Below are 72,089 nucleotides of genomic sequence, written 5' to 3'. Positions count from 1 at the left end.
CAAATACCACGTGCCGGCCTACATACCATATTAAAGAAATTACAACCAGTGCTTCTTAATGTGATAGCACAGGTAGGTATGGCCTAAGGTAACTTTTGGTTGAAGCAGCATATGGTGACAACATTGTCTTTTTAATTTCCTCCTTTGGTGATGATTTCCAGTGCCAAGCAGGATGAGAGGCAGGGCCCCTCCACGAACATAGAAAGTGGACTATCGTGTTGAAAGAAAGTGGGACGCAGTGCCACAATGAACTAGTGAACAATGGGTTCTAGTGAACATATGGCCATGGTGGTGCATGGGAATGTCTTCAGTTTTTGTTACTTCCTTTTTCTTCCCCCACCATTGGTCACCAGTAATCTGTATCTGCCATCCTACTTAGTGGGCACATACCAGAACTTCCAGTGGTAAGAAGTCCCTAAGTAAAGGGCAAACGCAGTGAAAGTCCATCAAGATGAGGAAGTGAAGAATTATGTAGCCATCCCTCAGTATCCATCAAGGATTGGTTCCAAGACCTCCCAAGGATACCAAAATTCAAAATGCTCAAGTCCCTGATGTTAAATGGTGCAGTATTTGCATAGAGCCTACACACATACACCATATACTTTAAATCATTTCTAGATTACTTAAAATTCTGAATACGAAGTAAATGCTATAGAAGTAGTTGTTATGAGTTGTATTGTTTAGGAAATAATGACACAAAAAAGTCTGTACATGTTCAGTAAAGATGCAATTCTTTGATCTGTTGTTTGAATGAATGGATGTGGGACTCATGGATGTTGAGGTCTGACCATAGGAAGAGAAGGAAGAAGAAGACATTTACTAATTAACCAACAAATGAGTACTGCATTGTTTTCCATTCCAGAGCCCATGGCCCTGAGTAGCCAGAGAGGATATGATTCAGTGCATGCGTGGCAGGAGTGGTCTTAGATCCCGTGTCAGGAGGAGACGGGTGTATACCACAGTGGTAGGACAGTAATGGAGGTGTGGTAGAGGGGATGAAGGGGTTTTCCTACCAACAGGGCTGTCCAGCGCCTTTATTTGTCAGTCAAAACCTTTCTCCAGCTAATGTCAATTTGCACTTCTATGTATCTTACCTTGTCCAAACTTTATCCTACATGACCCGGCCAGGTCTTCAGCAGCAGATGTTACACATAAAGTTCCCTTTGCCCAAAGAGTCTCCTGTGTTCTCTAAATAACGAATCTTCCCCACAGCCTGCACAATGGCTGTGACCTATCTTGCTTCCTCTGACGTGCCTGGGCAGTCAATCCTTCTGCCCTGTGGGCTTCTTTGTTACTTGGTTTACTCGCCTATTGAAGCTACCTGTGCACGAAGGTGGAGCCTTGCTCATTGTTGAATCAGCAGCTCCCGGCCTAGAGTTCAGGGTTGGCCAGTCATTCCACAGACCACTGGGAATGAATGATTGTTAGAAGGAATTAATGAGTGAGCATCTCATCGTGTCAGTGATCTAGTTCTCGATGGACGCATCAGTGAAAGGGCTGCACGGAGACTGGTGGATGAGATTAGTGGCTCTCACTGGGGATGTCCACCAATGGAACCAGAGGGAATTTGGGGAAGTCTGGGCCCACGTAGAATGAAAAGAATCAGCCTCTCTGAGTATTTTTAGGGGACAGTGGGATGCCACCCTCTCCGTTAGGAATCAACCTCTGGGCAGGTCTCTTGAGGCCCTTTCATTTTGTACATTTAACGAATTCTATTTTGTTCTGTGGGTTTCAGCCTGAAAAAGTGGTGCTCTGATACCAGGATGCATTGAGCCTTCCCTGAGTGGCTGCCCCAGTTAGCCTGAGCAGTGACATGCAAATCCCTGAGATGTTTTGCATTTTTTCTAGCATGGTCCTCACCACAGCCTGCTCTGTGTTGTCTTTGTTTGTGTTAAGAGCTGAATCCCAGCTGTTTAGGAGACTCGACAGCAGGGGCTGATGTACTCATTTCTGTTTCTCCCGCAGACCTAGTTAGTAACTGACTCACAATGTGTTCTCTGTCCACTTTTTGTTTGCTTTTTTTTCTCACTGAAATGAAATTGAATTCATCTGGGTAATGCCCTCCTACCCTTAGTTACAATTTTGACCTTTAGAAGTATAATCAGATGTGTACAGATTTTCAAATTAACAAATTAACTGTTTATCTGGAAAGGTTTTTTTTTTGAGACAGAGTCTGACTCTGTCATCCAGGCTGGAGTGCAGTGGTGTGATCTCGGCTCACTGCAAGCTCCACCTGCCAGGTTCACGCCATTCTCCTGCTTCAGCCTCCCCAGTGGCTGGGACTACAGGCACCCACCATCACGCCCAGCGAATTTTTTGTATTTTTAGTGGAGACGGAGTTTCATCATGTTAGCAAGGATGGTCTCGATCTCCTGAACTCGTGATCGGCTCACCTCGCCCTCCCAAAGTGCTGGGATTACAGGCGTGAGCCACCGCGCCTGGCCTATCTGGAAAGGTTTTACAGCCCAGAAGCTCCAGGTAAATGCCACACTCTTACTGGTGCCCAGGCTGGAGTGCAGTGGCACAATCATAGCTCACTGCAGCCTTGAACTCCTGGGCTCAAGGGATCCTCCTGCCTCAGCATCCTATAGCTAGGATGCTCTCACCATCCCAGGACCCTTAGCAATCCAAGGACAGCCTTCTCTCAATAGGACCAGGCAGCTACTTGGAAGGCAATGGCCTTGAGGATGAGGTCATGGGGGAGGGATTCTCTACAAAGGGATCCTCCTGCCTCACCATCCTGTAGCTGGGACTACAGGCATGTGTCACTACTCCTGGTTAAGTTTCTAATTTTTTGGTAGAGGTATATTTTCACTATTTTCATCCCACGTTGGTCTCAAACTCTTGGCCTCAAGCCATTCTCCTGCCTTGGCCTCCTAAAGTGCTGAGATTACAGGCATGAGCCAGTGTGCCTGGTCACACAACCTTAATTTTTATGGAAGTGGGCACAGCACTCCCAGTAGCTTGCAGTCACAGCTGGGCAGTGGGAGACAAGCCAGGGGAAGTAATCCCATTCTCTGAGCACCATGCTGGGTGCTTCCTCACCATCCACCTGAAAGGAGGGTGCTGATGGCTCTCCTCTCACAGATGAAGAACTTGAGGCTCCGGGATGAAGGTCATCCCTGCTGAACATGTGTTCTGGTGATGAGAAAGCCACTTCTTTGTAGAGAATCCCTCCCCATAGCCTCATTCTCAAGGCCATTGCCTTCCAAGTAGCTGCCTGGTCCTATTGAGAGAAGGCTGTCCTTGGATTGCTAAGGGTCCTGGGATGGTGAGAGAAGTACACGCTTAGAAAAGGATCTTCAGACACCTCCTGAAAATGAGCCAGAAAGAGCCCTCCATGCAATAGGAGGAGGATGAATCCATCATGGAAGAAGCTATCTCAGTCTACCTTCAGTTTCAGCTCTCGACAGTCCCTGCATTCAGTGCTGCAGTCTAGATTTACCCAAAGGCCCGTGGTTCTCCCTCACACCCAACTCTTTCTCCATCTCAGACTTTGCTCATCCTGTTTCCTCTTCCTGGAAAGGCCTCCTGGTATCCTTGACTCCTTCTGGCTGGTGCCTCTTCATACTGTAGCAGATGCTGCTGGTGCCTGCTCCCAGCTCGCCCTGGCCACTTCCAGGTTCCCCTGCAGCAGCCACCTAGTGTCCAACATCCACATGCTCATCTCTCTGCTCCTCTGCCCAAGGTCTTCATTTGGCAGAAGCCAGCAGATATGGTGTGGCTGGGTTCCCACTCAAATCTCATCTCGAACTGTGGCTCCCATAATTCCCACATGTTGTGGCAGGGGCCTGATGGGAGGTAACTGAATCATGGGGACAGGTCTTTCCCTTGCTGTTCTGGTGATGGTGAATAAGTCTCATGAGAGCTGAAGGTTTTGTAAAAGAGAGTTCCCCTGCACAAGCTCTCTTGCCTGTTGCCATGTAAGACATGACTTTGCTTCTCCTTCACCTTCTGCCATGATTGTGGGGCCTCCCCAGCCATGAGGAACTGTGAGTTCGTTAAACATCTTTTCTTTACAAATTACCCAATCTCGGGTATGTCTTTATTAGCAGTGTGAGAACTGACTAATCCACCAGCTCAGCACTGTATAGGGCAGGTAGAAAATGCCAGAGATTTGGCACCCTCAGGACAGTCCTCAGCCAGTGAAGGAAGAGAATGTGTGTAGAAACGCTCTGGCTTCCTGGTCCCTGGAGGGGACGATGCTGAGATGCCTTCTACACAATTGCCACCTGTTGCCTACAGGGTCACCTACCCTCTGAGGTCCCTTTCTAAGCTTTTATTCTTTTTGATTTACGTTGCCTTTCATCCACTTTTGCTTCCAGGGATCACCTCCCATGTAAGCTACCTGCACCAAGTCCTGGTCTCAGGGTCAGCTTGGGGCAGGGGTCAGGGAGAGAGTACTAAGACTATAATAAATAATAGCACATTGTATATTTCAAAATTGCTAAAAGATTGGATTGTAAATGTGTTCACCACAAAAACAAAAGTATGTGAGATGATCGATTTGTTAATTAGCATGATCTGATCATTCCACAGTGTGAGTATATATCAAAACATACAATCATTGTTTGTCAATTAAAAATAAAATTAAAAGAAGACACTCATTAAGGTCCGCTCATGCCTTATTGGTGACCCTATCCTAGGTGAGAGGTGGTAGGGTCTCCTCCTCAGAGGGCCCAGGAATCTGGTTTCCCCTGTCCCAGCACAGAGCAGGATGGAGTGCAATGGTCTCTTCACTTCTATGTCTCCCCCAGCAGGCCATGGGTTCCTGGAGGGCAGGAGCTCTGTCTTGTGAGCTTTAGACTCCAGTGCCTAGCAGATAGGAGATTCTCAGTGCTTACTTTTCATCTCAATAATTCACCATGTGGCTCAGTTTCTGCATTTATGAGCTTGCCTATAGGGCCCCAGACCTTGTGAGTCTTCATGAGGACAGGATGTGGGGCAGGCCGGATGTTACCTGGGGCTCCTGCCACCAGGCAAGGTCCTGATATAACTACGGTTATAGTTGTGGTGTGGGGCAAGGGCTCCCCAGCTCCAGATGAGCAGATTTGTGTCAATTTCTTAACATTTTTAAGGTCTGTGATGTATCTTGGCTGTAAATGGTATTTTCTGCACCTGGGGCTTTTTCTTTTATAAATGCTGCCTTGGAGGTCAGATTAAGATGTGTTTAAATGGGACATTTAATGATTGTTTTAAAACAATCCAGGTCATAGCATACAAACACATGCACACTGATTCTGTGCTCTGTATCCTACAGCCTAGAACCAAGCCTTGCTGAGTGAGTCCTCACCCTCCAGCTTAGAGGAAAGAGGCGAGGACATAGCCACCACAAAGCAAGATGACAGGGCAGGGCAGAACAGAACAGAGGGTGCCCTGTCCCACTGCACTGTGTTCTGGGGCTCCAGCAACCCATTCAAACATGAACAGCAAGTCACTCAACAAGGCTGGATCAGCCACTGTTCCCAGCTCCCACCCAAACATTCCTCTACAAGTATTTCCTCTCAGAGAAAAAATCAAAAACACCTGTAACTGGATGAGGGGAAATGAGTGTAGATTTTAGACTAAGCCAATTCAGACCCTACCATCGCCCCAGCTCTTCAATCTGGCAAAGCCCTTTGAGAATATTTCTGTGAAATCCACTTTTCTTAATATTTCTTGTCCCCAGATCCCCCCTTTGGAATACCATGAGACCTGCAGTTTCTTTCCTTGGGGAAAGGCAGGACGCATGCACCCAACAATCAGATACAACCTCAGGGACGCCTGGATCCCCTGAAACCCAGTGGATCCTGAATGGAGCTACCTTCAGATGACAAGCGCAGGCCAAAGCTCTGGGAAGGAAGGAGCCTGCCCACTCACACATCTAAGTCAGAGGGAGGCTTAGACACAAAGCCAGGAAGCCTGGTGCCTATCTCATCAGAGAGAGAACGATCAGGTAATTCACCAACAACACAGCCATTGATATTTAATGTTGTGTCCAGGTTCAGGGCCAAGAGTATTTTGCTTTTGTTTTTGTTTTTGTTTTTGAGACAGGGTCTTGCTCTGTTGCCCAGGCTGGAGTGCGGTGGTGCAATCACAGCTCACTGCAGCCTTGATGTCCCAGACTCAAGTGATCCTCCCACCTCAACCCTTCCAAGCAGCTAGAACTACAGGCATGCACGAGCATGCCTGGCTAATTTTTATATTTTTTTGTATTGTTATTATTATTATTTTTTTTGGTAGAGACAGGGTTTAACTATGTTACCCAGGCTGGTCTCAAACTTCTGAGCTCAAGCAATCAGCCAGCCTCGGCCCTGCAGAGTGCTGGGATTACAGACGTGAGCCATCAGGCCCAGCTGTGGTTTTAATATAGTCTTTTCTTTTTCTGAGGTGTAATTTACTTACTGTAAAATTTAGCTGTTTAACATGTACAATTCAATGGTTTGTGTAGTGTAGAATTGTGTTCACTAAAACAGTGATAGTGACGGTGACTGTCACTAAAAATTTAGTATAGATTTTTTGTAGAATTGTAGAAAAACTTCATGCCCACTAACCATCACTTCCCATTCTTACCTCTACCGTAGGTGTACACTAATTTACTTTCTCTCTGTAAATTTGCCTTTTCTGAACATTTCATAGGAAAGAAATCACACAATATGTGTTATTTTGTGCTTGGCTTCTTCCACGTAGCATCATGTTTTTGAGGTTCTTCCATGTTGTAGGGCACAGTAGTACTTTGTTCCTTTTTTGTTGCTGAATTATAGGCCCAGGGCCAATTGTTTAAAGTGGTAGCGTGTGTGTGTGTGTGCGCATGTGTGTGCATGTGTGTGCATACATGCATGCATGTGCATATGTGTGTGTGCATGTGTGTGCGTGTGTGCATGTGTGTGCATACATGCATGCGTGTGCATATGTGTGTGTGCGTGTGTGTGCATGTGTGTGCGTGTGTGTGTGCATGTGTGTGCATATGTGCATGTGCATGCATGTGTGTGTGTGCGGGTAGAAGAGACACGAGGAGCTGAGGTCCCGTGGGGAAGACTGGCTGGATTTCTATATCACAAGCTGTTTTAGCGACTATCCATTTTTAATGGTGAGATGACCCGTAGGCAGGGGCTCCAAGTTAGCTGGAGAGGGCAGAGCGAGTATCTGGTGGTTCTTCCTACTTCAGAGGCAAGGGTTGGCTAAGACAGTCTGCTTTTTTCCTCCTTACCAAGTCTTTGGCACATTTCTTCTGAAAACAATAAGGATTTTTGATTGTTTAATGTATTAGTCCATTCTCGCATTGCTGTAAAGAACTACCTGAGACTGGGTAATTTTTAAAGAAAAGAGGTTTAATTGGCTCACAGTTCTGCAGGCTGTACAGGAAGCATGGCTGGGGAGGCTCAATAAACTTACAAATGTGTTGGAAGGTGAAGGGGATACAGGCACATCTTACATGGCGGGTGCAGGAGGAAGACGGCAAAGGGGGAGGTGCTATACATTTGTAAACAACCAGATCTCGTGAGAACTCACTATCACAAGAACAGCAAGGGGGAAGTCCACCCCCATGATCCAATCACCTACCACCAGGCCCCTCCTCCAACACTGAGGATTACAATTCAACATGAGATTTGGGCAGGGACACAAATCCAAACCGTATTATTCAAGTTGTAGGATTATGGGATCTTCTCCCCCACAGAGCTATACTTATTTTGTGCTTGACTCATCTGAATTCAGAAGATTGAATATCTTTATTCTCATCCCAGACTCAAGGAAAGACATCCTCATGATATCCTTCCCTTTGATGTAGGGTCTGGGGTGGAGTTGATGGGGCAATTGGCTGGGCTATTGGTGGTGGGTGATTGACGGGGCAATTGGCAAGGCCAGACACCCCATGGGCAGGCTTGCAGGGATGTGTGTGTGGTATGTGTTGTCCTTCCTGACACAGGTTCAGCCTGAACCTTGGCTGAGAGCAAGGCAGAGTTGGAGCACAAGGCAGTGCCCAGGAGGATGCTGGAAGGCTGGAGCCCATCCCAAAGACAGGCTTTGGAGAGCCCAGAGAGCACCATGTTCCAGGGTCCTCCCAAACCATCTTCAGATTACCAAGGGCTGTTACGTGGGAGAAAGTATCTGCACTCCATGATGCTCCAGCACGCTGGACAAAAACCAGTGTTCCTGAGTCATATCTTGTGACATGGACAACAGGAGGGGGCTGGGGCATGATGGACCACTGGAAAAGGGACGCGGGTCTGGCTACTGTGCCAGTCCCAACAGGTGATTCAGATCCCAGTTAGGAATTTAATTATAATACTGGCCATGTCAACTGGGAAACCTTGACTTGGGCTGGGAAGGAGGGGGCTGCTCTTCATGCCTTAAGCTCGCTTCTGCTGTGTAGACACCCGACTGAGGGCATGGAGACACTAGGGTTCTGCCTGTCCTTGGTAGCAACAGACTCATGAAATAGGCATGGCTGACCTTTCTTGGGCAGGGCTCCTGGGTCTACCATTGAGTGAGCTGAAGGAAGTAAGGGTTAATTTCTTTTTCCTTACTCTAAGTATCTTCCCATTTCCCTAAGTTCTGGGCTTTGGGGTTAAATTACTGGGGTTAAGTAATAAGAAAGGAGTAAATTCATGAGTCATCCTCATGTCTTTCTGATGTCCTCAGCTCTATTAGTCCCCAGTAAGTCCTCCTTAATATTCCCAGCATTATTGAGGCAGTTTAATGGCTCCTATATTTAAGAGGGACAGTGAACTTGCCTTGCAATCATTCTTAGATCCTTTATGAATAGCAACAATGTCCACATTACGATTTTACATTCCACTTTAATAAGGATGGAATTGCCATGGGCGATTCTGAATGAGCTGGTCTTGGCTTCTAATTGCTGTAGGTCTTCTGGCAGCATCCTGCTCTATTTCCTGGCTCTTCACTAGATTAAATTAACTTTCCTCACAGTTCAGTCCTTAACCCCTCTTTGAGCTAGCAATCTGGAGAGACAGATCAAAAGATTATAGAATTTTTGGCACTCAAGGATTCCCCCTGATCCCATCAAAGTGCAGAAATCTTCAAAATGGCAGAACAGATCTATGGATGGTCCAATTTCAACTTGAATGCTACCAAGGATAGGTCTCCCTGTTTTAGCCACAGATGGTTCTTTTGCTTAGTAGCTCCAGAGAACTCCCCTTAACATTGAGCAGAGTGGACCAGAGAAAAGTGGTTTCGGAGACAAACAGATCTGGGGTGAGTCTGACTCTATCTATAACATTAAGTGGATTATTTCATTTCTCTGTGTTTCAGCTTTACCATTGGTAAAATGCACATAATGATGTTGACCGCAAGTTGTATGCAGACTTAGCTGTGATAAGACATGGCAATGCTGAGCATGGAACAGGTGCTCAACAAGCTATAATTATATTTGTGAGTAATCATAATGCCCTGGCAGGTACTAAAGACAGACTTCTTCAAGATCTATTCCAAACCACTTCAAACTCACCTTTACAGGAAAGGCTGGAAAGCTCAAATTAAAACAAAAGTAAAGAAAGCTGAGATTCCCTGTTCTCTCCTGCATCCAGATTTCTGTGTGTGTCTCAGCTTCTGCCAGAGATTGGAGCAGCAGTGAGAAAGTGGAGGTAATGGCCTGGATGGGATAACTGGATCTTTCTGATGGGGGTGGTGTCTGGGTTTCCTGGAGTAGTCCCTGTAGAGTTCCTAGCATCTGGTTCCCAAGCACCACAGAAGCTAAGTGGAGTCCCAGTCTGGGATGCTTTACTGGAGTCTGAGCTATGGTTAAGCATCTCTCCTGCCGACATTGTTCCTGGGCATGTAGAATCTAAGTCTGATTTCCTGACTCTTCCAGAGATGCTGTGAGCTAAGTCTTTAATAAATTATTCATTGTCTGAATTAGCTTGAATCAATTCTTCTTTTTAAAATCTGTAGCCTAAAACCATGATCAATGTAATTGCTTGTAACAATTCCTCCACTTCTAAGAGCTGTCTAAAATGCTTTTCTTAATTTATTTTTTTATTTTTTAAAACAGAATCTTGCTCTGTTGACCAGGCTGGAATGCAGTGTCTCAATCTCGGCTCACTGCAATCTTTGCCTCCTGGGTTCAAGCAATTCTCCTGCCTCAGCCTCCCGAGTAGCTGGGATCACAGGTGCCTGTCACCACGCCCAGCTAATTTTTGTATTTTTAGTAGAGATAGGGTTTCCCCATGTTGGTCAGGCTAGTCTCAAACTCTTGACCTCAGGTGATCCACCCCCATTGCCCTCCCAAAGTGCTGCTGGGATTACAGGAGTGAGACACCACGCCCGGCCTAAAATACTATTTGGAGTAACACAGAACACACCTGTGTGCAGAGAGCCAGCAATGAGAAGATCTCAACAGCTCATTAATCTGGGCACTTTATTTTACAGAGAGGAAAACTGAGGGCCAGTAGTGACCAGTAACTCTCCCAGAGCTCAGTGTCTACAGTACTGAGCGTTTGCTCCTGCTGTGCAAGGCTGTGTACTCAGTCCTATATTTGTCATCTCATGTAATTCTTTCTAGAGTCCTGAGGTGTAGACTTTATCATCTCTTTACAGGAGGGAAGTAAGGCTCAGAAAGCGTATGAAACTTTCCCAAGAAGTCAGACAGATATTATCAAGCAGAGCTGGAACTTTTGCATGGAAATAATGCCAAAGCCCATACTTTTAACCTGAACATGTGTCTGCCTTTGATGACATGGATTTTCATATAATCCCTTCATAATCCTAACTAACTGGGAGTGATTTTAAGGTGATTACAAAGGGAATGTAAAATGGCATTGGTGCCACTTCTGCACCCAGTGGTGCTGGCTGGGTGCTGAAACAAAGGCAATGTTGTGCAAACATTAATTCCCTGAGACTAGATGAAGGCATCACTGTCAATGACAAACGTAGGTTCACTATGAGCACAGAGAGTGGCTACCTCCATGGAACAAATAGTATCTTCTATGCATGTAAAGAAAGGACTCCTGCCATTCCTTCCCACCCTTTCACCTTCTTCCCACTATCCAACCAACTCCCTTATATAGGAGAACGGTTACTAATATAATGGATATGGTCTTGTGACTTGGATTGGACCACCTTTTACCAGTGCCTGGACAGGAACTTTCTGCTCAGGGGCCTTGGTGAGGTATTTCTCTCTCTATCTCTCTCTTTCCTTCATGTCTCTGATTGCAATAGTACGGGTCATGAATTCATGAGAAATGACAGGGGTGGCGAACACCATTCATGTTTGGAGAACTACAAGTAGATCCAGATGACTAAGAGTGTGGTGTATTGTAGAAGGAGATGGCCAGAAGGTGGAGCAGATCATACAGGACTCTGAGCAGCTTTAAGGCACCCAGGCGTTCAATCCCTGCTACCCAGCCAAACCCCATATGTAACTAAAACTACATGGAAGTTCTACTTCAACTTCTCCTTACATTGCCCTAGCTTATCTCTACCTTCCTTCCTCCCCAGTCTCTGATTCCCTTTTGGTGCCTTTTCCCTTCAAACACACTTAGCATGGTGATTTTAATGGGCTTTCACTCAGACCCAACTGTCAAAGGTAGATGAACCCTGTAGACCTATGTCCTATTCCCATTCCAGAATGTCACACAAACAAAACACCTACTCTAACTGTAGTCCATGCCTGCGGCTATCTTATGATGATAACTTTTGATGGTCTGAGCACCCAGTGAGTTAGGAGTCATCAGCCTCTTTAATAGATTCAGAAGGCCCAGACAGACTTGGTAAAATGGCCAGGGTTGCTCAGAGTCTTAGTAGCAGAGCCCAAAATCTTGACAGTTGTCACCCTAATGCTGGTGCTCCTATTGGGCTGGGGGTTTATATTATCTTCCTCATCCTTGGCCTTGGCCAAATGCTCCTGAAATCTGTGGCAATGTCCTGCTGAACTTGGCCCCACAGAATAAGCCAGGTCTGGTCTTGGGCTTGGTTTTCTTTCCTCTTGTGGCCCTGAGCCCCATACTGGAGAGCTCTAAAGAATAGCATGAAAAACCGAGGTTGCTGTTAGCAGGTGGGAATTTAATGGGTTTGGTTGGTTAGTAGATGATAGTAGAAGCCTTGCTGGAGGAACTTGCTTCTGCTTTCCTTAGTTTCCTTACCTGTACAATGAGGAAGCTGGGCACACAGGCTGGCTTAGCTCTCATTGCTCATGGGTCTTTAGTCCAAGAAATGGAAGCCCCCACCCCGGCCCCCATCAAAAAAAAGAAAGAAATTAAAAAGGAAAAGAAGTCCTGCAGGAAGGCCAGTTCCTGCTTTCCTGGGTCCACCCTGAGCTTCAGCCATGTGGTTTCTGAGCTGATGAGGGCCAGAGGCCAACATGAATCTATGTGTCAACTCATGGGAAACTAAGATGGGTTGGCAGAGGTAGCACAGAGGGTATGTTGAAAGAATTCTGAGGCTACCCTTGAGCTTAGCAGGGAAAGAATTCTTGACATGATTCATATTGCCTACCATGAGAGCGGGATTTGGAGGTGGTGGCATGCATGCCACAAGCAGCCAGCTGTAGCCAGTGGTAGAATCGGCTCATCAGCTGTGGAGGAAAGAATGACTTTATTCCCACTGGCCTTGAATCAGTTTTTCCAGAAGTGAGCTCTAGGTCTTCTTTCATCCTCAAACCATATTTCATGGACAGATACCATGACTCTTATTTTATATACAAGTAAATCCATGCCCAAAGAGGTTGGGCAACTTGCCCAAGGCCACTCAGCTAGGACATGATGTATCTAGGATTCAAATCCAGATCTGTCTAATTCCAGTCTATTTTCTTTGCATGCATTGGTACATTCTGCTCCTTATGTTTCCTTCTGGCAAGGGCTGAATTAAAGTTTTACAAATATGCATATATTTTTTTAAAAGACCATCAATAAATGAAAAGTTGAAATAATCCTTAAAAAAGATTTCTCAGCTCAAGACTAAAAATCCTGATTTGAAAAATTGAAGTCATAGAATAGTTGCAGAGGCAGTCATTAGGTCTTTTAAAATCTCCTGAACTTGAGAGTGAACAGCTAGTGAGAGCTACTAGAGATGCTTGCAAAGGTGACCTCAGGCCTTTCCAGAGATTAGCCCAAAGCAGATAAGGTTAAAATACCTTCATTAAGGCAATTAGAGATAGCAGGAGAAGAATGTTCCCAGGAGACATCACTTCTGGGACACTTTAACTGTAAGCCCCAGGCGTTTGACAGCCATAGTACCTTAAGGCAGAGAAATAGTTAGGTCTATTTCTAACTGCAAAAGCAGGAAAATCCTCCACTGGGTTCAGCAAATAGTTCATCCTTGGGTGGTCTATTCTGATATTGGATGTAAATTTTTTTGTATTCCTTCTCAATGTCTGATTTATCCAGTGGCATATCACATGACTAAACATAAAGCAAGTAGAGATGAAAGAGTTATCAAGAGACGCCCAAGGGTTTATAGACTTGAGGCCATTCTCTGAAATCATAGAACTCTTTAGGATCTATTATGTTGATATCTGTTTTTAGATACAGTCTGGGCATGGTAGGTGATAGACATGAGAGGTGGGGGCTAGATCACAGGGGCCTTTGAGTGGTGTGCTAAGATAATTGGACTTTATCTTATGGGCACCCTCTTCAAACAGTTTGAAGGGGGTAAATTGACATAATCAGACTGGCATTGCAAATGGCCAAACTGGTGAAGTGTGGAATGTGGACAGAGGGAAATCAGGCTGAAGGCAGGGAGATAGTCAAAAAGTAGGTGGAAAAGTATCTGGTTTCCCATTTTACTGTTTCCATGAGGGCAGAAATTACACATGATTTATCTATTTGTATATCCTTAGAGCTAAGGATAGTGTCTGCCACTTAGCAGGCTGTATTTGTCAGCTTGCACACTGCTATAAAGAACTATGTGAGGCTGGGTAATTTATAAAGAAAAGAGGTTTAATTGACTCATAGTTCCACATGGCTAGGGAGTCCTCAGGAAACTTATAATCATGACAGAAGGCACAGGGGAAGCAAGGCATGTCTTACATGGTGGTAGGAGAGAGAAGTAGACTTCTAAACCATCAGAGCTCATGAGAATTCACCCACTATCACAAGAACAGCATGGGGGAAGTCACTCCTATAATCTAATCACCTCCACCAGGTCCCTCCCTACACACATGGGGATTATAATTTGAGATGAGATTTGGGTGGGGATACAGAGCCAAACCATGACACAGGCCCAAAATAAGTATTTGTTAAATGATTGAATGATGTGATTTCAGTAATCCTATTGGGAAAAGAGAGTAAAGTCTTAACCAAATTCTTAGTAGAGGGAACTGAGAGGAGAGGATGAATTTGAGAAACAGGGGATAAAGTTAGAAGACTTTGGTAATGGATAGAAGTGGGATGTGGGGGCACAAAAGAATGTTACATGCTTGCAGTTTTCTGGCTTGGGAACTTGGGCGCTCTCACTGAGTATGATGGAAACAGATTTGGGGAGATGGTGGGGCAGGGTGCGGTTGGGATGCCCTTGAAACATGCATGAGAGCATGTGCTCATATCACTGAGCAGCCAACTTTCTCCTCTGCACTGGCCCTTTAGAAAGCACTGTTCTCTTCAAACCAGAATCTCTTCCTTCCCTTTCATACAGTTAACTCTCCTGAGCTTTGGACCCAGCTCTACCTCACTTCTCCAGGGAAAACTTTCCTGGATCCAGCTAGGCCAGTCAGATTCCCAGGATCTAGTAGACTGCCTCCTTCTCTTCTGGATGTAGATCTCAATTGGCAATTGGTCCCTTGTGTGTGATTTGTGGATTAATGTCTATCTCCCCTTTTAGAGAGGGTCAGCTCCATAAGTACCAGGAGCATGTCTCTTTGGTAATAAACACCATGCCTGGCACATAGTAAGGGCTGAAAAAAATATTCATTGAATAAATGATCAAGTGAATGAGTGTCTGTATAAATAAATGAATGCATGTACAGCTCTCCTAGCTCTATCTCTTAACATTGAGTCCCAATTAGCTTTCCCGATGGAATCAAAGAGGCAGTTTTGCAGAGCTGGAATAACATGAGTTTCTGGATTTGAACTGATGTGCCTGCAACACAGTAGGTGCTTGGTAAATACTCACTGAATTATTCCAGGCTTTTCTGATCATCTCATCTGAACATCATTAGGCAAGAAATACAATGTTTTGAAACTTCAACTTTATTTATCCATATGAGGATAAAGACACCTATCTCAGTTTTTGAAAGATGAGAATTTGTTGAGATTACCTATGTCAATACCAGGCACGTAGTAGACATTCAATAAATGTTTATGATCAACAACTGAGTGAATCATGTAATAAAAATCCCCAAGAGTTTACAGGGACCAATCAATAAAAAATGAGGGCAGCATCAAGAAAATCCAGGTTCTTCTACACACAAAAGGACACACACACACACACACACACACACACACGCACACACACACACACAGCCCTGACGCCATATCTTCCCTTTGTATTTTCTATCAGCTTTCTGCAGCTGGTCAAACTCCTAGAAAGGGGTTAGTTTTCATGGTGTGAAAAGTTTCCAAATATTTTAAGACTTGACTCAAACACAGTGATGTGAGTTTCTGAATGTGTGTATGCGCTCGATGGCAATGTCCATTGCACGGTGGACACTCAGTACCTGCCTACTTCTTTTCTCTTCCATTTTCATCTGTCTTCTCAGCTCTTTGCACAGAGCTTACCACATAGTAGGTGCTCTGTGAACGTTTGGGCAAAGATAAAGGGAAAGAAGAAAAGAAGGGAGGGAAGGGGGTGGTATAAACATGTGTTCATATTTTCCTTTCTTTCCAGGCACATTATTACCAACAGGCATGAATTGAAGGATAGAGTGGAACAGGTGGGGGCTGTCAGAGAGGGCGGGCTCATTGTCTGGAGCCGCCTAGCACCTTTATGTATGATTAACGCCATGTGGAGCCCCCAGTGTGGCTTGAGTTCGCGGGGTCCATGTTGCCCACTGTGCCTAATGTTCACCCTGCTGCTGTTGTTAAATCACCAGGAGATCCTGGCCACCCTCCTGTGGCTTCCCTGTTTCTGGATGCCTGGATTTGGTGATTCTCTAACAAGTGGTAAGAAGAGTAGTAACAGCTCTTTCAACTGTACAGCACTCTAGAGTTACAGATCTCCCTGTAGATCCCTCTGTCTCTTGAGCCGCCTTCTGGACATCTCAGCAGGTGCAACACGGATCTCATGATCATGCAGGCTTCTACTTAGTCTCTTCTCCTGCATCATTCAACTTGTCAACCGGTATAATGCGAGTCATCCTAGAAGCCCCAAATCAGTTGGTGTTGAATCTACCAGCATTCAGATCCATCTCAACCCCTTACCAAATATGTGACCTTGAGTAAATTACATAACTTCTCTTAGCCCCAAGCTTTCTCAACTGCAAAAATGGAAAAGAATGAACCTTATTAATAGTTGTTCACAGGGATGGTAAAAGGTCATGCTTGCAAAAATGTCAGCCTAGTGTAGACAAGATAATTAATATATGAGTGTTTTCACACCTTTGCTCATCCGTGTCACTTCTCAGAAATTAATAAATTATCACAGAATGGCCACTCTTCCTTGGATTATTTTAAGTCTTAAACCTCAGTCAGCATCTGAGTCATGAGAGGCACAATTTAAAATGCAGGTTCTCAGCTCTGCTTTTTAAGATGCGACTGCCTTCATGCTGCAGGGCCCAGGAGTCTGCATTTATAAAGAGGGGCCTGTGATGTTGAAAGGCTGCCCTTTACCTTGTTTTCAGTAAAGATCTGTGGTTTAATTGGAGCTCACTCATTCCCTAGCTGACTGGCTTGAGGGTTTGCGGAGTAGAGGAAAAAGAAAGAAGGGGAACTTAATAAAAGGTTGAAGAGATTAGAGAGGGAGGGTCCCTGCACAGTTGTCTCTCACTGGATTGGAAAGCTTGACAAAGCCTCTGTCTCTTGTTGCCCATAAAACCACTATTGTGCTTAAATTGGCAGTGCTTAAGGAAAGAAGCATGCCGTCTTGGCTTCGTGTAGCTGTAATCATGGCTCTCCTAATTAAAGGTTGCTGGCGGAAGGCCGTCCTGGCATCTAAAAACTCCCTCTGGGGCAGCCACATTTCTAAATGCCAGTGGTTGGTTCCTGGAGCTCCGGGAGAGGGGAGCTCCCAGAGGGTTCCTGGGGAACTTTGTTCTGGAAGATTATTTGTATCTCCTAATCAGCATAAGAGAGTTGTAGGGGAGGGGGTTCTCAACATCCTTGCCTCCTTCTCATCTCCCAGAGGTCTTTAAAGACTTAAGGGCTGCTGAGAGGATAAATTGCTACCTTTCATTCATCCTCTCTCTTCACCTCCTCTCTCCTGCTTGGAATCAAAGGACAGCTCCCAGGATGAGAATCAAGTGACCCAGTAAGGGAACAGGAAGAGAGGATGTTCACACATCAATCCCAAAGTTCAGATTCAAGGTCTGGTTTTCCCCCTCGTTTTGGCTATTTTGTTGATTTTTGGACATTGAAAAAGTAACTGCAAAGTCACTTCTTAAAATCTAGTGTTGCTCTTTTCAAACTAGGAGATGTCTTGGCTCCATTTCAATAGCGCATGGAAATCATATCCTGTAGAGCTGAGGAGGAATCAGAAACAAAGCATGCAAGGTGGCTGGCGTAGCAAGGTGGGATGATTTCATGTGCTGCACATTTAAATGTTGTTTTGCAACAGCTTTCAGAGACAGATATATAAAGGGAGAAGGTTTGGAAGTGAGAAAGTTCAAATCCATGGGTTCAAATCCAAAGCTCCATGTATCACGTAAGTCAGCTGCCAGCAGGAGCCCAGCCTCTCTGATTCCGACTCCCTGAGACTATGCACCAGTGCTGCTAACATCCAGCTCAGAGTTTTAGGTAGAAGTGAGTCATTCCTTCTTCTTGTAGAGCAAAACGTCTCGGCAGTCCCCTAGAATATAAAACTAACACGTGAGAATATGTTTGTGTAGTTCATGCTGCTTGACTTTCAGTTGCTGGGTAAAGTGAGGTCTCAGGAACACTTTGCTCTTCTTCTATTGACTTGATGGGTTGCTCCCATCATAGCAAGACCTGAGACTTTTTTTTTTTTTTGAGATGGAGTCTTGCTCCGCCTCCCACGCTGGACCTCAGTAGCACCTCCACCTCCGAGGTTCAACCGATTCTCCTGTCTCAGCCTCCCGAGTAGCTGGAACTACAGGTGTGGGCCCCTATGCCCGGCTGATTTTTTTGAATTTTTAGTAGAAACGGGGTTTTGCCATGTTGGCCATGCTGGTCTCGAACTCCTGACCTCCGGTGATCCACTAGCCTCAGCCTCTCAAAGTGCTGGGATTACAGGCATGAACCACTGCACCTGGTCCCACTTTCAAGATTTCTGTCTCCTTGGATATCTTACTAGTGCTAAGATAGTCCAGGGCTGTTTTATTTCGTTTATTGTATATTTGTATTCCAAGGCTCAAGGATTATAAGATATATATTATATATATAAAAACATGTATGATATATATTATATATAAACATATATTATATATACATATAATCATGTACATATATGTGCACTCACAGAACATACAACATACATATATGCATGTGCATGTATGTTTCTATGCATAAATACATATAGAACACATGTAAGCATGTACATATTGACATGCTTCATATATAAATGTGTGTATAAATATGTAGTTATAAACACTCACAGCTACATTATCTACATACATGTGCATGTACACACATATGAACAATGTGTGCTTGGAAGTCCTAGATGTATGTCAGAGGTCATACTCTCAGTGGTCAGCAAGGGCTCCCAGGCCCTCTCACTGTATCTAGGCCATCACCCATGGAGCCTCTGAGGCCGATGCCCCTGTTAGAGGTCACCCCTGGCCTTCTGGCCTCCTGGCCTCTGCCCAGCACCCTATCAGCCCACTGCTTTGTCTGCTGCAGCCCACCTTGGGCCACGGTATTGGTGGGGGCAGTGCCAACTCAGTTGCTCCTGACTTGGGAGGAGGCCCAGCACAAAGCGGTTTCAGTGCTGAGCAATTAACAGGCAGGCTCTTCTGGTTCTTCACAGCCCTTTCCTCCTGAGCGGGGCAGGGGCGGGGTAAGGCTAGTTGGCATGCGCTTTCCTGTTCCACCCTCAGGCCTGAGGTTGAGTTCCCTTGTCAGATAACCTCGCTCAGAGTCATTCTGAAAACCCTCGCTGCAGGGTACCCTTAATTGTGCTGCATCTGCTGCAACTCCCTCCACACCCACACCAAGCCACAGGCCTCCACATAGGCCCTCAGGTGTCTGAACCCTAAATGAAAATCTGGTGTTGCCCTTTTCCTAAAAGATACCTTGGCTCCACGTCAATAGCACATGGAAGTCGTATCTTGCAGAGATAAGAGGGGAGATTAGAAACAAAGAAGGCAAGGTGGCTAGCACAGCATGTGGCGTGATGAATGAGGGCTGGCATTGCTGCCCTCGTGTCACAGCTGAAGAAACAGAGAGGTGAGTGAACTTGCCTGGTGTCACCCAGCTAAGAACTGGGATACTGGAGTCAACCTCAAGTTTGCCCCTCTGACTTGGAAGCCCGTGGTCTTTCCTCTGCGGGGCCTGTTGGGGCAGCGGCAGAGCTGGGAGAGGCACCGGCTCTTTTGGCTCTGGGCCCAGTGTTCTTTCTGCAGTACCAGGGCCTCTCCAAGTGAAAATCTGAAGACGCAAGCTCAAAGCCTGCAAGGCCCAGGGAACTGCCGATGTTGGTGAACTGGCACTGGGGCCAACTCTGGGGAGTGGAGGCAGCCTGGCCAGCTGGAGGAGAATACCCCCCCACCTAAAGGGGCATCTGCTCTCCTCTGCCCAGCATGTGGGCCCCCTGGGAGTGAAGGCCCAGTGTTGCAAGATCTTAATGGAAGTCACACATTGGAGATTTTAGGTAAAATTAACCAAGGGCTAATTCCCAGCAGCTAATTCAAATTATATATATATATATGTGTGTGTGTGTGTGTGTGTGTGTGTGTGTGTATGCCTATTATACTAGCTAAACAAAACACATATATTAGTAGAATTTTGCTGGCAAGTTGCCAATTTGCCTCCTCTGCTATAAACTGTTTTACAATTTAAGGGAACTATTTTGGTTAATTTTTGTTTGTTTTGCAGATGAATCTGACAAACCTACCTCAGCTACCCCAGAACGCCTATGACTGGCTTTAAGCTCTGGTCAGGGAAACAGAGGCAAAAGAAGCCTGATAATTACTGAGGAAGACTGGATGGAAACCTGGGTCAGGTGGGGCTCATAGCTTTTTGAAACCCTGAGGCTCCAACTCACCTGTAAAGTGAGCTCCTTGAGGAAGATGCAAGCTTTGTATCCTCATCCATAGCCCAGGAAAGCATCAACTTATAAGGTCAAAGAGAAGTCTGCGGGTTTGTGTCTGGAAAGAACCTAGGGTAGTACCTGGGACAAAGCAGACTCTAAATGGCAGCCATAGGCCTGGAGCACACAGAGACTCCCTGAGCCAGGCCCAGAGATCAGGCCAGGAATCTTACTCCCAAAGCCAGAGAGGCTCAGGTACAGGACTCAGTTCTCCCTGGAGATGCTGGCTGTGCGGTGCTTACATTGGGAGGTCAGCACCCAAAGAGCAAGGAGAAGAGAGTTCAAATGAGGACACTCCTGCTATTTATTAAACCAAAGAGAGGCCTCTGCAGGACTGAAAGCACAAGACTTTATTCTTTATTCTCTGATCCAAGGTCTGGATCAGAGCTAATCAACTGCAAAGCGATTACTCACATTACACAGCTTCAGACTGACTCAGCACCTTTGGAACCCAGGTTGGATAACAGATCCTCTCTTCCCACTGTCCTGTAGAATCTCCAGGCAGCAGGGGCCACCTCATTCGATATGAGACTGCAGCAAATTCTCTTGAGATCAGACAGGTGACTATCCCTGACTAGTGAGTATTCTTCCTCTGTGTTTTCCCTTTCTGGCACAAAAAAGTAAACTGCTTGTATAGTCCCACCTTTTTCTTTTTCTTTTTCTTTTTCTTTTTCTTTTTCTTTTTCTTTTTCTCTTTCTCTTTCTCTTTTTCTTTCTCTGTCTCTTTCTCTTTTCTTTTCTTTTTTTTGGAGACAGAGTCTCATTCTACTGCCCAGGTTGGAGTGCAGTGGCACAATCTCGGCTCACTGCAACGTCTGCCTCCCAGGTTCAAGTGATTCTACTGCCTCAGCCTCCTGAGTAGCTGGGATTACAGGTGCAGGCTGCCATGCCCGGCTAATTTTTTGTACTTTAGTAGAGACGGAGTTTCACTCTGTTGCCCAAGTTGGTCTCAAACTCCTGGGCTCAGGCAATCCACCCACCTCGGCCTCCCAAAGTGCTGGGATTACAGGTGTGAGCCACTGCTCCCAGCCCCCATCTTTTTCAAATAATCTTGTGAATTCACGATTTTAAGTTAAAAGCGGGAGGATAATGTATCAGCAATATTTTTGAAAATGTTGAAAACAAAGAAAAAATGTACCCCAATTTCAACGATTCTCAGAGCAACAATTTAATTTCTCACCTATGAAATAGGAATGATGGTAATAATGATGATGATGATGATGATCGTAACAGCTAACATCTATTGAGCCCTCACAACATCCCAGGCACTTTGCTAAATGCTTGACTCAAATTATCTCCCGCATGCATTCCTACTTGACATAGGTGTGATTCTGCTGTCCAAACCACTTACAATCTTTTTTCAAGATGCACTAAATTATAGCTCAGGCAATTTACATGCAATTAATCTCCTTAATGGAATGTTTATGGTTAGATATTAGAACCATGGTATAGATGAGTGGCGATTCATTGAGCTCCTCTGCTCAAGTTGGAAATTGCCTGTTCTAAGAGGAGTGTGGTGGGGGATGTGGAAAGGAAGGTGAAGGGGAGGCAAGGCTGGGAAGCTGACTGCTGCCAGTGACCCTGCTTATTCTCCTCTGTATCTCCCTCCCTAAGCTTGCTCCCTCACTAAGCTCTAGCTACACTGTCCTCCTTTTGTCTTCCTTTCTCCCTTAAATTCTCTGTGCTCTATCCATCTCCAGGGCCTTTGCAAGTGCTGTTCAACCCCTTTCTCTTCTGCGTGCCTGGGTAGCATCCACACATCCTTCTGGCCTTCAGCTTGGTGTCATGTTCTTGGGAAACCCTCTCGGACCCTGGGTCCTGGTTGTGCTGTGCAGCCTTCTTCCTATTGCTTGCCAAAGCTGCACTTGAACGTTCGTTTTGGATCTTATTTGTTAGTGCCTCCCATGCATTAGACTCTTTACACTGCGAGGACAGAGACCATGCCTATCTTACTTATTCCTATTTATTATCATTGCATCCCTACTAACTAACACATAGTATGGATTCAATAAGTGCTTGTTGAAGGAGTGCATAAGTAGAAAGATGTGTTCAGGTAGCACGTATGCATCGGCTCCATGAATGTGGGTGATGAATTCATGCTGAGCTGGACCCTAATCCATACCTGGGGAAAGGGGATAGGGTGTCATGGCCTCAGCCAGGGGTCGGGTAGGCATACAGACACTGGATACTCTGTATGTTGATGGCAGCATCATTCAGTGTGATCTTCCAGGTACAGGGCTGGCCTTTATGTGGACTGGATTTGAAGCTGGAAAAAAGAGGAACTGAGAGAGCCAGGCAGGTGTGAGGCAAATGCCCCTCCACTGGCCCAGAATTTTCTCCTCTGCCCGAAGCAGAAGCACTGGGCCCTCAAGGTCTAGACCAAGAGGTGGTAAACAGTCTCTGTAAAGGTCCAAATGGTAAATATTTCAGGCTTTGTGGGCCTCACGGCCTGTGTTGCAACTATTCAACTTATACCATCGTAGTACAAAAGTAGCCATAGACAATGCATCAGCCAATGAATCTGTCTTCCAACAAATATTTATTTATTGAACTTTGAATTTCACATCTTCATGAATCATAGATTTTTCTTTTTTTTTTTTTTTTTTTAAGATTTTTTTCCTCTCAATCGTTAAAAGATGTTAAGGCCAGGTGCAGTGGCTCACGCCTGTAATCCTAGCACTTTGGGAGCCTGAGGCGGGTGGATCACGAGGTCAGGAGTTCAAGACCAGCCTGGTCAACATAGTGAAACCCCATCTCTACTAAAAATACAAAAAAATTAGCTGGGTGTGGTGGCATGCGCCTGTAGTCCCAGCTACTCGGGAGGCTGAGGCAAGAGAATTGCTTGAACCTGGGAGGTGGAGGCTACAGTGAGCCAAGACCACACTACTGCATTCCAGCCTGGGTGACAGAGTGAGACTCTGTCTCAAAAAAAAAAAAAAGATATTAAAATGATTATTAGTCTGGGTGTAGTGGCTCACGCCTGTAATCCCAGCACTCTGGGAGGCCGAGGCAGGTGGATCATCTGAGGTCAGGAGTTTGAGACCAGCCTGGTCAACATGGCGAAACCCTGTCTCTACTAAAAGTACAAAAATTAGCCGGGCGTGGTGGTGGGTGCCTGTAGTCCCAGCTACTCAGGAAGCTGAGGAAGGAGAATTGCTTGAACCCAGGAGGCAGAGGTTGCAGTGAGCCAAGATTGTGCCATTGCACTCCATTCTGGGTGACAGAGCGAGACTCCATCTCAAAAAAAAGAAAAAAAATTTAGCTTGTTGGTTGCACAAAAAGCAGGCAACCTACTGCATTTGGCTGACCGACCGGGGTCTGCCGACCCTGGTCTATACTCTTGCTCCATATCTCTGTTTTCTCTGCCATTTCACAGAAGGTGCTTTTTTAGGTCAGCTGGGTCCAGGTCCTCAGCTGCCATTTCCTCCTTGTGTGATCTAGGGGGTGTCATTTGATCTCTTGGGGCCTGGGTATTTAGGGGTTGGGTTAGATACGTTCTAAGCTGAGGCTTTCTGTTAATGGTTGGGTGATGCCGATGTTCTGGAGTCTTCTGCTGAGGTCTCTCCACTCCATCTTGGCGGTTCTTCTGGGGAGGCTCTGCATAGCTTTGAGAAAAACTGTGAACATCACAGCGATCCCACCATGTAGGAAGCCACCAGTGGATAGAGAGGCAGATTCCAGATTCCTGAGCTGTGGGTGTTCATCAGAATAGCCTCTAGTTAACACTTGGAATTGGACCTGAGCCACATATTCATGCATTTTCCTTCCAGAAAACTGTGCAAGATTACAGGAATCCATCCTTATCTCCAACACTCTGCTGTTGTGAAATAAGGACTTGATTTCCATCAAGCACGAGGAGGTGAAACTTGCATGGGGTAAGGGACGTGGGACATGTTACCACAAGTAGTGTGTGGGCAAAGATCACAGCTCAGAGCCGATTTGAAAACAAAAAACCTGGCCAACCTGTTTTTTGTCTTATTACCTTATTCTTTGTAAATGACCCAAGTATATACCCAACCCAGGAACTGGGGCTTACTCGGGCCTCCCGTCCTTTCTCCCCCACACACAATTAATTGCGTCTGTGCATTTTTCCCAGGACCATTTGCGAGTGTGTGACCTTTCTTGGACTCCAACCCACACTTTCTTCACTCAGCATTTTACCTTCCTGCGCCTGGACCAAATTTGATCTCCTAAAATCATTAATCATTGTCCCGCCTTTAGACACTTTCTAATTTTCAGGTCATGATACATGTTGTTGTGTGTTTGTTTTGTTTTATTTTCCAAAAAGAAAAATCTGATTGCATCAGTTACCTGGTAGAAATTTTTTAATGGCCTGGGATCATGAAAAGTTCTGGAGCTGCATATTGGTGATAGATGCCCAACAATGCAAATGGGCTAATGCCACTGAATTCCACTTAAACGTGGTTAACATGATACATTTATGTTCTGTGCATTTTTAATTTTTTTTTTGTTTGCTTTTTTACAGACAGGATATTGCTCATTATAACCTCAAATTCCTGGGCTCAAGCTCTCCTTCTGCTTCAGCCTCCCAGGTTTCTAGGACTACAGGTGTGAAGGCACAGCACTAGGTCTTTAAATTTATTTTATTTTATTTTATTTTTGTGGAGGTAGAACCTTACTATGTTGCCTGGACTATGTTCTATGTATTTTACTACAATAAAATTTCTTTAATCATTCTCCATCGTTGCAAAACACGTTTGTAAGGTTTATAGGTAGCTTGCAGAAACTCAAATATCCCACCATGCAAGTTTCATTCCACGCACTCCGATCTTAGCTTCGCCTTTAGCAACTTGTCATTCCTAACTGCACTTTTTTGTCTCCCCACCTTCCATTTCCATTTCACCTGCCTGATGTGTATTTCATCTTCCCCTCTTTCCTACTGCCTGAACATCTACTCAACCTTGAAGATCCAGGTCAACAAGATACTGTCATCTCCCCCATTATTGGCTTCTTACTGGTAGCATTAAAGGACTGTTTGTTTAATTTTAATATTAATACTAGATCAGCAAGAAAAGCCCCAGATATTTATAAGGGGTATGCCAGATATATGTCAGATAAAGAGAACCTCAGTAAAATGAATGCCACTCATTCTATGCGAAAGATAACCAACATCTTTGTAGTTGTATATCTGTTTCCAAACTTCTTCCCTTCCTTCCCCCTTCAGACTTGACTCCTACCATGAATTTCATATTTGTCCATCAATTTATTTTCTTCTGTTTTATCATGCCAGTTTGTCTTCCCGAGCAGTGGATCACGTAGTTGAACATGCTTTTGAACTTTACTTAAATGGAATCATACTGCATCTTCTCTGTGACTTGCTTTCTCCCCCTCAAAATTAGGTGTGTGAAATCCATCCACTCTTTTGCATGTTATTGCAATTCATTCCTTTCACTGGTATATACTGTTTAATTGGAAAAATATAATACATTTTAAAAATCTATTCCTGTTGGTGATGGGAATTTTAATTGTTTCCAGCTTTTGCTATAAAAAATTGTGCTGACGTGACCTGGCTGTCTCTGTGCAGGTTTCCTGGAGCAAACCCAAGATTCTCCAGGTATATAGACAGAAGTGGAAATGCTGTCGCAGACTTACGCATCTCCTTAACTACATCTGATGATGCCAAATTGCTGTCTACTGTGATTTTATCAAATTACACTCTCATCCGGCATTGGTTAAGAGGAGCGATTGTTCCATGTCCATGCATCATTGATTATCAGACTTTAATTTTTGCTTACTTGGTGGATGTGAAATGGTATCTCATTGTGACTTTATTTCACATTTCCAAATGACTAGAGAGGTTGAGTTCCTTATCACGTGTTGATTGTTGATTCATATTTTCTTTTTTATTGAGTAAAATCTGTTTTGTTCATTTTTTCACGGAATTTTTTGTTTTGTTCTTATTGATTTGCAGTTCATTATATATTCTGAAAAGTACTTAATTAATTTATACATTGTAAATGTTTTTCCCTAGCTTTGGCTTACCTTAACACTCTCTATAGTTTCATTTGATGACTCAAAGCTTTTAAGTTTAATGTAGATAATATTGTCTACTTCTTTCTCTTTCTTTATTTTAGTTTAGAGATAGGATCTTGCTCTGTCACCCAGGCTGGAGTGCAGTGGTGCAATCATAGCTCTCTGAAGCCTTGACCTCCTGTGCTCAAGTGATCCTCCTACTCCAGCCTGCTGAGTAGCTGAAACTACAGGTACATGCCACCACACCTGGTCAATTTTTTTAACTTTTTGTAAATACAGGGTCTAGCTATGTTGCCCAAGCTGGTTTCAAACTCTTGGACTCAAGTGATCCTCCTGCCTTGGCCTCCCAAAGTGCTGGAATTACAGGAGTGAGACACCACAGCTGGACATTTTTCTTTATTGCTTATGCTTTTTGTATCTTGTTTAATAAATCCTTTCCTAGCTTGAGGCCATAAAGGCCTCTTCTGTGTCATCTTTTAAAATTTTAATAGTTTTACCTTCATGGTATTCAAGTCTACTGAAGTTGATTTTTGCCTATAATGTAACAAAGGTGTCCCAGGCAAAATATTTTCCCATGTGGATGGCAGTGATCCTAGAATCACTCATTGCACATCTGACATTTCCCCCCAGATCTGCTGCAGGGCTTTCATCGATGGAGGTTCTGTCCCTGGGCTTTCTGTTCAGTTCTAGTGTCTCTTCCTGGGTCCTCAGCACACTGTCTTCCTTCCTAGAGCTTACTAATGTGTCTCAATATTAGTGAAGGCAACTTACCTCAGCAATTCTTCCTCTGAAATGCCTTGACTATCTCTATTTCTTTACTTTTTCATTTGCATTTTATTATAAGCTTATCAGATTTCATTAAAAAGTCACGATTTGAATTATAAGATTCTTAATCACGACTGTCATAGTGTTTTACATGATGCAGATAAATCTGTGCACACTTATTTGTACCCAGGATTCACATCTTATCCTTGAAGCTTTTCATAGCACCTGACACATGGTAAGTTCCTTAAACGAATGGATGAATGATCAAAGTTCTCTATTCGGCTGTGGTTCTTACACAAAACCCTAAGTGTATAGTGTAATTAAATTATTCACCTTTCAAGAGGATCTATCACGCCACAAAAAAGCAGGGAAAGGCCGGGCACGGTGGCTTACGCTTGTAATCCCAGCACTTTGGGAGGCCGAGGAGGGTGGATCACAAGGTCAGGAGTTCAACACCAGCTTAGCCAACATGGCGAAATACTGTCTCTACTAAAAATACAAAAATTAGCCAGGTGTGGTGTCGGGCACCTGTAATCCCAGCTACTCGGGAGGCTGAGGCAGGAGAATGGCTTGAACCTGGGAGGTGGAGGTTGCAGTGAGCTGAGATCATGCCATTGCACTCCAGCCTGGGCAACAAAAGCAATACTCGGTCTAAAAAAAAAAAAAAAAAAAAAAAAGCAGGGAAAGAGTACCTGTCATTAGCTGATCAGCTACCATGTGCTAGGAATGTTGCTAGGGAGAGAGGGACAAAGAACTATTTCGGAGTCCCATGAAAGGCACCATGAAAGCACCTTGAGTGCTTTAAAAATAGAATGCAATTTTCAAAAGTTAGGATTCTTGCCTTCTTCTCAGAACATGTGGCTTGTGGAAGGCAAGAAGTCCTTGCCTTGACCTTCTTCTGTGTGTGGGTTTTGTGAGTGCCTCCCAGGGTAAACCCTGACATCTTGTGTGTCAAACCCGGACATTCCAAAGATGTAAGTTTCATCAAACAAGTCCCCCCAGTAGTCCAAGTGTTCTGACTATACACACACACACACACACACACACACACAAATTGAAGAGTTGCTCCCTTTTAGGGAGCTGGTGCTTTGCTTTTCCTGGGAAATGTTGGTAAGCACACACATACAATTTTTAAAATGTGTGTGGGGGCAACAGCGTCTCTTTTCTTCTTTCCTTTTCTTTTTAATTCACTTTTAGAGTAATTTGGAATGTAGACTTACTCTTGATAAACAGAAAGCATTCATCTGGAAGTTAGCAAGGAAAGAAAGCAATGCCCTGGGTCATGCTTCCTGACATTCAAAGCTGTAGCCTTGATTCACATCCAGGCTCTGAAGTTCCCGAAATGTCTGACAATAGGTGGACACTTGATCTTGGGGAGGGGCAAAGTTGTCACTGAAATGCAGAATGGAAATAACCAGGCTTGTCTTCCATGAGGCTATGCTCTTGGGATGAGGAACCCCTCATAATCAGTAACGTGTCATGGAAATTCTAGCTTACTTATTCATTCACTCAAGAAGTATTCACTGAGCACCTACTATGTGCTGGACTGGACAGAAGAAGTAGACGCACAGCAATTGTGTGTTTTAGGAATTGTCTTTTTTTTTTTTTTTTTTTCCTTTGGAGATGGAGTCTCACTCTGTCACCCAAGCTGGAATGTAGTGACGTGATCTCAGTTCACTTCAACCTCTGCCTCCAGGGTTCAAGCGATTCTCCTGCCTCAGCCTCCCAAGTAGCTGGGGACTATAGGTGCATGCCACCACACCCAGCTAATTTTTGTATTTTCAGTAGAGACGGGGTTTCACCATGTTATCCAGGATGATCTCGATCTCCTGACCTCATGATCTGCCCGCCTTGGCCTCCCAAAGTGCTGGGATTACAGGCGTGAGCCACTGTGCCTGGCTAATTTTTGTATTCTTAATAGAGACAGGGTTTCACCATGTTGGCCAGGCTGGTCTCAAACTCCTGACCTTAGGTGATCTGCCTGCCTTGGCCTCCCAAATTGCTAGGATTACAGGTGTGAGTCACTGTGCCCTGCCTAGGAACTGTCTTTTGCTAGTAATAGAAATCCAACAACCTTGGTTAATTCAAGGGGATGCTCTTGGGATGGGAAACCCCTCACAACTAGCAACATGTCCTGGGAATCCTAGATCACTCATTTGTTCACTTGAGAAGCATTCACTGAGCACCTGCTATGTGCTGGGCTTTCTAGAAGTGGATGCACTTCTAGACTGTCTCTTGCTAGTAACAGAAATACAACAACCTTGGTTAATACACAAAGAGTTTATTCACTCACATTAAGGGTATCCAGAGAAGGCAGCAGAGCTCTGGAATCAATGCTCAATGAGGTCATTAAGGACCTGGGCTTGTTCTATCAATCCTTCACCCATCGATGCTGGGGGACTGTTTTCATCCTTAAATTTTAGGAAGGCTGCTGGGGCTCCACCCATCATCTATACATTCCAGGTAAGTAGAAAATAAGAAGAGTCGAAATAGTATCCACCCTCTAGCCGTCTGTTTCTTCTCTTAAGGAGCTTTCTAGAAAATCCAGCTTCAAAATATTACACATAGATTATCTACTCTTAGCTGCAGGAGAGGCTGGGAAACATGGCATTATCCTGGGTACATTATTGCTGGGAATAAAATAAGGGTTCTAAAAATGAATAGAGTGGGGGGTTGGGTAAGCAGCTAGTTACCTCTGATACACCTTCCCTGACTACTGTAATACCACCCTCTCAGGCTCTCTTGATTTTGTTATACTGGTCTGTTTTTAATGTTTTGTAGGAAACATTATTATCTGAAATGGTCATTCTCTGTTGTCTTCTCCACTAGACTGGAAGCTCTCTGAGGAGCTTTGCCTATTTTGATCTCTTCTGCATCTTTATTTTTCTGTAGAGATCTTACAGCACTTAGGTTCTCATGTCAAAAAAAGAGTCAGTGGTAGCAATATATACCTGGATTTATTTGTTCAATCATTTATCTATTAATTTATTCTGCAATTATTCTTTCTTCTCTGTGTTGCTTTACATTAAATACTAGGAGAGATAAACTGCCTCTCCTAAGGGAGACTGACATGCAGATGGAGAAACTGAACAGTGATATGAAAAAAAAATCAAAGTCATGTGTAGAAGCTGTAGGAGCCTAGAAGGGAGAATGATTACCTGTCTGGAGAAGGAGCTTCTTAATGGGGCACTGTAATGAACTTATGCAAGACTTCTGCCAACAGCCTGCACAGTTTCCCTAAGAGCCAGGAGGGGTAACTGTGTGCGTCTAAAGTTTCTTCAGCTTTCAACACAGCCACAAATAACATCTTTAGGCAAGGAAGTAAAACTGTAGTAGAGAAGAGCAAACTATCTGTAATGGTGAAGATGAAATACAAATTAATACTCCAATTCTGTCATCTACATGGATATGTATACATCAGCCAGGGGCTAATGAGCACAATTCAATACTCATCAAACATCTACTGAGCACCTACCATATAGGTGCTTATTTGCAAATTGCTCTACAGTTTGCAGAGCATAGATTATGCACCGAATTAGTGAAGGTTCTATTGGTGGCAAAAAACAAACAAACAATGAAAACCAGTTCTAACTGTAACTTTTTAAAAATGTATGTATGTGTGTGTGCATGCACGTGTGTGGTGGGTGAGATTTACTGGAAGAATACTAGGGCAGTTCAGAGAAACAAAGAACATCTAAGACACCGGAGGGGAGGAACCTTGGGCCCTTTGGGACTGCAGGTCACCAGGTAAATAAATAGGGTTTTTAGCTCCAGCATCTGTCTCTCCAAATGAGCTAAGAAAATGAAAGCTATGACCGAAGCAAGACAATGCGGTCTATTTTTCTTCTTCTGCAGGATGTTTTTCATAATGCCTGTAAGAGTATGAGCTCAGGGGATGCTGATGAAGAGAGAACAAAGGCTCTCATTGGGGTCTCGGGGTCTCAGAGGATTGTATCTGGGAGGGAGGAGAAAGGATGACAGAGATGGGAGAAGGTGCTCAAGGCTGTAAGCTGTATAAAAAGTCATTATGGGCTTTTAAGTAAATTCTCAATTGTAATGATTCTAATGGATTTAATAATTCTGCAATTTGGAACTACAATGTTCTTAAGTGTCAGCTGTCATATGCCTCAGTGAAAGAATCTCCTTTTTCCTTTGAAAGCCAATAAGAATAAGAGGGTACCTGCTATGGAGAATTCTGTCAATTTCTCACTCAACAGGGGTTGGGACCTTATATCTTATTTTAAGACCAATTCAGCCACCATGGTGTAGTTACAGATCCACCCAGAACTGTCTACCCTGAACTCTACTAACTTTGACTGTTAAGTAATTGATAGCAGCAGTGAACGTGCCAGTGGGAATGAGTGACTGTGGCGGATACCGCTTAAATGATTTGGATTCAAATCCTGTTTCTGCATCATTGTAACGAGGAAACTTTGGCCAAGCCAGTTTCCTTCTCCATGTCTCAGTTTTCTCCTTTGTAAAATAAGGATGACGACAACGCTCACCTCACAGCATTGGAGGAATAAACAGTCTCAAGTGTGCCAAAGCCTCTGCTTGCCATGTAATGGACTTTTCTCATGATAGCCAGTCTATTTTTTTTTTTGTTTCTTGTAGATGAGAAAAAAGAATAAGCTGGCTGTCCAACATCACTTAGCAACAGAATTGCTAGCATGGTGAGCCAGCAAGATGATGCCAAAAGAATACCTTGAACTTGGGCATCAAAAAGACCTGGATCAAACCCTAGCTCTGTCATTTCTCACCTTTGTGGCTCTGAGCAAATTTCTCTCTTGCCTCAGGGCTCTTTCCCATTGCCTGGGGTGTTCTTTCCAGACGCCCTTCATGGAAGAAGACATATTCCACTCTTTCAGGTCTCTGCTCAAAAGACCACTTGATCAGGGAAGCTTGCTGAGTGCCCTGCATCACTCCTTTACCCTGCTTGAGGTGGTCATCTGACATAATGACTTTTTAATTCTTTTATCTTCTGTCTCCTCTAGTGACAATGCAAGCTCTTTTAGAACAGAGATATCTGTGTGTTTTATTCCCTGCTAAACCTCTACATCCTAGAATGCCACCTGGCATAGACAAGGTACATAATGCATATTTGTTGGATAGATGTGGAATGAAAGGGTCTTAATTTCTCTAAGCTTAAATTCTTCATGGAATGAAAACACCCATCTCCCAAGATCGTTGTGGAGATAGCTTTTAAATGCTTGGCATCAGGACGTGGATTGCTGGCAGATGTCAGTGCAATAATAATGGTGAGGTCTATAGACCCCAGTGGCTGTGGCAACACTTTTCATAGGCTGCCCCTGCCCCTGAAAGCTTTTGTCAAAGAAGGAGGATTTGGGTCAGTGTTTCCCACATCTGGCTGCAGATCAGCATCACATGGGAGCCTTGTAGAAGCACAGCTTTCTGGGCCCTGCTGTGATCATTCTGACCCAGATCCCTGGATGGAGCTCAGGAATCAGTGTTTTTTAAATACTGCAGCAGCCATGGAATTTCCCCTTTAGGAATTAGAAAGGAGGCAACTCCAGAGAGAGCTATCGTGATGTCAGTTACCAGTGCTTCCTGTGAGGATCATTATTATTATAAAGAATAAACACTTCCTGAACAATGCAAAGGCTATGTATGAAAAGCAAAATTATAAGTGAAGGAAAGGGAGCAAAGAACTGTTGACCAGAGACACCTTGTTTGCAAGGAGCAAGCAGCTTGGTCAGATTCAGAAACTACTCTAGCCACATCCATAGCATACGGGCTGCATTTCTGTAGATGAAGCCAATGAAAGCAACATGATAATTATATTTCTTTTTTAAAATGCTGACACTGCTGAGTAGCAAGCAGGTAGTAAATGCTTGCAAGACTGTTTGCATTGCTGAATGTTTAATCTTTTAATTATTACTCTTGAAGTTTTTTTTATTCAATGTAATGCTAATAAGCAAACACATGGCCTCTTTCTTGAACTTAATTTCATGCATGGAGTGTTTACACAACTGTGAATCCCTGCAGTGAAAAATACTGGGGCCAAGAGTTAAACCCATTGGATAAACAAACTGAAATCATTCTGTGTTTACAATAAAATAAGCATATATATAAGTAACCAGGCTGATATTTTCTTAGTAATTATCTAGATCCGTGCTGTCCAATACTGTAGCCATTAGTCACATGTGGCTTTTTTATTTAATTCAAATCAAATTAAAAATTCAATTCCTCAGTTGCCCTAGCCACTGTTCAAGTGCTCAGTGACCACATGGGGCTATGGGGTATCATGCCGGACAACACAAACTAGGGCATTTCCATCATGACATATGCCGCTGGACAATGCTGATGGAAATTTTCTAGAAGTGTGTGGAAATCTGCAATGTATGGTATATGCTAAACAACAAAATGGGCCCAAAGCACAAAAGATGTGTTGTTGAGAAATTTGAGTCTTAGAACCAGATTTTATAACCTTGCTGCCTTGGACATTTAAGAAGGGGCCGTAAATTATTGATAGGAGGACACTATCCATATATTAAGCAGACGATTGAAGTGGCTGTGCATGGATGTTGGGAAGCTCTCTCCCAAAGAGAGTGACTTTGCTTGGGAAGGAAATAGAAAGATGAAACTTCTGTTCTTCCTAGTCTCCCTTGCAGGGATGGCTGTGCTTCTCACAGCCCCTCATCATGGGGAAGGAAGATAAAATGAGAAGCATTCATATTTGGATCGGTATTTGCATTGCTATGCCCTAAGAAAGAAAACCAGACTGGATCTGAGAGTGATGTTACCTGAACTCACGCTGTCTCTGCCCTGTCGATCACCTTCTCTTCTCGTAGCAAAGACAAGCTGGAGTCATACAAACGAGGGGCTGCTTCACTGTGACATGTAAACCACAGAATCAGCCTTAATAAGATCTGACTGTGTGACGTTGGTCAAGTTATTTCACCTCTATGAGCTTCTGCTATCCTGTCAGTAAAATAGCAATAACAGCGTGTCCATCTGATGGAGCTGTTTTCAGAGGAAAATGAGACAGTGCACAATTCACTGAACACGGTGCCTGCCTCATGACACACACATAATACATGGTTTATCATAATGCATGCATGCGGCACCAATCTCAGCTTTGCTATTAATTATCTGCTTCACTAAATGTATTAATGCTTTTGTGTTGATTTCCTCATCCGTAAGTTGTCAGTGATGTTACCGTCTATGTGGAAGTTTGTTATGAGAATCAAATGGAATGAACCACACCAAGGAACACTGACATGGGTTGACACATAGTAGGAGCTTCATCGACGCTGTTGCTACTTTTGGCCTAAAAACATCTTTGGGAGCAAAACCTTTTTAATTCTCAAGCTTTTAAAGTTTCTCTGTTAAGGTCAAGACTGAGCTGGACCATATTCAACAGTAAGTGGATTTCCCCTCTATTCATGAGCTCTGCTGGCCCAAGCATCCCTTCCACTCCCCAGAGGATAGGGGTGGAGAGCTCCATTCCATATCAGAGGGTCCCTGAGTGCCATGGGCAGGCTCAGTGGGTGAGAACAAAAAATGTCAACTGGGCTTGTTGCTGAAGCCTCAGCTTCTTATGTACAGAGACTCCATCCACTGGAAGCTGCCTCCCTGCAAAAGCTAGGCTGTGTGCTGGTGGGAGAGTGGCAGCACTGTGGATCTGCTCTGCTTTCTCGCCCTACAGTAACTAATCTGCACGTTTACCTGGAGCTTTCCACCACTCCATGTGATTAAAAAAAAAATTTTTTTTTAAAGGGTTTAACCTTTTTTAGAGACAGGGTCTTGTTCTGTTGCCCTGGCTGGAGTGTAGTGGCAGGATCAGAGCTCACTGCAGCCTTCAACTCCTGACCTCAAACAATCCTCCCGTCTTGGCCTCCCAAAGTGCTGGGATTAAAAACATGAGCCACCACACCTGGCCACCCATGTGGTTTTCACATGGTGAAAAGGCAGGAAGAAGGCAGATTGTACAGATGTGGAAGCTGGCCCTCAGAAAGGAGGAATACTTTCTGCAAAGATGTAGCTTGTACATGGCCAGGCTGGGATGAGAGCCCAACACCTTGAATCCTACTTCTGTTTTGCTTTGTCTTTTTCACTGTAACTTCTCTTGCACTGTCTCTCAGAGCTCTGTATGTTTTGTAGCATCCCCCAGGCCCTGTCCAGCCTTGTTTTGCCTACTGCAGCCCCTGCTCCATGCATACCCCATCTCCTCTAATAGCTTCATCCTCACAGCATGACCGAAGTAAATGTAACTTGACCAAAATGATTCTTTCTAAAGGCACAATGATGAATATTTACCAGCTCAAGAAGGTTTGGAAAAAAAAGAGATTGGATTATTCTAACCACATCCCATTGTGGCGAATTCCAGGCACTTAATAACACCAGATATCGAGGCAAGGGGCAGAGTGGGAGGCATGGCTTTGCTGCTAATCGGCAGGTGACATCAGGCTCGCTTCTTAAACCTGAGTCTCAGCCTCTTCATGTATGAAATGAAGTCATTCAACCCTAAAGCTTTCAGAAGGCATATCCAGCTCCAGGATTCTTTGAAATAAGGAGAAGCATTTCAACCGCTGAAGAGATCATGTTGCTCCATTCTTCTCCTCCTCTTTTGGGTAAGGATGTACCTGGATTTAGAGGCCATATCAAGGTGAGACATGGTCAGTTTCCCTTGACGTCCTGCAGCAACTCCCTGTGCAGGGAGCTATGGGCACATAAAGCTCAAGATTCCACTCTCCTTGGAAATACCTAAGGATTCTTCCTTTCTCTTTAGTCTCCAGGGAATCTCCTGTTCCCTTTTGGAACAGGTCCAAAGGTTGTTACTGTTCAATTCTTACGTTTGTCTCCATATCTTCTCCTGCCAACAGCCTGCACAGTTCCCCTAATAGCCGGGAGAGGTGAGTGTGTGTGTCTAAAGTTTCTTCAGCTTTTGACACAGCCACAAATAAAACCTTTAGGCAAGGAAATAAAGCTGTAGTAGAGAAGTGCAAACTATCTGTGATGGTGAAGATGAAATACAAATTAATACTCCAATTCTGTCATCTACGTGTATACGTATACATCAGCCAGGGGCTAATGAGCACAATTCAATACTCCCCAAACATCTATTGAGCACCTACCATATAGGTGCTTATTTGCAAATAGCTTTATAGTTTACAGAGCATAGATTATGCACTGAATTAGTCAAGGTTCTACTGGTGGCAAAAAAATAAAAACCAGTTCTAACCGTAACTAACTTTTTAAAAACGTATGCATGTGTGTGCGCATGTGCGTGTGTGGTGGGTGAGACTTACTGGAAGAATTACTAGGGCAGTTCAGAGAAACAAACAAGGAACATCTAAGAGACAGGAGGGAGGAACCTCGGGCCCTTTGGGACTTCATCAGTCAGAGTCAAACTTAGTGAAATGAAACTATTCTAGGTCTTTTGAACAGATGGCATTTAATACAGGGAAGTGATTATACAGGAGATGGAATAACTGAAAATCCAAATGGAGGACAGCAACATTACCCAGATTAGCAGTAGCAAAAAGCCTACTTCTTCTGGGGCTAAATGTTTTCATTTCATTGGGAGAAGGTGATACTCAAATTCACAAGTAGGGCTCTGTACTGAGAGCTGAAACCATGATAGGGCTGTCTCCTCAGGTGCTAGAACATCGGGGTGAGAGGGTTACTCTAACTTGGCATTGAAGCTACTGAAAAGAGACAAAGCCACTACTGAAGACGCTAGAGGGAACAGAAAAGTGGGAGAAATACTTGGTTCTTCCCTCCCCTTCCTTGCCCATCAGTCTTCTGTCTGAGCTTCCTACTTCCTGAGCCTACCCAGAAGGCAGCTGGCAAGGGAACTGGGTATGCAGCTGCCTGCAATGCAGAGTATTGCAGTAGAGAAGGGTCCGCAAGGAGGCAGGCAAATGGCCAGCTTGGAAACCTCAGTCATTCTTACTCCAGAGCACAGGCCCCAGTATGACTCAGCTAAGCCAACTTTAGTCCCTGGCTTATTCTCTTAAAGGTTCAAGTTCCCAGCAAGGAATGTAATGGACCCAGCTTGCTTCAGGCAATTCCTCTGGAAGCTCAACTATGGTCAAGGTACAGGTTCAGTAAGGGAACTGTTGGGAGTTTCCCCATCCTTGACCTCCTCCAATATAAAATTATAGCAGATACATTGTCTCATTTAATGTCCTGGGAACTGGTCTTTATTTTCAGCTTACTCTGCAGACAAAGACACTGAAGCTCAGCAAGACAGAATAATTTCCCACATAGCGTGTGATGGCCAAGAGCTACGTGGAGTCATAGAGTTTGGATTCAAATTATGACTTTGACTCTCATTGGCTGGGTAATATTGAACAGACAATTTGATCTCACAGCATTATTGAGAAAATACAATGAGATCACACACACACGCGCACGCACATGCAGGTACACACAGACCTGGCAAAGCTGATATTCAGAAATCCCTGTTTCCAACAGAGCAGCTGCTTTTCTTTGCATGCCATGGCCCAACTCATGGAAGGTTTTAGCCAGGTTAGTGAGCTTACCCATCTCATTAAATAAGGCTGTTGTGATGCAAAATGTCACTCAGAGTGATCTGCATTACATGGAAAGATGGAATTAGTATCTTATAATCCATGCATTCTCAACATGGCGCCAGGGGATGGTAGTGGTGCAAAAATTGGTTCTTGAGGAAAGAAAATGTTACTCCTTTTGTGCACAGAGCACATATACATACATACAATATGTGAGGGACTATAGAATATGCTTTTGGTATTAAAATGTCATGGGGGGAAGTGGTGATTAGGAAAAACATATGTAAAAGACTCCTTAGGCAGGCAATAATAAGATGCCCTTAGCTCCCATTAGAAAGTCTTTTATTGTTCAATAGAGAGTCATTCCTGCCATGCCAGGTGAGACTTTGGGGGGCAGGTAGCTTATATCCTCTGACTTAAGAGAAGCATGGGGCATAGAGGTCATGCTATGAGCATGAATGAATCAGATAGAAGTGATAGTCTCTATTGCATCCTAACCACATGCCCTGGGATGCTGCTTTGCCTCTCTGAGCCTCAGTTTCTTTAACTCTGAATTGTGGGTGGTGATTTTTCCTTGCAGAGATGTGGAAAGTAAGGGAGACAAAGCCTGTGAGGCACAGTAAGTGGCACATTTTTGCTGCTCCATGCAAGGTGCTTGGATCACCCTAATTTTGCTCAAGGCTGAGACTTGAAACCTTTTTCTCATTTCTGATTTTCATATCATGCTGTCTTGTTCTGTCTCTCCCATCTCCTGACTCCTTACTCCTCCTCACCCCTGACTCATGGGCCTGATATCTTTCCCTGCATCTGACTTCCCTCCAATGTATAGGACCCACCCTGGGGTCCACACCAGTCCTCCCAAGTGCTAGGCTTTCCTTGCCTGCCCTTAGTGCCTTTTAAGAGTAGATCAGACAGTCTTGTCTGTCCCTGAGTCCTGTCTACTCACCCTCAGCCATACACCAGGGATGCAACAATCATCCCATGCAACGATTATCCTGTGTGGCTTCAGTAGTGGTTCTGTCTTCAGAATGCCAAGGCAAGGCATTGTTTCCCATGCAGTCTCAGAGGCCTGGCATTGCAGAGCCGATATCTCTGTGCCCAAGCTGGCAATTCTCTAGCTTCCTGCCTGGGTGCTAAGTCTTTAATGCTGCCCTTCCTATGTTATTGCCAATGGGTGGTGGAGAAGTTCTGTGCAAACACTCAAGATCTGTCTCTTTCACAAACGACTGCTTCTGCTTTGTCTCGGTTCACCTATAGGTTCTTCAAATACAGACCTGGCTCTAAATCCCTCTGCATTGGTGTTTTTTTACTAACTCATTCATCATTCATCCATCCACCCATTTGATCACTCAGCAAACGTGTATCAGTCACTTACTGTGTTAGTTTCCTAGTGCTGTCCTAACAAAGTGACACAAAATGTGTGGCTTGGAACAACAGAAATGTACTGTCTCATGGTTCTGGAGGGTAGGATTGCACATTCAAGGTGTGGTCATGCTCCCTCTAAAGGCTCTAGAGAAGAAGTCTTCCTTGTCTCTTCCTAGCTTCTGGTGGTTGCTGGAAATCTCTTGGGTTCTTCAGCATGCAGATGGATCACACCAATATATTCCTTCTTCATACCATCTTCCCTGTGTATCTCTCAGTCTCTTAAATTTTTTTTTGTAGAAATGGGATCTCCCATTTCTGGGCTGGTCTTAACTCCTGTCTTCAAGTGATTTTCCCACCTTAGCCTCTCAAAGTGCTGGAATTACAGGCATAAATCACTGTACCTGGCCTCTCTCTGTCTCTTCATATATCATTTTTATCTCTGTGTATCTATCTCCAAATTTCCCTCATTTTATAAGGACCCAAGTCATAGAATTTCAGCCCACCCTAAGCCAGTATGTCCTCATCTCAACTTGACTACATCTGCCAAGTCCCTGTTTCCAAATAAGGTCAGATTTACAGATAACGAGGGTTAAGATATCAACAAATCTTTTTAGGAATGTGATTCAACCCACAACATCTACTATTTGCCAAGGCCTGTCTCTGCTAGACTGTGCCCAAGCAACGGACTCACTGCTCAACTTTATTGTGAGTCTGGGAAGGAGACAGGAGGTGACACTCAAAGCTGTCTCCCAGATCTGGGATGAGCCAAGCTTTTATCTCCTGGATCTGGGATGAGTCAACCTTTCATGGCGTTCCTAACTAGTCCCAGGTGATGCTAACGCAGCTGCTCAGCCTGGCTGGTCGTGTTAACAATTAGAAGGTTAAGGCTTTTTCCCATTGAGCATGCCCAAGCCACATGACTTGCAGTCTTTGCTCTACCTTATCTATAGCAACTTAAACAATGACTAATTGACTTGAGCTGGTCCCATGGTTACTGTATTACTGCCTAACTCTTAGTGTGGGCTCCATGGGTTCATACCTTCAAGGTACCTTCAAGCCATAAGGGGTCATCAAACTAATTCTTTGTTTCTGCCTAGTCATCATTCTCAGGCAGCTGCCTGGATCTCTGGCCATCTCTTTCCACTAGAGCTAAATGTTTCAGATTGTTAAAAAATTTTTAAAGATCAGCCCATTGTGTTTGTCTAACCTCTAGAAAACAAAAAGTTTAGCTCAGTGGCCTATCTGTGCAAACATCTGCCGGGATGAGGCCGTGCTGCTAGCTCAGAGTACAATAAGGAGAAGAAATGAGAAAAGGAATTGAATTAGAGGGAACAAGAATAATCACCTGTCTCAGGTTCTCTTGGAGGGAGAAAAAAAAAACATGATTTCAATCATTTTCAGGGGAATCCTCTCTTCCACCTTCACAGATCCAATAGCTCTATGCAATTTTCCCTTTGGAAACTGGTAGATTCAACAGTTTCTCAGAAAAATCAGTTACTGCAAGGGTCAGCAAACTCATTCTACAAAGGGCCCAATCGTGAATACTTGTAGCTTTGTGGCCACGGGATCTCCATCACAACCACTCAGCTCTGCTGTTACAGTGAAAGCAGCTGTGGACAGTCCACAAAGGACTCCCCCTGGCTGTGTCCGAATAAAACCTTATTTACAAAAAGAGGCAGTGAACTGGACTTGGCATGTGGACCATACTTTTCCAGCCCTTGTGTTATGGCAGAGAATTATGAAGAACCTCCAAGGAACTGAATCTGAGAACCAGAAAGGGCCCTGAGTATGAGCCGGTGGCAGGGGGTTGGACCATCTCTGCACAGTCAGCCTAGCTTGCATGTCTCACAATGGCGATGGGTACTTCTCCAGATCATGCACTCCATCCATTCTGAAAGGAAGTTCTTACTTATGCTGACCTGAGATCCATCTCCCTGTATCTTCCTCTATTGGTCCTTGGGGCCACATAGACCTGCCCCAAACTCTCACACCCAATAGCCCTTTGAATATTTATATCTCCCGCGTCTTCTCTCCTCCAGATAAAACATTCTAAGTTCCTGTGATTATCTTTTTGGCTAACATGGCTTTAATTACTCCCCCTTTCAAATCACCCTCATCATGTGGAATGCTGGTTTCAGACAGAAAATCAGAAAAGCAGAAAGAGTTGTTACCTGAGACACTCACCTGGAGGGCAAGGTGATTGGCTTCTGGGTGGCAGAGGCCCCTCACCTGGGGAATGGGATGAGGATACTGAGCTCACAGGGTTGCTGTGAAGAGGAGATGGAAACTATTTGTTCCTATGGGGCCTGGCACACAGAGGGCTCTAGGTAAGTAATTCAGGTCCTATCTTGGTACAGCAGAAGGAATGGTCAGGGCTGATGAGGAGAGATGACTCCTGGAAGGTGATTGGCTCCTGCAATGATGTAGAGAGTGGAAGAGTGCAGCTTGGTGCGTTGAAATGGCTTTAATGGTTCTGACCCAAATGTAGGGGGAGTAAAACCAGGCAAATGAGGGAACCCACCTGAGTCAATCAGGGCGCGCCCTATTGGGGAGATTTATTCAGGTGTTGGTGTGATGCAGGTATGCCAACAAGCCAGAGGAGACCAGAGCAGAGGTGGTCTTGGTCTCGAAGGGACTGGCAAAATGTCAGCTTGCTCTTCTCTCAGGTCGGCTTGAGGATTCTTCGTCTCTCCTCAGTTATGTTAATTCCGATCTTGCAGAATTCTATTTTCAAAGTGTGCTTGATTAGAAGGATGGGGACTGGGTTGGGGGTGGGAAAGTCTATGGGCCTCCCTGTCTCTTTCCTTCCTTCTCTCTCTCTCTCTCTCTCTCCCCCTCACCACCCCCATCTCAATCTCTTCCTCTCCCCATCAACCCAGTCCAAAGGTTTGAAACAGTGGTACTTGTTTTGCTTCAAAATATCCTACCTCCTCACCATCCCTCTCCCTCTGTTAAAACAGACTTTGCAAACTATTCAGATTACATAGGAAGAATGGGGACCAAACTTGGCCTGAATAATGTTAACAATTGCTATTTTGTAAGTTTAAGGTTCTGAGGACAGGCCTGACTGGGTGATAAACTGCCCTTATTTCTCCAAGAGCAATGAATTATTAACCACCCACCCACTTTATCCCTGCCATCCCCCTCCTTCAAGGAAATGAAGCATTAACTACCCTGAGGTTATTTTTCCTAGTGTGGTGAAATACCAAACTCCCTTCCTGTGATGCTCCAACTTGGGGTTCATCCTCTTTCTGGTCCCTCTCCTGGTAGATAAAGTTAACATGGGGATTCTGATTTAATCTATATGTTTGGTCAAATAGACTTTCAATTTAAAAACATGTGTTGAAGTCTACTATATATAAGTCCCCTGTGCCGGGCAATAGAGGTACAAGTATGAAAATACTGCCTTTGACTTATAAAGTACCGCAGTTCAATTTGGGTGATAGACTCATAAGCAAAAATTATCCTATGACAACATGATTAATTAAGATATGTATTTGTGGTATTGGGACCACAGGAGAATAAACTTAAATGTCATAGGCAGGAATAGAAAAGCAGGCACACGCCTGGGCACAGTGGCTCACGCCTGGTATCCCAGCACTTTTGGAGGCCGAGGCGGGCGGATCACCTGAGGTCAGGAGTTTGAGAACAGCCTGGCCAACGTGGTGAAATCCCGTCTCTACTAAAAAAATATAAAAATTAGCTGGGAGTGGTGGCAGGCATCTGTAATCCAAGCTACTTGGGAGGGTGAGGCAAGAGAACCCCTTGAACACGGAAGGCAGATGTTGCAGTGAGCCGAGATCCCACCACTGCACTCTAGCCTGGGCAACAAGAACGAGACGCCGTCTCAAAGAAAAAAAAAAAAGGAAAGAAAAGCAGGAACACAGGGTTCTATGAAGGAGGCAGCATGAGAGCTGAGTTTCCTAAGCAAAGACACTTGTGGCTGCAAAGGAACAGTTTGTACAAAGTGTTGAAAGAAGCATCATCTTTGGACATCCCAACCTGGAGATGAAAACAATTTTCTTCATGACTCACTAGTGTTCTAACCGGATGCCATTCGTGAAAAATAAAGCCTCTATTGACTCCCAGTTGATCTCCTGATTGGCACTTTTTTGACATGTAGGCTAGGTGTCTGGTATTTAACCTAGATCATGTTCATGCATTCATGATTTTTATGGACCCCCTGCCGTTTGCCAAGCACTGTGGTAGGAAATGGGGATTTCCTGATATCAGTTTGGGTTATCTGGAAGCAGATGCTGAGGCTGAGTTTTGGGTGCAAGATATTTATTTGGAACCAATGCCTGTAAAAGGGATGAGGAGGAAGCAGGGCTAGGTGAAGAAAGAGTTTGAATTTCGAGGCTGACTGCAAGAAGCTTATGTTAGTAAACCCAGCATTTCTCAGACTCAGCCCTGTTGACATTTGGGGCTGGATAATTCTTAGTTGTGGGGGCTGTGTTGTGCATTATAGGACATTTAACAACATCTCTGACCTCCACCCACTAAGTGCCAGCAGCACCTTGCTACGTCATGACAACAAAAATTATCTCCAAAAATTGTCAGACCTTTTGGGAGAAGATGGGGGCACAATCACCCTTGGTTGAGGGCCACTGAATGGTGGGCTTGGATCAAGATTCATCTCTCCGAGTTGCTTCAGGGTGGGCAGAGACATTCAGGTCTCCACTGCTCAGTCACTGCCTAGGGCTGTCCTGGTGAAGCTTGACCCAGAAAAGAGTCAACAGCAGTGGTCACCCACACTCTGCACAGCAGGGCAGCCTGCCCTTTCTTGAAAGGAGTCCAGGGCATCTCTCCTGTGTAACAGCCCACCCTTGCATCTTCAGCTTCACTTCTCCATACACCGTGGGAGGCAGCTGCTCTAGGATGTTGGCTAGCTCTTTGTCCTAAGGAGATGACCACAGCCCCTGCCACAGCCATTGGCATCAGGACCACAGTTGACACTCACTGCTTCACTTCTCCTGTCTCCAATCTAAATTCCCCTCAGCCTTAAATACCACCCATCCATCTGGCTACCTCTGAAATCTCAGTTTTATAGATGGCTGAATGCAATGCCCAATGCTATGCTCACTGGGAAGCACTTCTCTTGCTACTATCCTTCAAGGCCCCTGAATGGGGCCAAAGTCCATGTTGGGTTGCAGCTACCTAGCAAACTGACCCATCTGTGAACTAAGCTCAGACATTTTTCCCACCTTCAGCTAGCCATACGGCATCCCCCATACAGGCCCAGGTGTGAGCTGGGAGGCATCCTGCTGTGACAGCGGGGAGGCCATGGTAGTCTGCAAGGCCCGTTCATGCAGCTGGCACGTGCTCTCCAGTGCTGCTTGAGCTTGGATGACCACTTCCATTTTGCACTGGATGGCTGCTCATCCTGCCCAGCCTATGAGTTAGTGGTTCTGAGTGGACCCAGGTCATGATGGGCAATTCCAGCCAGATGGTCGCATGGTATTACCTGGCCAGCCAGTCTGTTTCCACCAAGGGGCCAGTAATAAAAAGGAATTGTTTCGAAAAGACATGTGGTTCTGTTTTGTAAGTGACACAGCTTTCAGCTAAAATCCAAGGGACTGTCTGGGATCCAGTTCCTGGAGCTTGCCACAAACTCCATATGGCATCTCTCTCCACCACTGACACCCCCAGCATCATAGGCTCTGTTGAGTCCTATGGCCGATGAGGTACAGCTCTTTGCACCACAGGCTGGACCTGTTGTAGAGGCCCTGTGTGGTCCTGTTCCCCCTCAAAGCTGGTCGTCTGTTCTGTCATCAGCCTAAGAATCAAAGCCTAGAATACTAAGGGTGGCATGTGCTCTGACAAAAACCTGAAAAGACCCACCAGATGCTGTGCTTTCTGATTTGTAGAGGGAGGTTCAAGATGAGGGAAGTTCCCTGTTACTTTATAGGCAATGTCCAGGCCTACATGCATGCCTCTGGCCACTGGATCCATAACCATTCTAGGGATGATGGCAGGACTTGAATCTTGGTAGGATTTCTCTGCTAACCTGGGGAACATGTGTCTTATCAATGCCTCCAGTGTGCCAGCACCTCTTGCTCATTGAGTCCTATCAATATAACATCACTAAGGCAATAGATCAAAGGGAAGATCCGTGGCACATCCAGTGAGTTCCAAGCTCTTTGATAATGTTATGAAAGGAGGCCAGAGAGCTGATATAGCCCTGGGCTCTGAATATCCATGATTGTCCGATCTGCACGAGTGAAACCATCTGTAATCTTCCTTTCTTATTTTGTTACAACAGAACACATCTGACAAATCAGTGACTGCATACCATGCCCTGAGGTTGTTTTAATGTGCTCTAGTAAAGATACCACAGCTGGCATATAGGCTACCATCAAGGGCAACCAGATGTCTGAGCTTGCAGTTGTCTAGAGTTGTTCTCTTGGATCCATCTGATTTCTGCAGGGGCCACACCCATGAACTGAATGGAAATACAGTGAAGATTACCAACCCTACCTGCAACCTTAGATTCTTAAGAGGGGCTCTTTTTTTCCCCACCTCCCTCAATCGGGGATTGTTTTTATTTGCCATTTACTATATTGACCAGTTGGGGGAGGGCACAATTTTAGAAGTTCCTTCTTAGTCTTCCTCACTGTGATAGCTCTTATTCCTCAGGCCCAGGGCCCAAAGTGGAGCATGACATAACCAACTACCTACTTTCTAGTCTCTTAGAACATGTGTTTCCAACCTTTCTCTAGATCAATAACTGTTACGTGGATTTGGTATTTGCCCCATCTGTAGCTATAAGATTTCAGGAAGGATGTGTATAAATTAAACTCATGTCTTTGGCACCGAGATGTCAAGAGCACCCAGGGCTCACAGGAAGGTACTGATGTCAGCAGGGGACCAAATGCTCACAGGAGAGCCAGGACCATCCTCAGAGGACCACATCTCCACTGTGGCTGCTTTGAGGCTCTCACTCCTGCCCCACTGTGCTCACTCCTCTTTTCTATTTATTTATTTATTTTTGAGATGGAGTCTTACTCTGTCACCCAGGCTGGAGTGCAGTGGCATGATCTTGGCTCACTGTAACCTCCACCTCCCAGGTCCAAGCAATTATCTTGCCTCAGATTCTTGAGTAGCTGGGATAACAGGTGTGCACCACTACACCCAGCTAATTTTTGTAATTTTTAGTAGAGATGGGGTTTCACCATGTTGGCCAGGCTAGTCCGGAACTCCTGATCTCAGGGTGATCCACCCACCTTGGCCTCCCAAGTGCTGGGATTACAGGCATGAGCCACCACGCCCGGCCTCACTCCTCTTTTTATAGGATGTGATTGTTATGCTGATAGAAGAATGAACTTGGAGCATCTATAAAAGTGGGAAAGTTGGGAAGATGTAATTTTAACCAAAAATACTGCTCCAAATTACTCTTTTACAATGGTCCTGAGAGGTCACATTGCATCACCAACAAAAGACTCAGCAGAGGCAACCAACACAGTAGATCACAAAGGGCCGTGGAGGTCGCATTTATTTCCTTTGGTCATCCCGATGAATCCTGGGGTCCCGAGCTGAAATTCTAGATGGAGGACAGAAGAACAGGTAACAGTAAAGTCTCTTAATAGTAAAAGCTGCTTGAAAATGACCAAGTGATCCGCTGATGGGCTTCCCGTTGTGGGTAACCCGACCTTTCTCTCTGGCAGCCCTTAACATTTTTTCCTTCATTTCAACTTTGGTGAATCTGACAATTATGTGTCTTGGAGCTGCTCTTCTCAAGGAGTATCTTTGTGACATTCTTTGTATTTCCTGAATTTGAATGTTGGCCCGCCTTGCTAGGTTGGGGAAGTTCTCCTGGATGATATCCTGCAGAGTGTTTTCCAACTTGGTTCCATTCTCCCCGTCACTTTCAGGTACACCAATCAGACGTAGAGTTTGTCTTTTCACATAGTCCCATATTTCATGGTGGCTTTGTTCATTTCTTTTTACTCTTTTTTCCTCCAAACTTCTCTTCTTGCTTCATTTCATTCATTTTTTGATCTTCAATCACTGACACCCTTTCTTTCACTCGATCAAATTGGCTACTGAAGCTTGTGCATGCATCACGTAGTTCTCGTGCCATGGTTTTCAGCTCCATCAGGTCATTTAAGGTCTTCTCTATGCTGTTTATTCTAGTTAGCCATTCGTCTAACCTTTTTTCAAGGTTTTTAGCTTCTTTGAGATGGGTTCGAACATCCTCCTTTAGCTCAGAGAAGTTTGTTATTACCGATCGTTAACACCCCACTGTCAACATTAGACAGATCATCGAGACAGAAAGTTAACAAGGATATCCAGGATTTGAACTCAGCTCTGCACCAAGCAGACCTAATAGACATCTACAGAACTCTCCACCTCAAATCAACAGAATATACATTCTTTTCAGCACCACATCGCACTTATTCCAAAATTGACCACATAGTTGGAAGTAAAGTACTCCTCAGCAAATGTAAAATAACAGAAATTATAACATACTGTCTCTCAGACCACAGTGCAATCAAACTAGAACTCAGGATTAAGAAACTCACTCAAAATTGCTCAAGTACATGGAAACTGAACAACCTGCTCCTGAATGATGACTGGGTACATAAAGAAATGAAGGCAGAAATAAAGATGTTCTTTGAAACCAATGAGAACAAAGACACAATATATCAGAATCTCTAGAACACATTTAAAGCACTGTTTAGAGGGAAATTTATAGCACTAAATGCCCACAGAAGAAAGCAGGAAAGATCTAAAATCAATACCCTAACATCACAATTAAAAGAACTAGAGAAGCAAGAGCAAACAAATTCAAAAGCTAGCAGAAGACAAGAAAGAACTAAGATCAGAGCAGAACTGAAGGAGGTAGATTCATGAAAAACCCTTCAAAAAAATCAATGAATCTGGGAGATGGTTTTTTGAAAAGATCAACAAAATACATAGACTGCTAGCCAGACTAATAAAGAAAAGAGAGAAGAATCAAATAGACAAATGAAAAATGATAAAGGGGATATCATCACTGATCCCACAGAAATACAAGCTACCATCAGAGGTATAAATACCTCTATGCAAATAACCTAGAAAATCTAGAAATAAATGGATAAATTCCTGGACACATAAATCCTCCCAAGGCTAAACCAGGAAGAAGTCAAATCCCTGAATAGACCAATAACAAGTTCTTAAATTGAGGCAGTAATTAATAGCCTACCAATCAAAATAATATCATACTCTATAGTGAAAGAGTAAAGGCTTTTACTCTGAGACTAGCAATAAGACAAAGATGCCCAGTTTTGCTGCTTCCATTCAAATATAGTACTGGAAGTCTCAGGCAGAACAATTAGGCCAGAAAATGAAAAGTCATCTAAATTGGAAATAAAAAAGTAAAATTATCCCCATTTGAAGGTTACATAATCTTATATAGAGAAAATCTTATATAGAGAAAATATTCCATAAAAACTCTTTCAGAACTAATAAGCAAATTCAGCAAAGTTGCAGGAGACAAAATCAACATGCAAAAATCAGTTGCATTTTATACAGTAATGATAAACAAGCTAAAAGAAAATTAAGAAAATAAATCAATTTACAAGATCATCAAAAAAAAAAAATACAATATTTGGGAGCAAATTTAACCGAGAAGGAAAAAGACTTATACACTAAAACCTGCAAAATATTGCTGAAGAAAATTAAGGAAGATATAAATAAATGGAAAGCCATTCTATGTCCATGAATTGAAAGACAATATTGCTACAATGACAATATTACCTGAAGTAATCAACAGATTCAATGCAATCTCTATCAAGATCTTAATGGAAATTTTTGCTGAAATAAAAACATCCGTCCTTAAATTCATGTGGAATCAAAAGGAACACCAAATAGCCAAAACAATCCTAAAAAAAAGGTTGGAATTATCACACTTCCTGATTAAAAAACTAATTACAAAATGGCAATAATCAAAACAGTGTGTTACTGGCATAAAGCCAGAGCTATAGAAAAATGGAACAGAACAGACAGCCCAGAAATAAACCAAATGATAGATGGTCCAGTGATTTTTGACAAGGGAGCCTAAACTATTCAATGGGAAAAGGACAGAGTTAGTGTTGGGAATGCTGGATATCCACATGCAAAAGAATGTCATACACAAAAATTACCAAAATTTACCAAAAATTAACTAAAAATGTATTAAAGGTTTAAATATAAGACCTAAAACTATAAAACTCTTAGAAGAAAACATAGGGGAAAGCTTCATGACAATGGATTTGGCAAGGATTTCTTGAATATGATGCAAAAGGCAGAGAAACCACAAGTAAAAATAGACAAATTTGTCTACATCCAAATTTAACACTTCTGTGCATCAAAGGACATAATTAATAGAATGAAATGCAACCCATGAAATACAGAAAATATTTGCAAATAATATAATATCTGATAAGTGGTTAATACCCAGAACACATAAAGAACTACAACTTAACAACAAAAACCAAATAACCCAATTTAAAAAATGGGCAAAGAATCTGAATAGACGTTTCTCCAAAGAAAGCATACAAATGACCAACAAGCAAATGAAAATATGCTCAGCATCACTAATAATTAGGAAAACACAAATCAAAACCATAATGAGATATTATCTCAAATCCATTAAAATGGATACTATTAAAAAGAGAAAGTAACAAATGTTGGCAAAGATATGGAGTAATCAGAATCCTTGTATACTGTTAGTAGGCATGCAAAATGGTGCCGCCACTGTGAATAACAGTATGGTGATTCCTTAAAAAATTAAAAGTAGAGTTGCCATATGATCCAGCAATTCTGTTTCTGAAATAATAGCCAAGGAAGAAAGCAGGGCCTTGAAAAATTATTTCCATACCATGTATATAACAACATTATTCATAACAACCAAGAGGTGGGAAGCAACCCACGTGCTAACCAATGGACAAATAGATAAAGAAAACATAATATATGTATACAGTAAAATATTATAGTCTTTAAAAAAAGGAAATTCTGTTACAACATGAATGAACCTGGAGGATATTATGCAAAGTATAATAAGGCAGTCACAAAAAGACAAACACTATGATTCCAAGCGCAATCTAGAGTAGTCAAATTCACAGAATCACAAAGTAGAATTACGGTTGCCAGGAGCTAGGGAGGGGAAAACATGAGAAGTTGTTTAAAGGATATAGAATTTTGCTTTGCAAATAAAAGAGTTCTGGAGGTTGGTTGCACACAATGTGAATGTACTTAGCATGACTGAACAGTTCACTTAAAAATAGTTAAGATGGTGAATTTTATGTTATATGTATTTTACCACAATTAAAATTCTTTTAAATTTTAAATTAAAAAGTGAAATAAATCATTAAATGGTATCACTAGACAGTAAAGAAATGCAGCTTTGAACATCTGCAGGTCCTTGCCCCATCAGAGCTCACTTAAAGGCCCTGGTTCATATTGTGTTGCGAGGAAGGCAGCAAGCTTAGGAAGGAAGAGCACAGACTCCAACCCAACTGCCCCCATTTAAATTTTAGTGCCACCACTTACCGAACAGGCACAGTTTTGTAAAGTGAAAATGGTGACCAGCCGCATAAGATGCATTTGAGGCTGAAATGAGTTACTATGCATGAAAAGTGTTTCGACTAATACCCAGCATATTGTAAGCACTAAACAAGACGTAGCTGCCATTATTCTTATTCTATTCCAAAGACAGCTGCCATTTATTAAACAGCAATTTTGCGCCAGGCATTGTGCTCAGCCCTTCCTCTTCTATTGTTGTGTGGAATCTATGTAAGAACTCTCCAAGGCAGATGTGACACGGATGATGAACTGTTGGGTCAGCTTGGCTCAACAGACATTTGTGAAAACCTTGCTATGGCTTGGATGTGCTTTGTCTTCACCAAAACTCAGGGTGAGATGAGTACACCTTCACCCAGGGAGCTTCCATGCTTCATTCAACACTCTGGGGAAGCTGTCTTGGAATACTTAATAATATTTGAATAAGGGGACCTGCATTTTCATGTTACACCACACCCCACAAATCATGTAGCCAGTCTTCCCTTGGCCAGCCTGGGAGTGGGGGTCATTGTCATTCATTCATTTGTGGAAAGAGGAGAAGCTCCTATTATCCAAAGGGAGGAGCAGAGAAGCAGGGAAGGCACAGATTCCCAGAAGAGCTAGAAGGGGCACAGGGCATGATGTGGCAGAGCCAGAAAGAGAGCTGAAACCTTTGGATGCCTCTGCCCCCGGCTGCCCACCCACATCCTCTGGGTTGCCCCACTCCTCCCACCCCATGCTCTCCAGGCACTTTGTGGCTCATTTCTGCAATGTGGTGCCTCAAGTGGCACCAGTGAGTTTCTCAACCCCACCTCCTTGCAGATGCTCTGGCTAATTTGTGGGTCATTCTCTTGCCACACTCTGAACACAGTCAGCCAACAGGTGCTTTCCCTCCTGCAGAGATCCAAGATAGCCAAGAATGAGCAGGCAACTGGCTATCTCCAGTTTTCACTACTTTTTGTGTGAATTGTTATGGAGATAAGGAGAAGAAGAAGGTGTTCAATCGGCCAGAACAATTATACATGAAATTCAAACACCAGGGGAGCTTACATAGGGGAAGACTTCAGAGGCCTATCCATTGCCCCAACTGAAATGGTGAAATGCCATCTACCTGCCTGCCTGGCAAACCACAACTCATCCCTTTAGATAGGTTTGCTTCCTCCTAGTTGGAATGGAATTTTGCTGCAAAACAAAAGGGAGAAATGTGTACATTTTTCCTGAGAGTATGCATAAAAGCTGGAGCAAGGAGACAGAGGAATGCTCTGAGGTTCTGGGCTCCATAATGTGTCCCTGCTTTCCTGGTTGGCAAATAAATAATAACAATAATAAAAGAAAATCTATGCATAGGTCTTGGACAGAGGAAAGAAACCTCAGCCTCTAACTGCATGGACATTAGGTGATTTGAGGAGCTTTTATGAGGGAGACCACTCAGATGTTACACACACACACACACACACACACACACGCATGTGTATGTGTCAAAACATGACATTATCATTATTCATACTTTTCCCCCTTCCATTCTCCTTCCTGATGATCTAGAATATGTTTAAATTGCTTGTCTGGGCTTTAGTTTGCTAATTGGTGATTGGCTTGAGATAGGAATAGAAAGATCAACAGAAGGTAAAATGACATTTATAAGCTAAGCTGAGGTCGAGATTTGGGGGAGAGAGATGTTAGGTAAAGAAGACTTTGGGGAGGTCTCTAGCATGTTATACAGTGGAATCATTCTCTTACTGACCCTTTGTTGGAGACAGAAAATCAGTGCAGGGATGTATTACCCTTTCGGACATTAACAGTCAGATGGGTGATTTGAGAAAATTGTCATCTTGCTGAGGTCAGGTTCTCTGTTAAATGGGATTGGGGGAGGATAAATGTGGCCGGGTTCCTTAATGAATTCACTTATTTTTTTCAGGGGTAGACCTCCCCAAGCTATAGCTGGAAACACAGCCACCCAGTTGCAAACATTCTGCTTCCTCACCTCCATTGCAGCTGGGGAAGGCTGTGTGATTCACGTTTGTCCAACAGGATGTGAGCAGAGGCACTGTGTGCACCATACGGGTTGCGCTTCTCAAACACAAGGAGCACGACCTCTTTCTCCATTCCAGGTACGACTGGAAACACTGTTTTAGAACCAGAGACAGAGGACAATAGATTTCCTGAAAACACTTAGCTCTACCCTGTTATACAAGAGAGAAATAACCTTCTATAATTTTGCAATAAAGAATATGACAAGATAAAAATAATTGCTGTGGCAACTGCCCTCTCTGAAATGTGTCTGTCCCCTTTCTGTAAAGTATCCTGGGTATATTTGGAAACCTGTTGCGGGGGGCTGGTGGTGGCCGAGGGGTGGGTGCGGTGTGCATGAGCGCACGTGCGCTCTTCTGCTTACCTTACAGGTTTGTTATAAGGATGAAATCCAGTCAAAGAATGTATATTAAAAATGCTCTGTAACAGCAAAAGCTTGATAATTTGGATGGTATGAAAACTAAACACCTCATCTTTTCCCTGCAAAACCTGCTTCTTTTAATCTTTTCTCTATCTCTGTAAATGGTCCTTCCAGTCTTCTAAGATTGTAGGTCAAAAAACTTTCCCCTTCTCTTCCACTCACACCCAAAGTGTAGCAAATTCTTCCAGCACTACAACATAGCCAGAACCTGACCCCATCCCACCATCTCCACTGCCAGCACCCTCCCACCCACCCTCTTCTGTCAGTTGATTGTTGCCAAGAACAGTGGATCAGTGTCCTTTCTCTGTCTCTTAAGGTCTGTTACCTGAGCAGTAGCAAAAGAATCCTTTCAAAGTGCAAGTCAGATGCACAACTCCTGAACTCCAAATACTGATATCTTCCCATCTCACTCAGCGGAAGAGCCAAATTCCCTGCCTTGGCCTGCGCTGGCCTCCAGAGTTAGCCCCATTTCCCCTCTGACCTCCTCCCCTGCCAGTCTCTCCATGGGTCCCTCTCACTGCAGCCCACGGCCTCCTTCGTGCCTTGGACACACCCAGTGATTCCTACTTTAGGGTCATTGTACTTTCTCTTTCCTCTGCCTAGGATGTTCTCCTCCAGATAGCTACAGAACCCCTCCCTGGCCTCCTTCAGGGCCTGCCCAAATGTCCCGTTCCACAATTTTACACTGTTGGTGGGAATGTAAATTTCATTCAACCATTGTGGAATACAGTGTGGCGACTCCTTAAAGACCTAGAACCAGAAATACCATTTGACCCAGCAATCCCGTTACTAGGTATATACCCAAAGAAATATAAATCATTATATTATAAAGACACATGTACGTGTATATTCATTGCAGCACTATTCACAATAGCAAAGACATGGCATCAGCCCAAATGCCCATCAATCATAAACTGGATAAAGAAAATGTGGTACATATACAACATGGAATACTATGCAGCCATGAAAAAGAATGAGATCATGTCCTTCCCAGGGACATGGATGGAAGTGGAAGCCATTATCCTTAGCAAAGCAACACAGGAACAGAAAACCAATCACCACATGTTCTCACTCATAAGTGTGAGCTGAACAATGAGAAAGTGTGGACACAGGGATAAAAACAACACACACTGGGTTGGGCCTGTTGGGGGGGCATGGGGAGGGAGAGCATCAGGATAAATAGCTAATACATGGGGGGCTTAATACCCAGGTGATGGTTTGATACGTGCAGCAAACCACCATGGCACATGTTTACCTATGTAACAAACCTGCACATCCCGCACATGTATCCCAGAGCTTAAAATAAAATAAAATAAAATAAAATAAAATGTTTAAAAAGATATATTTTAGCCACTTAAAAAAAGTCCCCATTCCATAAGGTGTTTCTTAACCAGAATGTTTAAAACACCAACCTTTCACCTCAGGTTCCCTATCCCTCTTTCATGTGTGTGTGTGTGTGTACGTGTGTGTGTTCGTGTGTGTATGTGTGTGTTGCTGTGTGTATTTTTATCATCCCAACATACCACATTTGCTTACTGATTTGCTTATTGTCTGCGTTCTCACCTCTGGGATATAAGCTTCATGAGGACAAAGTTTATTCATTTCGTTCACAGCTGTGTCTAGAAAAGTGACCAGCACATAGCAGGGCTTCAACCCATATTGGTTAAATGATCAAGCAAGTGCTTGGATGAAAGAGTGGTGCTGGTGAACTGAAAGGAGGGTGAGGAAGGAGCGGGAGGCCAGTCAGGGAAATATCTGGTGAAGCTGGCCGAGATGACAGGGGTGACGGGCAGGGAATGAACTCATAGCTCTGCAGGCTACCAGGGCTTAATGCTGGACAGGCTAGAGAATAGCAGAGGTGCTGGGGGACAGCTTGTATCCCAGCCTGGGTGGCAGTGACTGAGGTAGCTGTTGAGAACTTACTAGAGATGGGGGCACAGGGTCAGAGTTTATGCGGAGGGAGGATGGGGTCCGCATGGTGCCTATTGTCCTGCCCAGCCCAGGGTACATGTGTGGGGAGGGCTGATGTGGAAAGGAAGGACAGCTGAGTATTGCAGTGAGGCTCCATGAGCAGTGCTGGCTGTATACCAAAGTCTGAGCCTTGCAATCTGGAGATGGGTTTCTAATCTCACCCTGATGGCTACCAAGTCGCAAGGACTTGACCCCACCACTTCTCTCTCTTGGTCTGAGCCATTCTCTAGACCTGCCATTTCTTCCACCTCCATCCTTGCCAGGCTGGCATCCAGGGGTGGGCTTAACGTCCCAAAGGCTGGGTAAGCCTGCTGGCCCATCCCTCCCTCACCTGCCCCAGGGCTGTGTCCCAACACTTTCCTGGGATCCATCCTCTTCAGCAGGCTCCCTCTTGAGTCCCACTGCCTACCCTGGAAGCTAATAACACAGTGTCTGCCACAGATTGTCTCCCCAGCTGCTTTTCTTTGAGATGACTGGATCGCACTCTCTGAAGCCAAAGGGGGCTGGTGCTGGCTGTCACTTTCCTCCTCACTGACACTGATGAGCCTCAGGATTCTGCTAAAGAAGGCACAGAGTACGTACCCTCACTACTCCCACACAGCAGGGACAATAATGCCAAGGCGGACAGGCTTTTGGTCCCAGCTCTGGCTCTAAGCTGCCTGTGATAGAGTATGGTGGTCACACAAGCACTGAACTAGCCTGGGTTCCTGGAGAATGGCCTAGCACTGTCTCTCACTGACCACGTGGCCATGGAAAACTCACCGCATCTCCCAGATCCTCTTTTCCATTCTTTGTAAAACGGGATCACCAGTTCTTCCCTGTCAAGCTCACATCAATCTAGCTATAGTGATAAAGAGGTGAGCAGGTGCTGATTCACTTGGTCGTTTGTTGTTGTTGTTGTTGTTTTAATTACACTTTAAGTTCTAGGGTACATGTGCACAATGTGCAGGTTTGTTACATACGTATACATGTGTCATGTTGGTGTGCTGCACCCATTAACTTGTCATTTACATTAGGTATATCTCCTAATGCTATCCCTCCCCCTTCCCCCTACCCCAAACAGGCCCTGGTGTGTGGTGTTCCCCAACCTGTATCTAAGTGATCTCATTGTTCAATTCCCACCTATGAGTGAGAACATGTGGTGTTCCCTTTTCTGTCCTTGTGATAGTTTGCTCAGAATGATGGTTTCCAGCTTCATCTATGTCCCCACAAAGGACATGAACTCATCCTTTTTTATGGCTGCATAGTATTCCATGGTGTAAATGTGCCACATTTCCTTAATCCAGTCTGTCACTGATGGACATTTGGGTTGATTCCAAGTCTTTGCTATTGTGAATAGTGCCGCGGTAAACATACATGTGCTTGTGTCTTTATAGCAGCATGATTTATAATCCTCTGGGTATATAGCCAGTAATGTGATGGCTGGATCAAATGGTATTTCTAGTTCTAGATCCTTGAGGAATCACCATACTGTCTTCCCTAATGGTTGAACTAGTTTACAGTCCCACCAACAGTGTAAAAGTGTTCCTATTTCTCCACATCATCTCCAGCACCTGTTGTTTCCTGACTTTTTAATGATTGCCATTCTAACTGGTGTGAGATGATATCTCATTGTGGTTTTGATTTGCATTTTTCTAATGGCCAGTGATGATGAGCACTTTTTCATGTGTCTGTTGACTGTATAAATGTCTTCTTTTGAGAAGTGTCTGTTCATATCCTTCGCCGACTTTTTGATGGGGTTGTTTGATTTTTTTCTTGTAAATTTGTTTAAGTTATTTGCAGATTCTGGATATTAGCCCTTTGTCAGATGGGTAGATTGTAAAAATTTTCTCCCATTCTGTAGGTTGCCTGTTCACTTCCATGGTAATTTCTTTTGCTGTACAGAAGCTCTTCAGTTTAATTAGATCCCATTTGTCAATTTTGGCTTTTGTTGCCACTGCTTTTGCTGTTTTAGTCATGAAGTCCTTGCCTAGGTCTATGTCGTGAATGGTATTGCCTAGGTTTTCTTCTAGGGTTGTTATGGTTTTAGGTCTAACATTTAAGTCTTTAATCCATCCTCAATTAATTTTTGTATAAGGTGTAAGGAAAGGATCCAACTTCAGCTTTCTACATATGGCTAGCCAGTTTTCCCAGCACCATTTATTAAATAGGGAATCCTTTCCCCATTTCTTGTTTTTGTCAGGTTTGTCAGATGGTCGTAGACGTGTGGTATTATTTTTGAGGGCTCTGTTCTGTTCCATTGGTCTATAACTCTGTTTTGGTACCAGTACCATGCTGTTTGGGTTACTGCAACCTTGTAGAATAGTTTGAAGTCAGGTAGCGTGATGCCTCCAGCTTTATTCTTTTGGCTTAGGATTGTCTTGGCAATATGGGCTCTATTTTGGTTCCATACGAACTTTAAAGTAGTTTTTTCCAATTCTGTGAAGAAAGTCATTGGTAGCTTGATGGGGATGGCATTGAATCTATAAATTACCTTGGGCAGTATGGCCATTTTCACGATATTGATTCTTCTTATCCATGAGCATGGAATATTATTCCATTTGTTTGTGTCCTCTTTTATTTCGTTGAGCAGTGGTTTGTAGGTCTCCTTGAAGAGCTCCTTTACATCCCCTGTAAGTTGGATTCCTAGGTATTTTATTCTCTTTGAAGCAATTGTGAATGGGAGTTCACTCATGATTTGGCTCTCTGTTTGTCTGTTATTGGTGTATAGGAATGCTTGTGATTTTTGTACGTTGATTTTGTATCCTGAGACTTTGCTGAAGTTGCTTATCAGCTTAAGGAGATTTTGGGCTGAGACGATGGGGTTTTCTAAATATACAATCATATCATCTGCAAACATGGACAATTTGACTTCCTCTTTTCCTAACTGAATACCTTTTATTTCTTTCTCCTCCCTGATTGCCCTGGTCAGAACTTCCAACGCTATGTTGAATAGGAGTGGTGAGAGAGGGCATCTCTGTCTTGTACCAGTTCTCAAAGGGAATGCTTCCAGTTTTTGCCCATTCAGTATGATACTGGCTGTGGGTTTGTCATAAATAGCTCTTATTATTTTGAGATATGTCCCATCAATACGTAATTTATTGAGAGTTTTTAGCCTGATGGGCTGCTGAATTTTGTCAAAGGCCTTCTGCATCTATTGAGATAACCATGTGGTTTTTGTCTTTGGTTCTGTTTATACGATGGATTACGTTTATTGATTTGCATATGTTGAACTAGCCTTGCATCCCAGGGATGAAACCAACTTAACAGTCATAAATCATGTTGATTTTGTGTACCCTGATATGATGTGAAGAAAATGGCACTTCATCTCTTCCTCCCAAAATGTCCAATCATGAGAAAAAAAATTAGAAAAAAATTCAGTTTCAAAAAACTTATTTATTTCTGCCTTAATTTTGTTATTTACCCAGTAATCATTCAGGAGTAAGTTGTTCAGTTTCCATGCAGTTGTGTGATTTTGAGTGAGTTTCTTAATCCTGAGTTCTAATTTGATTGCACTGTGGTCTGAGAGGCTGTTTGTTATGATTTCCGTTCTTTTGCATTTGCTAAGGAGTGTTTTAGTTCCAATTATGTAGACAATTTTAGAATAAGTGCAATGTGGTGCTGAGAAGAATGTATATTCTGTTAATTTGGGGTGGAGAGTTCTGTAGATGTCTATTAGGTCTGCTTGGACCAGAGCCAAGTTCAAGTCCTGAATATCCTCGTTAATTTTCTCTTTCGTTGATCTATCTAATATTGACAGTGGGGTGGTAAAGTCTCCCACTATTATTGTGTGGGAGTCTAAGTCTCTTTGTAGGTCTCTAAGAACTTGCTTTATGAATCTGGGTACTCCTGTATTGGGTGCATATATATTTAGGATAGTTAGCTCTTCTTGTTGCATTGATCCCTTTACCATTACATAATGCCCTTCTTTGTCTTTTTTTGTCTTTGCTGGTTTAAAATCTGTTTTATCAGAGACTAGGATTGCAATCGTTTTTCTTTTCTTTCCATTTGCTTGTTAAATATTCCTCCATCCCTTTATTTTGAGCCTACGTGTGTCTTTGCATGTGAGATGGGTTTCCTGAATATAGCACACTGATTGAGTCTTGACGCTTTACCCAGTTTGCCAGTCTGTGTCTTTTAATTGGAGCATTTAACCCATTTACATTTAAGGTTAATATTGTTATGTGTGAATTTGATGCTGTCATTATGATGCTAGCTGGTTATTTTGTCCATTAGTTGATGCAGTTTCTTCATAGTGTTGATGGTCTCTACAATTTGGTATGTTTTTGCACTTGCTGGTACTGGTTATTCCTTTCGATGTTTAGTGCTTCCTTCAGAGGCTCTTGTAAGGCAGGCCTGGTGATGACAAAATATTAACTATAAGCTTTTCTTTTTGGTTTTCTTTTTTTTGAGACAAATATCACTGTTGCCCAGGCTGGAGAGTGCAGTGGTGCAATCTTAGCTCACTACAACCTCCACCTCTTGGGTTCAAGTGATTCTCCTGCCTCAGCCTCCCAAGTAGCTGGGATTACAGGCATGCACCACCCTGGCTAATTTTTGTATTTTTAGTAGAGATGGGGTTTCGCCATATTGGCCAGGCTAATCTCAGACTGCTGGCGTCAGGTGATCTGCCTGCCTCTGCCTCCCAAAGTGCTGGGATTACAGGCATGAACCACTGTGCCCGGCCATACAAGCTTTTCATAGATGGCCTATGTTATGCTTAGGCAATTTCCTTCTATTTACTAGTGAGTTGAGTGTTTCATCATGAAAGGGTTTTGTATTCTGCTAAGTGCTTTTTTTTGGCAACACTTGGGATGATCATGTGTTTTTTCCATCATCCTGTTAATATGATATGGCATATTGCATTGACTAATTTTCATAGGTTGAACTATCCTTGCATGTCAGATATAAATCCTTTTAACAGTACAGTCCTTTTAATAGTGATATTTTTGTTAAGTGTACATGCTGTGCTGTTATTAATATCAACAACTTATGAATATTATTTCTACTACTTCAAGTGGCATTATTATTAACAATAATTCGTGGTATATATATAGTACCTAATAGCAATCGACACTGAACTTTTGCAAATCAAATGCTGATACTCCTAGTTATCCTATAGGTAAAAGAAGCTAGTTTTGTCTCCATTTCATAGATCACAAAACTGTGAAACCAGAAAGGTGAAGTCATTTTCTCTAGGTCATCAATAATAGTCAAATAGCTGCTATATGAATATAAATTATTGATTAGGCCTGTTCTGTGTGGCCCTGATGAAGATAAGTAGGGACTGTTTGGTAAATGGCACATGAAGACAGGCTTTAGTCAGCAAAATTACAGCACTCTGATTCTCAGAACTACTTAAAGTGAGAACGGGATGCAGTAGGCAGTGTGGTCTTCATTTTAGGGGATTTACTTGCAAAGGTGAAGAGGTTTTCTCCAGGAAAGATGCTGTTAAGGAAATGGCTGAAACAACAGATGAAGATGAGAAAATAATGGATATTGTTTAATACATCTCCAAGTCTTTATTATTTTTGTAGCTTTTTTCAGCCCTAAGCACGAAAGGTAAACAACTTTAGAATTATCACAATGTTCCAAAGCTGTACCTATATTCTAAGAAATATGATTTAAGAAGAGAAATATCTAGAATCTAAACACAATTCCTCCACCATGGGTATTCTTGAAGACAATAGCTTTGTCTTACACATTTCTTTATCTATAGTGGTTAGCACAAGACATGGCCCATAAATATTTGTTGAATGAAAGGAAAAAATAAATAAATGGATGAAATAAAAGGAATTCATCTTCCTCCAAACTAATTTCAAAAGGTTTTTCATAGCTGGTTAAGGAAATAATTATTGTAGAGATCATTAACGCCTTGTCTCTTTTGATAAAAGGGATCAATGACCAGCAAGATTCAGAAATTTACCAAAACTTAATTTGGTGAGGTTGTGTTCCTTCCTTTCCTTCCTGATCATAGCTGTTACAGACCTGTTACCAGCTGTTATGGACCAAATGCTTGTGTCGCCCTAAAATTCACATGTTAAAACCCTACCCCTTAATCTAATGGTTTTAGGAGATGGGGTCTCTGGGAGGAAATTAGAACTAGGTGAGGTTGTTAGGCAGAGCCCTCAAATAAAATTAGCGTCCTTCTAAAAGTTTCAAGAGAGCTTGCTTCTCTTTCCACTGTGTAAGGACACAGGAATAAGACAGCTATCTATAAAACAGTAAGCAGCCCTCACCAGACACCAAATCTGCTGGTACCTTGATGTTGGACTTCCCAGCCTCCAGAACTGTGAGAAACAAATGCTTGTTGTTTATATCACCTAGTTTATGATATTTTAAGATTCAAGGTACCTTGCATATACCTTTTAGCAGCCCAAGCTAAGACACCAGTTACCACTGACATCTGCTCATTTTTCTAGTCTATCCCACAACAACAACAAAATGTTTTTATATGATTATTGAATGTATTTTTAGAGGGCTTGCTCTAGAATACTTATCAAATTCAGTTTCATGCAAAGATAAAATTCACAAGTAGTATTATTCACTTTGGAAAGATCTTTTAGGGCCTAATCTGCTACTGAGTTTCTCCTTGTAGTTTACCTTAGTCTCTCATGCTATAATTTCTGAGTTAACTCTTATAATGCTGAATGCATATGTCCACTATTCTCTGGGCTCTGCCAAAGTCTTCTATGAAAGATCTTACACTCTTGAGATTCAGGGTACCCTGTGTGTCCCCCTCACTAAAGAACATGCTGCTTTGGGCCAAGGATCCTGCAGGTGCCAGTGCCAACCATGGATGGAGCACTTGGAGCATGGCCAGGAGATGTGTTGAATCACACCAGCCTAGAAGGAGCCCTAGAGACCATGGGGTGCTGTGCTTTCATTGTACAGTCTAGGAAACACAGGTTGCAGAACGTATTCAAAGTCACATCGCTATTTTGTGGCAGAGCTGGAACTCAATGATTTTAGGCACTCAAATAACAAAGATGATGATGTCACGAAAGAAAAAGCAATACATCCTTAATTTTTCCAACACTTTGCTATTCACAAAGAATACCTTTGTGTCTGGATCAGGTATCCTCACAATAACTTTATCGTTATTATGGGTGTGACAATACCACCCCAACTCTCAAGGTACCTAAAGTTGAATTTAGGAAAAACTCTTCTCAGACTTTCCTCCACCACCACCTTGTTCACCTGAAATTCCTATTTATTGAACAGAAAGAAGATAGCACTCCTTTGTAGTAATCACTGAATGTCCTATTCTAGGCAAAAGTAAGTACTTTCTGATCTATTTTTCTCTTTCTGTTTTATACATGCATTCCCAGCATTCTCTTTTTTTAGAACAAAAGTTCATAGCAGTCTGCCCTCTACCCATTAACTTTATTTATCTAATTTAACTTTTAAGTGATTTGAAAATTATTTTAAATGCCTCAATGAATGACCTGCATTTTTATTAAGGACTATTCAATGACTTGTGATAAAAATACAAATCTTATTTGTATTTTTGCATGACAAAATCAGACAACTCTTCTCTCATGGAATTCCCATATCTTGACCACATTTCTGTCTTCATTCTTATGTCTATACTTTCTTTTCTGCAGATGGAGAACTAGAGTAAACCCTTGTGGTGTCCTGGCTTCTAAGCATTTTGTTGGGGAGAAGGGATGACCAGGCACCCTGTTCATCTGCATGAACAAAGCCTGCAACATGGGTTTTGATGAGGAATAAACAACACTGAACAAGCTGCTTGTCCACACACAAAACTGTGAACTAATATGACTGGCCAGATGCACTGAAAAGAGTACCGAGACACTGAACTCAGAGCACATGGAGAAAAAGAGAGAGAAAAAGATTAAATTTTATCTAACTGCTTATGTTTCCTCAGTCCTGTCTTGAAAGGAGGTAAGGAAAATATACTCTCAACTCACTTTTAAGCCACATTGTACTACCAAGAAACAAAATCTCAAACCAGCCACTCCTCCATCTCCTGCCTTCTTCCCTGTGTGCCCCTTGGATGTTATCTGTGAAATCAATGGACTGAGTGTGAGGACCGGTACTTTGCACACTGACTTAAGACATTCTTCTTAGGGAAATGTGATTCTTCTTATTATATAGGGAGATATAAAAATGCATACGAATAGGCAATTTTATTGCTTGATTTGAGCATTAAATTTTATTAGCACAGTGGGTGTGTTTTGTCATATCCATTATTGTCTGTTAACAGCAAGGATCAGAGTGTTGTTCTAGGTTGCATGAAGAGAGACATTCAGGACAGTGTTCTAGGGGAGCCCCCTGCAATATTTCACCAGTTTTCCAAAGCACCAGTCTCATGAGTCACAAGTTATTTGATGCTCTATTTCTGCAAGCATTACAGGAAGTTGTCTCCTTGTGGGCAAGGAGTACTTGTTAACTCTACCTGGTATGTGCCTTGTGTACAGTTGATGCTCAGTAACTATCTTGATTTCCATTTCCTTCTTTTGATTCTGATTGCAATGTTTTCCCTTCTGTCCTGTGCTGCCCTTAGAGATAGATCAGACTTTTTGTGCTTCCTCCAAAGCTCATGCTTTATTATTCACCAAACCATCCTTCCCTGTGCCCACGGTAATGTGTCCAAGGATGGCGTGTGGCCTTGCTGATGCAGCATTCCTTGGAGAGGCTGTCTCCTGTCCAAGCCCCCGTGAGAGCAGAGGCCGGCAGGGTCCCATCTTGCCACAATTCATCTCTGCGTGATCTGCTCAGGAAATGAATTGGCAGGCAAGTTGGGAAATGTTGCAAAACGAATAGTCACTTATAAGGGATCAGGAGTTGGAGCCAGAGTCCAAGAGAAACTTATTACCAAACACTAAGACTTAGGGAGAGGTTCCCCAGGATGCTAACTTCTGTGCTGAGAGCTCTTGTTAAGCTATTTAAGCCCCTGCAAGAGAGATGTCTGCAATCATAGAAGAAATGAAGAGTAATCCTGAGTCATGGCAGGAGAGGCCCTGGAGCAAGGTGGACCTGAGTTCAGATCTGCCCCCTCCACTTACTAGGAAGGCTTCCAGCAGGCTGCTTAAGGTCTCTGAGACTCAGGCTCTGTAAAATGGGTAGCAGAACACCTTTTTCTGTTAGAGGTACATGAATTAGTAGAGATCCGGTGGTGAATAAATAATCTGTTGAATGAATCATTTAATATAAATCACCTTTCCCATTGCCTAGTTCCTCATTTATGCTTTTAATGAGTGAATAAATAAATCAAGAATATATTTTTCCTACCATAATGCATGATATATAGTCTGTTTTTAAAAATAAAAAGTTAGCTCTTTCCCCCACTAAAATTTCACTCCCTTCAACTTCTTTTGTTTCGTGGTTTGTAATGTCCGGCCCAGAGAAATGAAATGATCTTGTGAAGGTCACAGAGAGCCAGCAAGTCAGAACTCGCTCTACCACCCCGTTCTACTAAACGGGGTTTTACCCCTTTTCTCTATCTGGCACCTTGTGTTTTCTTTTCTATATAATTTACTATCGTGTATTGAATTTGTATGCCTTTTGTCTGTCTGGGAACACCTTGAGGGCAGAGATTCTCTTATTCATCTCACATGTTGTAGCATAGAGCAAAGTTGTATTTTAAAAAAAGGAAGGAAGGAAAGAAGGAAGGAAGGAAGGAAGGGAGTAAGAAAGGAAGGAAGAAATGAAGGAAGGAAGGAATGGAGAGAGGGAGGGAAACAAAATGGCCCAAAAGAAATGCAATACCGGCCTCCATTGATGGGACCGTGCCACAGGAGCAGAACACAGGAGAAGAACCAACTGGAAGCGCTCCTGATGGCCAAAGCTGGAACAATATGAACAAGGAAATGAATGAATATTGGATTAAACCCAAAGTATAAAATATTCATGAGCATATGCTCATATAAATAACTGAATTAAGGAATGAGGAAAATTTTCAAATAATTGATGTAGATATTCTATCCTCCAAGAAGAGAAACATAACTTTCTACTTCTTAGGTGTCAGTCATACATAGTGACTTTCTTCTAAAGAGAACAGTCAGGAAAGAGGGAAAAATAGCAACTTTTCAGTGAAGAAACCTGACAAACACTACCTCAACCAGGTGATCAAGGTTAAACATCAACAGTCATAAATCATGTTGATTATGTGTACCCTGATATGATGTGAAGAAAATGGCACTTCATCTCTTCCTCCCAAAAAGTCCAATCATGAGAAAAAAAATTAGAAAAAAATTCAGTAGTGGAACATCTTATGAACCATCCTCAAAATTGTTAAGGTCGGGCTGGGTGCAGTGGCTCACGCCTGTAATCCCAGCACTTTGGGAGGCTGAGGCAGGTGGATCACCTGAGGTCAGGAGTTCAAGACCAGCCTGGCCAACATGGTAAAACCCCGTTTCTACTAAAAATACAAAATTAGCCTGGTGTAGTGGTCGTCGTGTATAATCCCAACTACTTGGGAAGGTGAGGCAGGAGAATCATTTGTACCCGAGTGGTGGAGGTTGCAGTGAGCCAAGATTGCCTGACTACGCTCCAGCCTGGGTGACAAGACCGAAACTCCATTAAAAAAAAAAAAAAGTCAAGTTCAAGAAAAACAAGGTAAGTCTGAGAAAGAGCCAAGTAGAGCCTTAAAGAGACATGACAAGTAAATGTAACGGGGTATCTCGGATGAATACTGGAACAGAAAGAGAAATTAGTTTAAAATTAAGGAAATCTGAATAAACTGTGGACTCCAGTTGGCAATATGGTATCAATATCACTTTATTAATTGCAACAAATGTATCATGTTAATGTAAAATGTTAAAAATAGAGGGAACTGGGTGTGGAGTACGTGAAAATCTGTAATATCTTCTCAAGTTTTCTGTAAATCTAAACTGTTCTAAAGCATGAAGTCTATTAGAAGAATAAGAAAGAAGAATAAGAATAAGAAAGAATAACATCAGCCTATAGCAAGGTCTTGAACTTCCTTATTTGGACCTTGATTCACAACAAATAAACGACAGCAACGAGAGAGAGTGAGAGAGAGAGGAGGAGGAGGGAGAGAGAGAGAGAGACAGAGAGAGAGAGAAGAGTGAGGACAGTGGGAAAGAGAGAGACAAAAAGAGAGAGCAAGAGAGAGAGACTGGGGAAGGGGAGGGGGAGAGAGAGAGGGAAGGGGGAGAGAGAAGAAAAGGAGGAGAGGAGAGGAGAAAAAAGAGAAAGAGAGAGAGATTGAGAACCAGGACTCAAACCCAGGGCTGCACCTTTCAGTAAGTCTATACTTATTACCTGTGAAAAACAAAGTATTTTTATTTCTTCTACTTATTTTCCCTTCTCGTAGAAGATTATACCCAGAGCTTAGTTTAAGTAGCAAATTCCAGTTTAGCCTTAATCTTTCAGGTTTGGGAGACTCATCTCCTTTCACCCCAAGCCTAGCTCATAGCAGTGATTTTTATCCTGAAGAGGGAAATCAACTAACAAATAGGATGAGTGAGGACAATAGCCAGTTATTAGCTCCTCCTCATCAGCCACAGAAGTTTGTGTCTACTCTCTAGCTCCACCTACTGGACCTTGTGTAAATCACCTGAATAAATGCGCAAGCGCTCACTGCAAGACCCCATGCTATGCAACGCACTGAGGGAAAGGAAGCAACATACATTCTTTCAGGGACTGTTAGGATTAAAATAAACTATTAAGGTGAATCTCCTCTTTTACTGAAGAGAAAACTAAGTGCTGGATGCATTGGGCATTTGCTGCATGTGAAGTCAAATTGGCCAGAGTTTGAACCACGTTCCTGCCACTTTCTGATAATGGCAACTCAGGTAAGTCACTGACTCTTTGGAAATCGGCTTCCTCCTCTGTAAAATGAGGATAGCAAACCTATACTCCGTGGTTGTTGTTATTGTAGTTTTTAATTTTTATTACTTAGTTATTAACCTTTAATATGAGGGCAAAGATATTTTTGGTAGATATTTCTTGATGGATACTTGAACTTATAACTGTCTTTCTTTTGGTCCCCCTACACACACATGTGCACACACACATTCACACTTATACGTCATCTTTCCCTTGGGAGTTTTGGAGAATGGACAGACAGCAAGACTTGAGTTGGACCATTTCAGTCTAGGCTGGGCCAGGTTAGAAGGAAAAAAGGCAAAAGAAAGACAGTTGGAACCAATAAGATTAGCAAAGTGAACGTCTGGCTCCATCTCACTGTCACATTGCGTGAAACCCACTATATATTCATGCATCCAAAAATATTGACTTCATACCTTCTATGTGGGTGATCTCTGCCCTCATGCCATAGCATCACTAGCTATTGGACTTTGATTGCAAAGAAATTCCTATAAGAATGGTTTTTGGTTTCTCTAGTAATGTTCTCAAAATGTGAGTGATTGTCTGGCAATCAGTATCTGGTCAACTGAGAAGGTCAATCTTTAGGCAAACATGGCCATCAGGCTACTATTGCTCTAAGTCCATAGTTATTAAGATCCTAACTAACTCCCCTAACCCCGCAGCTCATGAGGAGCAACTTTCAAACTAGTAACAACAAATCCGAATGTAACTTTGCTTCCAGGAATCAGATGTTCTGCCCAACAGATGCCCACATTCTGGTCTTTCTCTTAGTCACACATTCTAGTCACTGTCACCTGATGGTAGGACATAAGGATTTCTACATTGTAGAAGCTCAGTTTATATCTGTTGAATGAATGAATGAATGAATGAATGAATGAATACCAGCCTCTACATAATGTAATAGTTGTAAGTTAAGAGCAAGAGACAGTTCACCTCTCCACTAGTCAAATGGAGATTTTGACTTGAAGATCAGACCTTGGGGTTGTACTAACACCAGGAAAACTTCACCCATTTGCTTGTAAATGAAGCACAGAGACAGCCTCAGTTTCTTATGACTCAGTATGTGACACCCAGTTTACTGCTTGATTGCATACCTTTTAAAGGTCATATTGCAATTTTTACCAATATACTTGCTTATATTCTTAGTTAGATTGTGAACTACTTTTGAAAGAAAAATCCTCAGAACATGTTCTCAAACTAAGGCACTGGGGTCCTTGTCCATCGGTCTGACTCTTGCTTCTACCTGATTCATTCACTTTTATCTACTGAGAGTCCACTGTGAGCCAGGCATTGTACTAGGCTCTTTGAAATAAGGATCTACACCTTTTACCGCAACACTTTTTCCCCTCTCATTCCTTTGTGAAGTATCGCAATTCGGTGTCTTTATCCTTCTACCAACATAAATGTGTCTGATGAGGCAGAGGTTCCCAACCTTTTTGGCACCCAAGACCGGTTTTGTGGAAGACAAGTTTTCCACGGATTGTAGTATGGGGGATGGTTTCGGGATGAAACCGTTCCACCTCAGATCATCAGGCATTAGTTAGATTCTCGTAAGGAGCACGCAACCTAGATCCCTCAAGTGCACCCTCTCATAATAAGGTCCATGCTCCTATGAGACTCTAATGCCACCACTAATCTGACAGGAGGCAGAGCTTGGGGTCTGAGTACTGGTCCGTGGCCTGGGAGTTGGGGACCCCGTAACAAGGGAAACCATTGACCGCTTTGTTACAAAACCTGATAAATACAACTCTTTATTACTCTATCAGACTTCTCTGTGATATCCAATTCCATTTACCGTTCCTTTCTTACAGAAAGTCCTTACTTTTAGCCAGGTGCTGTGGCTTATGCCTGTAATCCCAGCACTTTGGGAGGCTGAGGCAGGTGGATCACCTGAGGTTGGGAGTTCCAGACCAGCCTGACCAACATGGAGAAATTTTGTCTCTACTAAAAATACAAAATTAGCCGGGCATAGTGGCACATGCCTGTATTCCCAGTTACTTGGGATGCTGAAGCAGGAGAATCACTTGAACCCAGGAGACGGAGGTTGCGGTGAGCTGAGATCGTGCCATTGCACTCCAGCCTGGGCAACAGGAGTGAAACTCCATCTCAAAAAAAAAAAAAAAAAAGAAAGCCTTTCCTTTTTCTGCTTTCCATGTCAACACTATCTTCTAGTCTTCTTCACTTTCTTTCTGGAGCTTTGAAACAACAGATCCAACTCTATCCTCTCAAGCATTGTAAGTTCAACATACCCGAAATTAAACACATCATTATATTCCACCAAAAAAAAAAAAAAAAAAAAAAAACGGTACTGAGAATAAAGGGGTGTTTTCTGAATGGGGCACTCAGATTGGGTCGAAGTGCAGACGGTTGCATTCCAAAAAGATTTTGAGGTCAAAGGTGATACCACTACTCCAAAGCTAAGTGGTCAATGCAAGGATCTAGATGCAGAACAGGAGGAGATGGCTGTAAAAACAGGAGCACTGCAGCTGAGTGGGAGATGGACGGCAATATTAGAAAATTAAAATGCGGACGTGGAGATGCTAATGAAGTAATTTTTAAGCTGCTTTATGTGGATGTATAAAGTTCGTTTAAATGGGCCAGCTGTCTGCTTTCAAAGCCCAAGTCTTTTAAACTATGAGAGATTTCAGACAGGGGAAAGTAACATATGGCCAATGAGAATGATATTAATGGAAACCCAATAAAGCCATCCTCGAAATGGGCCCTGCAAACTCTACAGTAAAGGGAACTTAGAATTCTCAGTGCAGAGAAACAAACACATTGGTGACCACATGCATGGCGGTCTTCTCTTTCTAAAGGAATTTGACTTCAAGTACAGAAGTCCTCATAGCCATATGCTGCAGACTTCCAACTGATAGAGTCCAGGAAAAAAAAATTGGCAAGAATTGTCCTACATGTTACATGCTTTTGCTTTGGAAGAATGAGAGAAGAGAGAGAAAGAGAGAGAGCAAGAGAGAAAGAGAGAAAGATATGTGAAAAGGTTAATTAGTATTTAAACACACAGTTGTGTTTTCTATTTGGTCTGACTGGGAAAATAAATTATGTTCTTCAAAGCACAGGCTTGCAGGCTATAATTGAAAGTAGGCATGGTGAGTACAGCTTTGCCAATGTGGCACAAAGAAACAAAAGAGAATCAAATAGAAACAAGCAGAACAGTTACCCCCCATCCCCAAGCCTGGGGCTGAATGAGAAAGCAGAGAGGGGGCTGCAGCCGCGGAGAAGCTCACTTTTTACTCTGGCTCTGCCACTTTCCTCAGGTCACCTTGGGTAGGTGACCTGGCTTTTCTGAACCCCGGGATTTTCATTTATAAAATGAAGGTAATAATGCTTTTTTCTGAGTGTTGTTAGGAGTTAATGAGAAAGTGTTTGGGAGAAGGACTGGCATGGTGTCAGGCACAAAGTGGTTATTCAGGAAGTGTTTGTCCCCAGTAACTGTCTGTTCAGTCTACTTTCATCTCCCTCGTCTCTGAATTTCTGTAATCCTGTAAAAGCTGGGAGAAGTCCTTAATGCGGTGGAGTCTCCTATTGTTCTTTAATTGTATCATGTTTAGGTTGCATCTTTGTCAATTCAATCCAATTTCATTCCATTTACTTTAGTTCAATTAAAAAATATTTGTTAATAAGTGACTGTGTTCCTAGAACAATGCTTGGGAATACAAACATGAATAAGAACCAGTATATGCCTTCAAAGACCTTAAGCACATTGTGAGAAATAAGAAAAGTATTCGAGGGACTCCAATCAGCATTTGGACACCCATTATTAATCAGTGGGGAGCGCCTACAAAGACGTGAATCAACAGGTTCATCATGATTTTCATTGCAATCTCATGAAGCAGTGACCGTACAGATCGGGAAACTGAGACACAGAGAAGGGTAACTGACTTGCTCAAGGTCAAGACAAGAGGATGGGCCCTGAATACACATCTGCTCGCCGGAGGTCCCTCTGTGCTTTGGTTTTCTCCAGGACTGCTGTACCACCCCTGCTCAGCCCAAGGCATCTCTTATCTTCCTGCGCTCAGTGGTGCCTGTGTGCTAAAGCTCAGCTATTTGCAGCTCTTCATACTAAACCCATGGGATAAAGACATACATAATATATCAAATATGCTCATTGCCAAAGACAGTGGCATCAGGGTTCTCATCAAGAAGACTTTCTTTTTCCATGACCATCAGGGAAGCACCCTAATATAGTTTGCATATTTGTCCTTGCCCACATCTCACATTGAAATGTAAGCCCCAGTGTTGTAGCTGGGGCCTGGCAGGAGGTGTTTGAGTCATGGGGGCAGAGCCCTCATGACTTGGTGCTGTCCTTGCAGTAATGAGTAAGTTCTCACCAGATCTTGTTGTTGTAAACTGTGACACTCCCCCGACCACACAACTCTCTCTTGCTCCTGCTTTCACCATGTAACATGGCTGCTCCTGCTTCACCTTTTGCCATGAGTAAAAGCTCTGTGAAGCCTCCCCAGAAGCCAGCAGATGCCAGTCATGCTTTTCCGTACAGCCTGCAGAACTGTGAACCAATGAAACCCCTTTTCTTTATAAATGTCTTCTTTCTCTCTTTCTTTCTTTCTTGAGGCAGAGTCTCACTGTTGCCCAGGCTGCAGTACAGTGGCACAATGATAACTCACTGTAGCCTTCACCTCCTGGCCTCACGCAACCTTCCCGCCTCAGCCTCCCATGTAGCTGGATCTACCATAAGCTGCTAATTTGGGGGTTCTTTTTGGTAGAGACAGAAAAGATTTCCAGCCTCGGAAATTTTTTACAGCAATGCAAGAATAAACTAACTCATATCCAAAAGGCAAGTCCCTCCCCATGTAACACTCTATCTATAGTTTATATGCACCACCTCTTTCTAGAAAAAAAAAAAAAAAAAAACTAAAGTGGGTCTCAGCATTCTTGTACGTAACCAAGGTGACTCTAGGAATACATTACAATTTACATTAACAAATCCATGCAAAAAAAGACTTTTCCATCTTGCTCATCTCTGTATCATCAATGCCTAGAAGAGGGCCCCTAACAGGAAGGTGCCGGATACTTACATTCACTGCAAGATGATGACGATTTCCATTTTTTCTGCTGTTAAACTTTATTTCCAATATTCACACTCAACCAATTGCTTTTCTAACAAATTTTACATTTATTCTTTATCTCAATCATTCTCATAAGGCACATATTATCTCAGACACTTTACTTATTAAACACCCCAGTATCTTCTTTGTTATTAATTTTAATTTCACTACCTGTAAAACACACAATAGCAATCCTTATTAATTTCTTGAAGTCAATTGTTAAATGTACTTTCCACTATATTTTACTACTTTCTGTGATCACCTGTATTTTCTCCATCCCGATCCATCCTCTTGCTGATTATTTTTTCAGTAAGGGCCAACGAGTAGTGGATTTTTTGTATTCCTACACGT

The sequence above is a fragment of the Rhinopithecus roxellana genome, chromosome 9, assembly GCF_007565055.1.
Source record: "Rhinopithecus roxellana isolate Shanxi Qingling chromosome 9, ASM756505v1, whole genome shotgun sequence".
Taxonomy (NCBI): domain Eukaryota; kingdom Metazoa; phylum Chordata; class Mammalia; order Primates; family Cercopithecidae; genus Rhinopithecus; species Rhinopithecus roxellana.
Note: the sequence above shows the minus strand (reverse complement) of the source record.